General features: G+C 48.5%; 3 protein-coding genes across 9 annotated transcripts; 2 read left to right on the forward strand and 1 right to left on the reverse strand.

Moving 5' to 3' along the window:
- The first annotated feature begins 12,203 nt into the window (after positions 1-12,203).
- On the forward strand, positions 12,204-18,742 carry RFX5 (regulatory factor X5). Of its 3 annotated transcripts, none has more exons than XM_054563061.1 (10): positions 12,204-12,375; positions 13,229-13,357; positions 13,606-13,639; positions 14,063-14,145; positions 14,474-14,593; positions 14,790-14,909; positions 15,051-15,132; positions 15,443-15,644; positions 15,872-15,972; positions 16,125-18,742. In XM_054563061.1, the coding sequence occupies exons 2-10, from the start codon at positions 13,242-13,244 to the stop codon at positions 17,103-17,105; spliced, it is 1,839 nt and encodes a 612-aa protein (XP_054419036.1). In that variant the 5' UTR covers positions 12,204-12,375; positions 13,229-13,241; the 3' UTR covers positions 17,106-18,742. The 3 variants fall into 3 exon arrangements, with proteins under 3 accessions (XP_054419036.1, XP_054419037.1, XP_054419038.1); XM_054563062.1 differs by lacking the exon at positions 12,204-12,375 and adding an exon at positions 12,981-12,993; XM_054563063.1 differs by lacking the exon at positions 12,204-12,375 and having other exon boundaries at positions 13,204-13,357; positions 13,542-13,639.
- A 6,932-nt stretch (positions 18,743-25,674) lies between these two features.
- PI4KB (phosphatidylinositol 4-kinase beta) lies at positions 25,675-51,836 on the forward strand. Of its 3 annotated transcripts, none has more exons than XM_054563215.1 (12): positions 25,675-26,087; positions 33,305-34,241; positions 38,684-38,728; positions 41,092-41,319; positions 42,158-42,385; positions 44,175-44,284; positions 44,868-44,972; positions 45,225-45,348; positions 46,448-46,713; positions 49,424-49,556; positions 49,814-49,934; positions 50,961-51,836. In XM_054563215.1, exons 2-12 carry the CDS (start codon positions 33,333-33,335, stop codon positions 51,140-51,142), a joined length of 2,451 nt encoding a protein of 816 aa, XP_054419190.1. In that variant the 5' UTR covers positions 25,675-26,087; positions 33,305-33,332; the 3' UTR covers positions 51,143-51,836. The 3 variants fall into 3 exon arrangements, with proteins under 3 accessions (XP_054419190.1, XP_054419193.1, XP_054419192.1); XM_054563217.1 differs by lacking the exon at positions 25,675-26,087 and adding an exon at positions 29,730-29,864; XM_054563218.1 differs by lacking the exon at positions 38,684-38,728.
- ZNF687 (zinc finger protein 687) lies at positions 46,026-60,605 on the reverse strand. 3 transcript variants are annotated; one of them, XM_054563214.1, is made up of 9 exons: positions 60,535-60,605; positions 55,442-57,570; positions 55,126-55,304; positions 54,627-54,803; positions 54,369-54,531; positions 53,891-54,223; positions 53,674-53,786; positions 53,319-53,460; positions 46,026-46,084 (listed from the first exon to the last, which is right to left on the reverse strand). In XM_054563214.1, the coding sequence occupies exons 2-9, from the start codon at positions 57,551-57,553 to the stop codon at positions 46,040-46,042; spliced, it is 3,264 nt and encodes a 1,087-aa protein (XP_054419189.1). In that variant the 5' UTR covers positions 57,554-57,570; positions 60,535-60,605; the 3' UTR covers positions 46,026-46,039. The 3 variants fall into 3 exon arrangements, with proteins under 3 accessions (XP_054419189.1, XP_054419187.1, XP_054419188.1); XM_054563212.1 differs by lacking the exon at positions 46,026-46,084 and adding an exon at positions 51,780-53,178; XM_054563213.1 differs by lacking the exons at positions 46,026-46,084; positions 60,535-60,605 and adding exons at positions 51,780-53,178; positions 60,330-60,424.
- Between the last annotated feature and the right edge of the window lie 622 nt (positions 60,606-61,227).

The following is a 61,227-nucleotide window of genomic DNA, read 5'->3' on the forward strand; positions in this document are numbered from 1 at the left end:
CGAAATAATCAGGTATTGCATGTTTTAAAAATTCCTGCGACACACTGGTTGAAAATCACAGCCCTAGGGCCTCAATCTTAGAAAAGCATGGAGGCTGCTTCCCTCGCCGCGGTTTTCCTTTTATGAGGTTGTACTTAGACTCTCTTGCTGTACACCTGAAACTAAAATAAAATAATATTGAATGTAAACTGTAATTTCAAAATAAAATTTAATAAGTAAATAAAATTTTAAAATAATAACAAGGAAAACAAAATTAAAAATGACAAGTTTGCCTTCGTCAGAACTTGTTTGATAACTTTGGAAAAATTTTTAAGTAATATTTATTTGATTTTCTTTCTAAGTTTCACTTGGAAGCTAATGAAAATCCCTGCCAAGTAACAAACATAAGATGACCCACTGACAGGAAGATGTCACTTGTCACACACACACACGCGCGCACACACACACACACACACACACACACACATTATTATGTAAATTATGAGTTCAACCTTCTGTGTCTATCTTTGTAAAATAACTGTTGACCTTAGATGTGATATTTGTCAATCACATTGCCCCTTCTTGGTGATACGAATCTTTGGGTAGCAAGTGGTTTGCTAATCAGACCTTGGAAATGTCTGAAACCAGGGAGACCTGATAACGGTGACCAGCAGGAAATCTCAGCAGAATCCATCTTGCTGTCTTTGTACACCTCTAGTTAGAAGTGTGTGACTGTTGGAAATGTGTATACCCCCTCCTGCGTGTCTCCTGAGGTAGGAAGCCTGCACATCTATTTTGTTCACCATTGCACCCTTGGGTACCATAGGGCACACAGGGCATCTTACTATTTGTTGAAAGAAAATACTGTTATCTGAAGAAATTCACCTCCAGCCTCATCAACTGTCCCGTAGCCTCAAGTCTGTGAAAGTAAGAAAGTAAGAATGGGGGCCCCACTCCCCATTCTGCTTATACCTACTCTGTCAACCAGAGGAAATGAGAGGGCTGTTCTGACTTTTCCCCTCTTGCTTCCTTATCGAAACTTGAAATTCTGGTCATTTGCATCTTCTCTATTTGCCCCCTTTCATGACCCCAGGAGAACTTGGCCCCTTTACCCTGTTACCTTAGTTTCAGGTTTGGGGCTGTTGCGTGCATTATTAGGTTTACCTTTTAGCAAACCCCCTGAGGATGGCTCCCATCACCAGTGTTAACCAGAGAGCAGGAACACTTTCATCAGTTGGGCTCAAGTCCTGTCCAGCTGTGCCTTGTTCTCCTGTTAGACTTTGGACAACCCATTTCTGCACCACTGCCCTCATCTGTAAAATAGGAATACTGCTTCAACAGAGGGCCGAAATCACGAGACACAGAGATTCCTATGTGCATGCCTGTAAATCGAAGGGTCATCAGTTCGATTCCTGGGCAGGGTACACGCCTGGGCTGCAGGCCATGTCCCCGGTTGGAGGCATGCAAGAGGCAACCAATCGATGTTTCTCCCAGTCATCAATGTTTCTCTCCCTCCACTCCCCTCTCTCTAGAAATGAATAAATAAAATCTTAAAGAGAGAGAGAAAACAGCTCAGCCCTAGGCCCCAGTGGAAGGATGAGGCAGGAATTTCGTCATGAGGAAGAGAAAATGACCAATTAGCGCAACCACAGCCTCTCTCGCAGACCTCTCCGATGGCCAGGCACCCTGAGAGCACTTCACGGGGAGGACCCTGCAATAATCCTATGAGGTTGTGCTGGGTTCACCTGCTGCTCAGAGGAGCACACAAGCTCAGAGGGAGGCAGTGACCTGAAGACCCACCGCTAGCGGGTGGCCGAGTGACCGCGGGGCTGTGGAGGGGCGGGGCGCTCGCCCTCTCAATAGTTGGTCCAGCTGCTGTTGGGTGATGGCAAAACTTCTGGATGTCCAGACAGAGGTGGGGACAAAGGCGGGGTCCCTGCCCAGGGAGATGGGCACCAGGTGCACACCCCGCTTGTCCAGCCGGTTGCCTGGGCGGTCTGCACCACACAGATCTTACATGTAGCCACGGTTGATGCTTTCCGCCCTGGGGCGGGACAGAGAGGGACATGCAGTGAAAAGCCGCATCGTGGACCACGAGGTGGGATGGCAGCTCAGACCCAACCCCCGGCCCTCAGTGACTGATGGCAAGAGGCGGGACACAAATGCTCGCAGGCCGAAGAGGTTCTTGGCAGGAAAACCAGAACTGGAGGAGGGGAATGACAAAACCGATAGCATCTTAGGTCACATTTTGTTGGTTGAGGACAGACAGCGCCTCCCTGTATCAACAGCGTCATCCTGTGATTTCTGACAAAACACCCCATTCTAACATGGGAACAGAGACCTCTCCTGGGGTGGGAGGGGCCAGCAATTCAGGACGTGTGGGATGTTCAGGGCAGCACCATTGAAATGGCAACAGAAGGGGATCACATCCACGTCCCACAGCAGTGAAGGGCTGGGTCGCTGTGGTAACCGGTCCCCCTCAGCGTAGGTTGTAGAGTCCACAGAGACCCCAGCGCCTGACCCGGAGGGGCCACAGGGATGTATTCCTCCAGGGCAGAAAATGGCAGAGCAACAGACATGGTAGCATGAGCCCCATGTCCTGGTGGGGAAAAGCACCCTTACCAACCATAACAATGTGTAAGACTGAGAGAAAGTGTGAGGATTGTCAGACCAACATGGACACTTGGGCATGGGCATTAAAACAGGAAAATCTGCAGAAAAATGCAAAAATAGCCCTGGCTGGTGTGGCTCAGTGGATTGAGCACCAGACTGCAAAACAAAGGGTCGCCAGTTCAATTCCCAATCAGGGCACATGCCTAGGTTGCGGGCCAGGTCCCCTGTAAGGGGCGTGCAAGAGGCAACCACACATTGATGTTTCTCTCCTTCTCTTTCTCCCTTTCTTCCCCTCTCTTTAAAAATAAATAAAATCTTTTTTAAAAAATGCAAAAATACCCTTGACTGAATGTGAGGTGAGATGGTACAAGAGCCTCCTTTCTGATATTCCTACCAATATGCAGACAGGGACTTAGCATCCGGCCGGGAAGGGGCTGGGCAGAGAGGGCGGGTTGGGGTATGAGATGGGGACTCAGGTGTCGTTGGAGCAGGACTCCAGGAAGGAGCTCGGGGAGCAGCAGGGTGACTTCTGGAACTCGGGGCCCCTTTGACCTCATGGGGCCCTGGGGATTGGGTCACCGGGGCACCTGCACTCACCTTGAGTGCCCCCCTACTCTTTCGGCAGCGTGGGGCAGAGGGTGGTGTAGAGGGTGCCATGGGTCAGCTCCTGCCCGGCCCCCTGGGTGGACCTCTGTAAAGACGGTGCCAGCTGCCGGGCGGAAAGCCTCAGAGCCCTGTCTTCGCTGGTTCACAGGCCTTTGTGACGCTCCCGACTCAAAACACACATACCACGTTTTGTTCAGACCTCCACCAAGGGCAGAAAAGACATGAGAGCCTGAGGACCTAGGGGTCTCATTGGCACAGATAAGAAGCCCCTCAGAAAGCCCTACTCTGCCAGCCCCGTCCTGGGGGGCGATCAGGACCGGATCACTAGGTTATGCCCCGCCCACCCGCCCGTTCCTGCCCGGGGCTGGGGGGAGCGTCCTCCCTTCACATCCCTCTTCTCCCACATGAAGAGGAGGAGGCTGCCCACGGACGGTACACGGAGGTGGCCTGTCCTGAACTGGCCTGACTGAGGCTCCCCTTGTAGAGGATCTCCTGGAAAATGGCCCCCGATGTCAGGGATGACGGTTGAACCAATGTCTGCAGAGTTTGGAAAAGCTCTCACTGCAGGTTTCCAGAAGCAAGAACGCCAATAAGTGGGGACACAGCAAGAGAACATCTGAAACTGTCAAGTGTCTCTTGCCAAGTGAGCTGGCTATGGCAATGTCACTAGAATGGGGGTTGCCTTGTTACAGGGATTCCAAGTTCTTTTAGGAAGGGACTTCACTTCCTGAGGTCCCTTTCCATGAGTCCCCTCTTCAAAAAGCAAATGTCCAAAGAGTCCTCGGGGACTTCCAGTAAGATGGCAGTGTAGGCAGACATGACTCACCCCTTTGCACAGCCACTGTCAGAAATCAAGTTGAACAGAAGTCTGACAACTATGGAATTAAAGAAACCATGTCCATCCAGACATGGAACAGACTGGTTCCATATCACGTGTAGTGGATAAAAATTCAGGAGGGATGTCTCAGTAGCAAGGAGTCCCAGCCCCACACCAGGTCTGCCAGCCCAGCGTTCCAGTGCCAAGATGATAAGTTCCCACAACTTCTGGCTGCAAAAACCAGCAGGGATTGAGTCAGTGGAAGACACTAGTGAAGCCTCAAGCAGTTCATCTTAAAAAACCCACACCCAGACTCACCTACTCAAACTCACTCCCCCTGAGCTCCAAACCAGGGTAGCAGCTTGAAAGGCACCAGTGGCACACAGGGAGAAACAAGCATCTGGCATAAAGTTGAGCAGAGGCCATTATCCATTTTCTAAACCCTCCCCCACTCCCCACATCCACAGAGCCAGCAAGCTGGTACCATATTTGAGACCCCATCAATCTGGCTAACACTGTTTGACCGGATTGGAGATCTCCAGAGACTCTGCTCCACCCAACCTCCAGGCCCACCCAAGCTGTTTTTCCACATGACTAGCTGGTCTTGGCTCACACTGCGCAACTTCCTACATTCTCTGAAACAAGCAACAGCTGACCCCAGTGAGCCCCAGGCCAGACACTAGCACAGCCAGCCTAGATTCATAGCTTGTTCGCCTGGGAATCTCCAAGCCCAGCACAAGTAGCAGCCATCTCAGATTGTTTTATAGCTCAGGCAGGGTGGCCATGGGCAAAACACAAGTTAAGGCCGACCTTGTCCTGCAGCACCTGGGAAACTCCAGGGCCAGAACACCCAGTGGACAGCTACAGACCACGTCAGAACACCACCACCCTGACCCTGAACAGCTGATCCTCCACGGCGGGTGGAGATTGGTAGTAAATGGTCACAATCCTTGTAGCTGACTAACCTGGGCATCCCTCCCATTGATCTGCTAACAGAAACCAAAGCTCATCTAAGAGCAGGGTCTACTCAGCCCACACGAAGGGCACACATTAAGTACCCAGCTTGGGTGATAGGGGAGCCGTGCACCTGGGCCCTACAGGACACCTACTATATTAGGCTACACTACCAAGATATGGCTCAAAACAGCTCTACCTAATACATAGAAACAAACACAGGGAGCTAGAGAAACATGACCCAAACAAAAGAACGGGTCAGAATTTCAGAATTTTGAAATTCTGAAATAGAAATAAGCAATCTATCAGATGCAGAGTTCAAAACACTAATTATAAGGATGCTCAAGGAAACTAATGAGGACCTCAGCAGCAAAAAAAAAGATCCAGTCAAAAACAAAGAATACACCAACTGAAATAAAGAACAATTTACAGGGAAACAACAGTAGAGTGGATGAAGCCAAGAATCAAGTCAATGATTTGGAACATAAGGAAACAAAAAACAACCAATCAGAACCATAAGAAGAAAAAAGAATAAAAAAAAATGAGGATAGCATAAGCAGCCTCTGGTTGGACAATTTCAAAAGGTCCAACTTTCACACAGAGATGCCAGAAAGAGAAAAGGAAGAGCAAGAAATTGGAAATCTATTTGAAAAAATAATGAAAGAAAACTTCCCACCCTGGCTAGTGTGGCTCAATGGATTGAGTGTCAGTCTGCAAACCAAAGTGTCACCGGTTCAGTTCCTAGTCTGGGCACATGCTTGGGCTGTGGGCCAGGTCTCTGGTTGGGGGCAGGTGAGAGGCAACCACACATTGATGTTTCTTTCCCTCTCTTTCTCCCTCCCTTCCCCTCCCTCTAAAAAATAAATAAATAGAATCTTTAAAAAAGAAAAAAGAAAAAGAAAACTTCCTTAATTTGGTGAAGGAAATAGACATACAAGTCCAGGAAGCACAGAAAGTCCCAAACAAGATGGATGCAAAGAGGCCCACTCTTTAAAATGGACTTGAACACATCATATTAAAATGCCAAAGGTCAAAAATAAAGAGAAGATCTTAAAAGCAGCAAGAAAAAAAAGCAGTTAGTTACCTACAGGGGAGTTCCCATAAGACTGTCAGCTAATTTCTCAAAAGAAACTGTAGGTTGGAAGGAATTGGCAAGAAATGCTCAAAGCCATGAAAAGTAGCCAAGACCTACAGCCAAGATTGCTCTACCCAGCAAAGCTATCATTTAGAATCAAAGAGCAGATAAAGAGCTTCCCAAACAAGAAAAAATTAAAGGAGTTCATTATCACCAAACCAGTATTATATGAAATGTTAAAGGGACTTATTTAAGAAAAAGAAGATCAAAACAATTAATGCTAAATAAAATTGCAAAAATACATATCTACCATCAATTGAATCTAAAAAATAAACTAAGCAGACAAGAAGAACAGAGACAGAATCATGGATACAGAGAGCATTTTTGACAATTGTCAGATGGGGAGAGGGGTAGAGGGGAATGGATGAAGAGGTGAAGGGATTACGAAGTACAAATAGGTAATTACAGAATAGCCACGGGGATGTAAAGTACAGCATAGGAAATGGAGTAGCCAAAGAATTTATACACATGACCCATGGACCTGAACAAGGTATGTGGATTGCCTGAGGGAGTGGGGTGATGCTGGGTGGAGGAGGGCAAAGAGGGGAAAATCAGGACAACTGTAATAGCATAATCAATAAAATGTAATTTTAAAAAAATAGTCCTCGGGGTTGCTGATTGCTCACGCCTCTTCTCCATGGAATATCATATCTGTATTCAGCGAAACCAACACACCCCACTCCACAGTCCTCTAGAAAGTCTAAGGGCAGCCAGGGTCCCAGGTCTTAGGAAACAGACCTGAGTTCAGACTCACTCCTCACTCTTTCCTCTTCTGGATCCTGGATAAGCCACCGCGCGTGTTAGGGCCTGTGTCTCTCCTGCCTGCACAGGGGGGGTCATTCTAGCATATACATCTTAGGGATGTCCGAGCATGTGTGGGACAATAGCTATAAGGTTGGAGGAGTGCTGTCACATGTAGGTAGTGCCCCCAACCTCTTGTCACCTCTTCTGTGTCTGCTCCTCTTAGTGTCCCTCCCATAGTCATTACATCTTGAGAGTGCATGTGTGTGCGTGCCAGTGCTCACATATCAGGCCCAGAAGAAAATGGCCTCCACAAAGGCAGAAATAGACAAGAGCTTCCCAATATGTTAGGATCTCTAATTTCCAAACCAGCTAACTCTATGAGAGAAGTTGGAGACTTGGCCTGGAAGGTCAGAACACTCTAGAACTTTGGCCAGTACCCTAGACAATCTCTGCCTCCCTATGGCCCTTGACTTCCCACTTACCCAGTGAATGTGAGATTCAGAACTGCCTAAGTGTGAGCTCAGCATAAAGGGGGCCAGGGCTCCCCCCACCTTAGGTGGGCTGCGGACAGAGTGGCTGTTTGGTGGTCCCCAACCTGGCCTCTCCTCAGACAAGGGCTGGTCAAGTGCCCGTCTAGACTACCAAATGTCCTTCCTCTCCCACATGCCATCTCCACATCCGTACACGGTCACACCAGCACAGCCTTTTCCCGAGCCCCTGAGAGAGCCTGGGTGCAGCCAGGACCTCAACTTTGAGGACTCAGAGCCGGGTTCATCCCTGGCCCTGTGTTCTGACCAGTCTTTGATTCTGGGCAAAGCATGGACCTCTGAGAACCCTCCACCTCTCCACTCAGGGGCTCCCCACGATCCCCACCTCCTGGTGGGCACATCTGTGTGTAGTATGGATGTGTGCCCTTCTTTTAAGTGCGGACAGCATTGATGAATCCATAGAAAATGGCAAAGGTCCTAAGGAAATGACCTAAGGTCACTTCCAAGATTTGATTATAAAAAGTCAGTGCCTATAACCACTTGTTCACTCTGATCTGTGTTCTCTCTGTCTCTCTGCCTCTGTCTCTCTCTGAGGTCCCTCACTCTGGGGACTCAGACTCTGTTGTGAGTTTCTATCTGGAGAGACCCACGTGGCCTAGCAACGAGGGGAGGAAACAGACAGAGAGGAAGCCAGGCCTTCCATCCAAACTGCATCCCACCAACGCCCCAGAGGAGGCCCAGGTCCTAAGCGCAGCAGGTCCTGCCTCAGCTGAGACTGCAGCCCCCGCCTCCTGAGAGCCACTGGCGGAAGTACTCAGCTGAGCCACGCTGGGTTCCTCGTCCAGGAAACTGTGACATAGTGAGTGTCTGCTGGTTATGTCACGAAGTGTGGGGTAATGTTGTCACACAGCAATAGAGCGCTAGTACAGTTGTCTTCGCACCAGGCCTTGGACCTGTCCTCCTTCCTCCCTCCCCCATCTCCTCCCAGGCTCCCCCCAGCCACACCGACCTCCTCTCTAACCTCCTCTCTGTCCAGAGTCCTTCTGCCTCCAAGTGTCTGCACAGCTGTGCTTTCTGCCAGGCTACATACCCCTGAGTTTGCGCAGGCTGGCTCCTCCCAGTCATGCTGCTGGACAGAGAAATGCCACCTCAGTGCAGCCATTCAGGCCCTCACTCAGTGGCTTCCAGCCTCCCTTGTAGCACCTGCTCTGTTTTCACATGGAAGTTGTTCTTTCTTTTTATGTGTTTGTGTTTTCATGGTTGTACCCACCTTCCCCTCCAGACTGTGAACTCCTACAGGGCAGAGAACTTGGTGTTTTTTAGTACAATTTGAGTGCACAGAGCACAGTGGCTGAGTGAGCAGATAAGAGGATCCATCCACCAGTGACCGGCTCAGTTGTACAGTTAAATCGAGTTGGTCATTTATATGGACTAGATTGATAACTACTTAAGTTAACCTTATGGTTTAAATATTTTGTGGTTATTAAATTATGCTAAATTACCAAGTAATCCCCCAAAATTCCATAGCATGTCACTATATATTTTCGCAGATAGCAGATTGGAGAGATGCACTCCTTCACATGGTTACTTGGGAACCCAGAGGTCTTCCATCATGTGTCTTCTCCATCCCCAAGACATCATCCCCATCTGCTTCCATCAGCCCGAGGGCACAAAACTTTGGAAAATGCACGATGGGGGGTTGTATGAGCGGGGTCTGCAATGGCACACATCGGTTCCTGTTCTCTTCCACTGGCAATGACAGGGTCATAGTGCCTCAAGGGTGGCTGAAAAATACCGTTCAGCTGTATGCCCAAAAACAGGACAATGGATTCTGATGGACAATTACAGTTCTCCGACATAAGGAGGAACTCATTTATAATTATTGGGTTTTTCAAGTCTTTACTGAGTTTTTAATCATATGCCAAGCACTGTGCTAAAGAGATAAGATGGAGCTCTGATTGGGCAGCAGGTTGGCCTGGGGAAAGCTCCCACTCTAAAGAAGGAACTAACACATGACATGAAGTGCCCAGCATCCTAAGGAAAAAAGAAATGGAAGTTCCATGAATAATTCTGGATTTGGAGCTTATAGTAAATGAACTTCACTTTCAGAGATAAACAAGATAATGGTGCACAGAGGAAGAGAGTAGCAGGAACTGTAGGGGCAGGTCAGTTATGTACAACATAAAATAAGAAATACTGTGCGGCCATGAATATCATAGATTCAAACATATTAAAGGGAAAGGATAATTATTCATGTTAAATTAAAAGTGACTGGGAATATAAGGTTGTCCCATTTTTGGAATAACTCTACATCTAGATGAAAGCATGAAAATAGTTGAGGGGTAGTTTTCTGATTTTCTAAAATGATTTTTGTTTAATCAGAAGGTTTCCATCAATATGCTTTGGTTTCATGTACTTTTATCTTCAACCTGACATAAGGCACTGAAATGTAAACCAGTTATCACCACGCTTCTCCATCCCACCCCTGCAGGTCCATGGGCTTCAACCTGGTCTGTACTTTCTATTCTAGAAACCAAGGCCTGATTCAGGAGCTCAACACACACTCTCTGAAATACACAAGTTAGGATGAGGACTGTATTGTCCTTTAATGAAAAGACAGTAACTCCTATTAGAAGGAACCCCAAAACACTGACTCTCATAGAATTTATTCTGATCTAATGGGAAAATGTCTCAGTTCGCTGTGTGGTCTTTTATTGCTGACAGAATGGTGAGCTCCATAACATGAATGCCATGTTTCACCTGGCCACCAGAGGGCAGTGCATGGCTGCTCATGCCTATGACATTGACCCTTTTAAATTTTGCCAAGTTCATCTTCTTTAAAGCAAGACCACTAGAAATGTCAGGGTCATATTGCCTCAAGCGTGGCTGGGAAATATATGTGGCCTACAAAAGACCCACTTCAGGTTAAAAGACACACACAGACTGAAGGTTAAGAAATAGAAAAAGATATTTAATGCAAATGGAAACCAAAAAAAAAGTTGAAATTTCAATACTTACTATCATACAAGATAGCCTTTAAAACAAAGACTATAATAAGGGACAAAGAAGGATGTTACATAATGACAAAGAGATCAATCCAACAAGAAGATAAAACTCCTTTAAACCTTCATGCACCCACCCCAGAAGCACCTAAATATATAAAGCAAATATTGATGGGCATAAAGGGAAAGATCAACAGTAATACCATTATAGCAGGGGACTTTAACACTCCATTGACATCAATGGATAGATCTTCCAGACAGAAAATCAAAAGGGAAACAGCAGCCTTAAATGACACATTAGACCAGATGGATTTCATTGATATTTTCAGTGCATTTCACTACAAAGCAGAATAATATATATTATTTTCAAGTGCACATGAAACATCTTCCAGGATAGACCACATGTTAGACCACAAAACAAGTCTCAATAAATTTAAGAAGATCAAAAGCATATCAAGCATCTTCTCTGACCACAATACTATTAAACTAGAAATCAATTACAAGAAAAAAATTGAAAAACACACAACTACATGGAGGCTAAATAATTGAAAAAAAATTTTAATCAAAGTCTTATAGAAATGAGGCGGGTCAAGGATGTCATTAGAAAAGAAAAATGGAAGTTCATTGGAGGGTGACAATGGCTTCTCATTGGCTGAGCTGCATTTTTTCCATTGGCCGGGCTTGTTGCTGGGTTAGAAGAAAACCATCCTTACCCCTTCAGCATAGTAGAGTAAAACACCTCTCATTTGTAGATGCAAGGTCATCTATTCCTATTTGGAGTAATTGACAATGAGTGGTAGGGTAAGACAGCTCCCTCCAGCAACAGTCCAGTCTCCAATTATATATGAAATTTCCTTTATTAGCTTTCACAGTTCATTGCTTTCATCTGATTCATGACCTAAAAAGCCTTAACTAAGAGGGTTAAGAACCCATGACCTATTCAGGACAAAGTTCTGTGAGAGTAAAGGGCTCACGTGAGCCCTGGCCAGACATTTCAGTTGGTTAAAGCTTTGTTTCTATATGCCAGGGTTGCCAGTCAGGGAATATACAAAAAGCAACCAATAAATGCATAAATAAGTGGAACAACAAATCAATGTTTCTCTCTCTAATAATTTTTTTTTTTAAAAATCAACCAGTGAATGCATCAGTAAGTGGAACGACAAATCATTTCTCTCTCTCCCATTCAGCAAGGGGGTGGGGGAGGAAGGTTGGTATGGGCAGGGACAGCCAAAATTCTAGTGCTCATTAGTGCAGCATTATGGGGCTGCAAATACATTAGCAACTCTTTGTAAGGAAATGAAGTACAGACGGGAAACCAAGAAACAGTAAGAGCATTTTAGCATACAATTCAGCTTTTGTAGTACAGCTGCTGAGGTTTTCAGCCCTCCCCCTCATCACCATCATGAGGACAGTGAGCCTGTTGGTAGGTTTGTTGTGAGTGCTTGTATATATATGGTGGTTGGGGTGAGGGAGAGAAATGGTTCAACATGTTTTTCATGAAAGGAGGGTTACGTGAGCTTACAGCGAACTTCCATCACTACTACCTATAATTTTCCAGTTATTTTTATTATCCATTGGTTCTTTTCTTCCAGTAGCTCTGACGACCGAAGGCAAAACTGAAACACGGAAGGAGAGACAAAAAGAAAAGGAAGTTCGAAAGGCATCCAGACTCCTGGTCTTTCCTCCTGCGGTCCCTTTAAGAAAAGAAGCTCTTGGGACCGGCAGTCCCAACCGACCCCAGTTTTAACCGAAACCTAACCCGGACTTCCCCCTCTTGACTCAAATAAGACCAATTTTGGATTTTCCCTCCCCTGTTGACCAATCAGATCCTGTTACCAGGCAGACTTTTTCTGCCGCCTGTGAGAGCTCGGCGCCTTCTCTCTCCCGGTGGCAGCAATGACCACTGAGAGAGCAGGCCGTCGGAGTATCTAGGCAGATCGGGGCTATTCCAGCCATTCAGAAAAAAGAAAATAAAGCAACGCGCAAACCCGCCGGGCCAGGACCGTGGGGCTGGGCTGGAGCGAAGGTGGCTACGAGGTAGTTTCTCTTTCTCCCTTACCTTTATTTTTGCTTGTGTGGGAAGGTGACTGTTCAAAGGTGGGAGGGGGCAATAGGAGTTGGGAGGAGAGCCGAAAAAGATTTTAGCTGTATTTTCAACAGCTTCTTCACCTATGTGCACGTGCCCCGAATCTGGGACCTCATTTCCCCAACCGGGTTTCCTACGTCCAGCCCAGGAGTTCCGCTCCCCTGAACCCTCTACTTCTCAGCAACCGGGATTGAATGGAGGGGGAAGGGCGGGAGGTAGGGGCGCGCATCCGGATGGGATGTTGAGGGAGATGACGTAGGGACCGGCGACATGGGGAGGGGGAGCGGCGGGTGAAGCAGTGGCAAGATTAAGTAATGAGAACTTGGGCCCAGTTTTTTTCCCCAACCTAGAAGGGCAGAACATGCTCTTATCCTTTCTGACCTCCCAGGCAAATTTCAACGGTGAGCGTATATTAAGAGAATTAGATAACTTTGTTTTGTGGTGGTTGTTTTTGAGGGAGGAGAGGGCAGTGTGAGAACAGGATCAGAAATGAAAATTTCTTACGTGGATTCCTAATTCCCCTATCTCTTCCTTTACAGTTTTCCACATATAGGAGAGACTGCAGGAAGGTGGGGCAGATAGAATGGAGATGGCAAAGATCTTTGGGGGTATATATGGGCCTGGAGAAGTAATGGAATAATTTTTAATTTTTGGAGAAGGCACGTGGTGAGGAAAAGACCACTGAAGAAATTCGGAGGCTGTCTTTCTGTTTCTGTTTCTTCTTCTGAGTAGAGAGATGAGTGCCCTGGGGTCTCTGGGGGAAGGGAAGTTAAATCTTCATGTCCTGTCCCCCGTCAACTCTAGCCCTCATGCCAGGATGGCAGAAGATGAACCTGATGCTAAGAGCCCAAAGACAGCGGGAAGGGCCCCCTCCAGTAGTGCTGAGGCAGGGGAACCCACCACCCTTCTTCAGAGGCTCCGAGGTACCATTTCGTAAGTACTCATCACCACCTCCAAATATTGTTCCACACCTGGGTAAAGATCCCTCTACTACCGCGCTTCCTCTGTAGATGAACTGCCTCTCCCTGAGCAAGTGCATCTGACCAGGGAGAGATTCTTCCCATGGTAGCAGTTCTTGAGCACCTGCCAGGCATTTGAGTCCTCTTCCTCTCCCTAGAAATCAGACACAGAATGGGGAAAAATCTTGTGTCTGACCTCTGGCTTTCTCCTCTTTTCCACAGTAAGGCCGTGCAGAACAAAGTAGAGGGAATTTTGGTACGTATTTTGGGGAAGAGGACAATAGAGAGATTGAATTAGTGGGGGATGAGGATGGTGAGGACATGAGTAAATGAAGGGTTTCGTGGAAGAGAAGGTATTGTCTACCCTGTCAGAAGATAATTGGCTTTGCAACATACTAACAGTTTGACCTTGAGCACCTCACTTCATCTCTCTGTGACCTGTCCTGTGGAAGCCCAGAGAAATAAATTCAGAGCCAATCCCCTGTGTTCCCCCGTCAACCACGTAGCCTACAAGGTCTCCTCAGAGCACAGTGAGCACCCAGCCTCAAATCATTTTAAGGTCTTTTTTCAGTCTTGACAGTCTCTAAGTCAGCTAGACTTTTTGGTAAGGATCAGAGGGTCGTACCTTGGGTCCTTCTTGGCCTTACATTTCTCCTGCCTCTGTTCTTCCCTACCTCAGCAAGATGTACAGAAATTCTCAGACAATGACAAGCTGTATCTCTACCTTCAGCTCCCCTCAGGGCCCAGTACTGGAGACAAAAGGTATGTTTGGTGCTGGACTTTTAGATGTCAGAGATTCTGAATTTTTTTTTTTTTTAATAAACTGATCGTTTTATTTGGCACCTTGGTTCTTGATGCAGTTTGAGAGGCTCTGATTCTTAAAGGTTCACTGGGAAAGGGCGGGTGAATAGGAATACTCATAACGGCTGTACTTGATCAAGAAGAAAAGTCCCTGGCCTACACTGATTTACCAGAGAGAGGTAGATTCTGAGTGGAGTGATTTGGTCCAGCATTACTGAAGTGGTCGCCTGGATAGAACCAGGACAACTATGGGTATTTAGTAATGGTTTTCTCTTTTACTCTCTTGCAGCTCAGAGCCAAGTACACTCAGCAATGAGGAGTACATGTATGCCTACAGGTGGATCCGCAACCACCTAGAAGAGCATACTGACACCTGTCTGCCAAAGCAAAGTGTTTATGATGCCTATCGGTGGGTGGATGCGGGGAGTGGAAGGGTAGGTTGGTGGGCATAGGACTACCCCTTACCCCTGGAGAGCTCCCTGCCTTGATAGAGCCTAACTTCTTAAAAAGGCTTTCCCAAATTTGATCCCCAGGGACCCTCTGAACCCACCCATGATCTCCTTCTCTGAGTATCTTCTCATTCTGCGCCCCCCCCCCCCAACCAGGAAATATTGTGAGAGCCTTGCTTGTTGCCGCCCACTCAGCACAGCCAACTTTGGCAAAATCATCAGAGAGATCTTCCCTGACATCAAGGCCCGAAGGCTTGGTGGCCGGGGGCAGTCCAAGTATCCTTGACTGGAGAGGTTGGGGCTGGAGGACCTGGGGAGGAAAACTTACGGATGTGGAGAGCCAGGAGTGGAAAGAGCCCAGCCTTCCTAAGGGGCTTGGAGAGCCCCATATGTTGGTTTCTCCTTAAATCACATCAGATACTGCTACAGTGGCATACGAAGAAAGACCTTGGTGTCTATGCCACCCTTGCCTGGCCTTGACTTAAAGGGCTCTGAGAGTGTAAGTAACAAACAACCCTGTGATTGCACTCTTTTCTCCAAGGTAGAAGTCAGAGGTCTTTGGGACATGTTTTGAGGACTGACGCAGCCTAGGTGATTCTGCACATAGCTTCTGGGTATATAGGATATGCCCTTCTGCCCACCCTGTGGCTGAGGCAGAGGATGAAGAGAACATGTGAGTTTCTGGGACAGGATGGTACAGGCCACTCCCATCTCCAGTCTGGTATTACTGCAGTCAACATTGGATGTTAAAGAGGGGCCAAAGTTCCTTTAGTTTGGAGGATTATGAGGCCTTTCCCTCCCCGCTGCAGCCAGAAATGGGCCCAGAAGTAACCCCAGCACCTCGGGATGAACTGGTTGAGGCAGCCTGTGCCCTGACCTGTGACTGGGCTGAGCGAATTCTGAAACGGTCCTTCAGTTCCATCGTTGAGGTCGCCCGCTTCCTGCTACAGCATCATCTCATCTCTGCCCGATCTCCACATGCCCATGTGCTCAAAGCCATGGGGCTTGCTGGTGGGTGGACCCTGTCCTATGTCCCGAGAAACCCTCTGCCACTTTCAACTTTAAAAGTCCTCCCACATACTAGGATAGAGACACCTTGGATTTGCCTTTTAATCCTAGAGACCCTTCTAGAACATGCCTTAAGCCACCTTCTTTCCCTTACCCTCTACCAGTCAGAATTGCCACACTTCCCATTCCATTCCCTCTTCACCTTACTACCTTTTCTGGCGCTTCCACAGAAGAGGACGAACATGCCCCTCGGGAACGGTCATCTAAATCTAAGAATGGTGCAGAGAACCTAGAGGGTGGAGCCCATAAGAAACCAGAGAGGTCGACCCAGGTAAGAAAGTTGATGCCCCTGACCTTGCTGCCCTAGCCTCGGGGCTTAATATACCCTTCCCCCATGGGTCTCATTCTTTTTCACCTCCTGTGCTTATGTTTCCTCCAGTGTGCAGTCTTCCCATTTATTGTGTTCCTCTCTTTACTTCTTAGCCTCCACAGGAGCTGGATCCCCGAGCTGGGGCTGGTCCTCCAGCACGCAGCGAGCGGAAGAAGAACATAGTAGAGAGTCCAGCCCCAGCAGCCAATAACCCTCAGGTTAATGCCCTGGTGGCCCGGCTGCCTCTGCTCCTCCCCCGGGCCCCTCGCTCACTTATTCCGCAAATCTCCGTCTCTCCAACCATCGTGGCCCCCAAGCTTCCTTCAGGCACCCTGAAATTGACTGCGCTGCCTGTGTCCAGTAGGATTAGGGGATCCCAGGCAGCTGTGCCCATCATTAATATGATCTTACCAACTGTCCCGGCTTTGCCTGGACCTGGACCTGGGCAGGCTCCCCCTGGGGGGCTCACTCAGCCACAGGGCACAGAAAGCAGGGAGGTAGGCATAGGTGGTGACCCAGGACCTCATGACAAGGGTGTCAAGAGGACAGCCGAAGTACCTATGAGTGAAGCCAGTGGGCAGGACCCACCAGCTAAAGCAGCAAAGCAGGATATAGAGGATACAGGAAGTGATGCCAAAAGGAAACGGGGGCGCCCTCGAAAAAAATCAGGTGGAAATAGGGAAAGGATTTCTCCCCCTGACAAGTCAGCAGCTGCCATGGACTCTGCCCAGTCCTCAAGGTTAGCCCGGGAGACATGGGCCTCTGGAGGGGAAGGCAACTCAGCTGGAGGGTCAGAGGGGCCAGGGCCAATGGGAAAGGCGGAGAAGGGGATGGTGCTTGCCCAAAGTCAGGAAGAGGGTGCTGCTTCCAAAGGAGGAAGGGGCCCCAGTTCCCGCCATGCCAAAGGAGAAAAATTTCCTCTTGTCACCCCAAAAGTGAGTGTCATCAGGGGCAGTAGAAGCCAAAAGGAGGCTCTTCATTTGGAAAAGGGAGAGGTAGACACTGCAGCACAGGGTAATAAAGATTTGAAGGGGCATACACTTCAAAGTTCTTCATCCCATGAGCAGAAAGAACCCAAAGCAATACCCCAATGATAGGTATGTGGAGAAGAGTGCTTATATCCAGATGTATATTCACCTCCAACTAACTCTTGCCTGCCTGCCTCATAGAAGCCCCTCACCTCACTCGCTTTTCCTCTGGCTCTTGTTTTCCAAAGGGAATTCATGCTCTTTTGTATAGACAGCCATAGACAGCCGAGGCATCCTGTCTTAGACAGTACCTGCTTCCTACCTGTGACCTTTTCAGCTCAATACCCTTGGCTTCAGAGACACTAATCTGTAGTGACCTTACCTGGATCCCTGTGCTATCCTGTGGGAAGACAGGAATGTAATGGTATGATAAAGTTACAGGTTAGGAATCTCTTGGTCTTAAGTCATAGTAAATCTAACTCTTAACTGACTTAAAAATAAAAATTTACTGGCCCGTGTCCTTGTAAAGTCCAGAGGTAGTGCTGGCTCCAGGTAAAGCTGATCCGGTGGCTCTGTATGCCTCCATATACCCGACTGACTTCCCCTATGCCTTCCCTCCTCTGCTGTTCTACCTTCTGTAAGATCTTCGGAACCCTGGGCTGCCTTGACTCCGCCAGCACTCCTAGAATTACAATGTTTCCTCATTTAAGTCCAACCAGAAACAGAGGGCATCTTTGTCGCCAGGACTCCTAGCAAAAACCCTGTGATTCACTCTGATTAAGACAGCTTGTGTCACATGTCCACCCCTAACCAATCCTTGTGGCCAGCAGGGATGGTGTATGCTAATTTGCTTATTCTACATCAGGGAATACACCTGTGGAATAAAGGGTGGGAGTATCCTTACAGACTGGGAGTTCTGGGGAGGCAGCTGGCACCTGGCCACTACTATGAAGTACATGTGGTTTTTGGTTGAGATCAGCCGTACCTGTCTTTTTCCTCATAGTCTTGCATTTTTCTTAGTGCAGCTGTAACTCTTGTTACTCTGGTCTCAGAAGGAATGAGAGGGAAGTCACTATCTTTTATGGACTATCTCCTTAGTCTCGTTTAGATGACAATCCCACCCCACCCCCTTTTTTCCACCTATGGCTCAGAGATGGAGGTCCTTCCTTTTCCTATTTCTGAACTTGACTTTCTCCTCATTTCTGCTTCCCTGTCTCCCACCTTACTGCCACTTTTACTAAACAGTTAAGATTTACTCCTAGTCATTTTATTAAATTCTTTCTGTATCCACCAGGTGTCAGTCTCTTACACATCAGGACAAGCCAGGATTGTGGGGTTTAGGGTAGCTGTATGGAACGAGGTGGCGCTGCATAGCAGAGAGTACCAATAGGAAGGGAATCCAGACCCTCCAGGTGGATCTTTGGGAAAAGAAGTAAACCAACCAATATTTATCGAGGACCTACTTTGTCTTCTATGTAGGGTAGTTTTCTGTCAGGGAATCTTGGTTCTTCCCAAGAAATACAGATTTTCTTTCAGGGAGACATTTATTTCCACCATGGCAGATTTTTAAAAATTATAATGTGTAATATTTGATATCTATAAAGAATATATTTAACATGAATAAATTATGAAGCATAATAATTAAATGACTACCTATGACCCATCGCCCAACTTATACATTAAAACATTAGAAATATCATTGACTTTCTTGTGTTCCTCCCATACCCTACATCCTACCTCTCCCTAGATGCAACTACTGTCCTTAATTGTCTGTTACCTAATATATATATGTATATCCTTTAAAAATGTTGTTTTGCCTTTAGCTTTATGAAAATTTTATACTCTAATAGTACCCTATAGGTTGCTTTTTTCCACTTCATATTATTTCCAAGATTTATCCATATTGTAGGTAGCTATGATCATTCATTTTCTTCAAGCACATAAACCACATGTTACTCATCCATTCACCTATCAATGGACTTTGGATTATTTCCAATTTTTTGCTGTTACAAACAATGCTGCTATGAATATTCTTATATATGTTAGTGCCTTTGTTTTTCTGCAAGATTTCTAAAAAATTTTCTAAGATGCTTCTTTAGTCTGTATACCATGTGCATTGGGGACTATTTTCTCCTGTCTTATTCTTTGGAAGAGTTTACATCAGATTGAAATGAACTGTCCCTTGAAGATTTGGTAAAACTCACCTATTAAGCCATCTGAGCCTGACTTACATTTGTAGGAAAAAGTTTATTGATTCAATCTCTTTAATAATTATAGGTTATTTGGACTTCGTATTTCTTTAAATCCTTTTTTTAATTTACTGTATTTTGCCATGTAAAATGCGCACCCACATTTTTGTTGTGTATTATACGTGGGATCATTCCCATGGCATTTAATCATTATGCCCATGTATAATGCACATCCTTATGTTTCCCTCAAAAATTTGGGCAAAAAGATGCGCATTATACACAGCAAAATACGGTATTTTTTAGAGAGGGAAAGAAACATCGATTTGGGGGAGATACATCAATCAGTTTCCTCTAGCACGCCCCCTACTGGGGACCTGGCCTGCAACCCAAGTATGTGCTCTGAACAGGAATCCAACAGGTGACTTTGGTTCACAGGCCAGTGCTGAATCCACTGAGCCACACCAGCCAGGGCTCCGTATCTTCTCGCATCAATTTAGGAAAAGTGTATTTCTAGAATTTTGTGCATTTTATGTCTTTTTTTTAATGAAATTTCTTGTATTTTGTTTTTGCCTCTGCTCCATGTAGTCTTGTCCTTCTTTTCATTTCTACTAGTGCTTTTTCTTTCCTTTGATCAGTTGCACCAGAAATTTGTTATTTTACTTGTCTACCATTAGTTACTACTTTGGGCTTTGTTGATCCTCTTCCTTCTGTATTTGTTTACCATTTTATTAATTATGGATTCTTTTATAGTATTTTTCAGATTTCTTTAGATTTTAATCTTAAAACATCTTAATTTTGACACCTAATTATTTGTCAAGCTTTTTTTTCTAGTGTATGTTTTTAAGCACCTGCTTCTCTACATTCCCCAAGTTTTCCTGTTGTAAACTAATTTAATTATTATTTAATTCTAAGAGCATTGAACTTACCCTTATGACTGTTTTGATTCATGAATTATTTCAAAAAGTTTTTTCATTTCCAAGTGTCTGGGTATTTAAGAATTTATCTTTTTGATATTTTCAGCTTTATCATTTGTGCTCAGAGAATGTGGTCTTTGGGATACCGGTTCTTTGAAATTTGTTGGGATTGTTAATTGTTATTTTTATATTCTGTAACTTACCTTGGGTGTCTAAAATCTGTTTTGTTTTGCCTGTGGTAGCTTGTTTCCTCATATATTTTATGTTCTTGGGTTTCAAGCTTATATTTTGTTAAGCTTAATATATAGGAATTCAGAGGGCCTAAATGGTGGGTACCTTCCTCCAGAGAGGAATTTGCATTTGCTTCTGCCAGGAGCCAAAGGGTGCTCCTGCTCAGGGACTGTGTTAGCCCCTTCAAGAGTCCCAGTTTAATTCAGGAATGCCAGGTTTTCTCCCCTTCCTTGGCTCAGCCCAAGGGTTAGCGTCTGTTCGCAATACTGGTATTGGTGTTTGTCCTACTGCAAACCTGCTTTTCCTACTGCATGTTGGTTGGCTATCCTTCATACAGGTTTCAATTTAATTTTTTCCTTTTTCTGATTTCCCCTTCTAGCAGGCTCAGCAGTGTGCTAAATATCATGCTTGCTGTAATTTATCCAGGATCTAGTTGTATTTTACTGGGAAAGCCCTTTCTCATCCATGCTGTCAGAAGTAGGAGCCAATTACTGTGATATTTACATTTCCTTTTTTTTTTTTTTAAGTTCTACGCGTTTGCACTTGCTAGAAGCTAGTTGATTTAGGCTCTGTTTTCAAGTCAGTAATGATCACAGCACAGTGTGAGTTACTTAACAGTAAGCAGAGAGCTGTGAAAGCCCAGAAGAATAGCACACAGCTCAGACAGGGATCAGGGATGACTTCCCAGGAGAGGTGGGTAGGAAGTTAGCTGGACAAGTCTAACTGATAAAGCAAGAACAGCAAGACACAAGACATGGTTTAAAAAAAAAAAAGGTCAAATCAAGTTACTTAACCCTACTGCATAAGAGCTGAATGTAAATTCAGAGATCATTTTGGGCTGAGTAATTTGTGAAGGCTTCATGGAAAAGGTAGGCTTGAGTTAAGCCTTTAAGGTAAGTAGACTTTAGATAGGTGAAAAACAGAAGACCATTCCGGGAAAAGCAGTAGGTTGGGGGGTGCGGGGGTGGACATGGGAGTACGACCCAGCAAAGAGACCTGTTAGGCAGAGGGATGTGTATAAGCAACAGTGAGACATAAACTAGAAGAACACACAACTATCACAGTTACCTGTTGATTGAATGACAGTATAAAAGGTATAAAGCTTGCATGCAAGGATGGGAGAACTGGAGTCAAAAGAAACCAGCAAGGCATCTGTTGCCATTATCCGTGTGGGAGGGGATGAGGGACTGGGCAAGGATGCTGACACATTAGAGATGATAGACATATGGAAAAATAAACCACTGGTAATAGGATTGACATAAGCATCCAAGGAAATACTCTCCTTATCATGATTGGGTTTGAGATGTATCCATTTACTTTGGGAGACGAGGCCAGTGGATGATTTTGAGATTTACATGAATATTACAGAGTTTTTTAAGTACTCTTTTAAAATTTTATTTTAAAATCTAACATGAAACAAGTTATTCTGTAGCTAAGGCAATCTTCAGTTCATTAGATGAAGGGCTAAAATAAGATTTGGGGGACTGTCTACTGCTTTCTCTGTACCTACCATTCCTTATTTTCTCCCCAAAACCCTGTTCCCCACTCCCATTACTTTTCTCCCCAGGTGTCGTCATCTTTCATTTTAGCCCTATCATAAGTGAAGTTAAAAATAACTTAAAATTTACTAAAATTTGAAGATTTTGCTATTAAGCTAAGACAAACTCTGTGAGTCTAGTCTATAGCCCCAGATAAATTTAATGTATTGCCCATTTTTGTGGATAGCAAGTTGCATTAGAAATCAAAGCAAATGCTACATTCACTCACATACCAAACAGGAGAATTAATGTCATTATATAGTTGTGTAACTGTTTTGTCTCATGTTATAGTACTGGGTGGGTCTACTTCTTTGTCTAGGATCATCATGCTGGCTCCATCCTATGAGAAGAAACTAAGCATAACATAACTAATAAAGCATTATTAAATGTTGATGAGGAATTTTTTTTTTTGCTGGAAAAAGCATGAATTTAGTTGAAATCTTAGCTTTACCACTTTCCATGATTTTGAAAATTCAGACCAGTTTTTTTTCAACCTATTGATTGTATCCTATTAGTAGTTTGTGAAACTGATTTAACAAGATGCAAAACTTTTTAAATGAAATAGCCCTGGCCGGGTGGCTAAGTTGGCTGGAGTGTCCTGTGCACCAAAAGGTTGTGGGGTTGATCCTGTCAGAGTACATACCTAGGCTATACATTTTGTGTGATGTTTCTGTCTCACATCGGTGGGGCGGGGGGGGGGGGGGGGGGGGGCGGTGTGCGTGTGTGTGTGTGTGTGTGTGTGTGTGTGTGTGTCCCTTTCTAAAATCAAATCCTTCGGTGAGGATTTTTTTTTTAAATAAGTGAAATAAAATAGAAAATATTAGCCCTGGCTAGTGTGGCTCAGTAGATTGAGTGCTGACCTGTGAACCAAAAGGTCACTGGTTCAATTCTGTCAGAGCGCATGCCTGGGTTGCGGGCCAGGTCCCCAGTTGGGAGCATGCAAGAGGCAACTGATCAGTATATCTTTTGCACATTGATGTTTCTTTCCCTCTTCTCTCTCCCTTACCCTCTCTCTAAAAATAAATAAAATATTTTTTAAAAATAGTATCAATGCATTGCATATAGTAAGGGTGAATCATGAAACTTAGCTCAGTGAAGACATGATTATGTGTTCTTCAGCGGTCATGATATAAAATGCATTTCTTACTGTGAGTTGAAGTAAAATAATTTTGAAAGACAATTACAACCATCTGAAACTTAGTTTCCATAAAATGGGATAAAATCTTTTTCATTGGGTTTTAATGAGGAATAAATAAGGTAATGTTTGTATTATTACACAGTAGGGGCTTGAGTAATAACTCCTAGCTTCTTTTCTCTAAAAATAAAAAGCCCAAAATACAATGGTTTGGGGGGAAAATCAGACTTTATAATTTCTTTAACTACAGAGGTGTTTAAAGTATAACTAGAGCTGTGTTATGCCTGAGTCCTTTAGTATTACCAACTTTTGATGAGTAAGCCAGCTTCTTTCTCCAGTTTGATAAAATTTAAATAAGTGACATTACCTGACCCTGTTGGTACTTTCCCAGTGCTATGTCAACAAAACTTTTTTTCCTGTGGCAGACACTAAGGATACAGCTATAATACAAAAATGAGTCCTTTCCTGCCTTGAGCTCAGACCAGAGAGGTTTGGAGACTCAGAACCAGAGGGTAAACTAAACAAATGGACAAACAAAAAAAACCCCAGAAGAAATCAGAAAGAAGAAGTCATTAAAAACACAAAGAAATGTACACATATGAACCCTCAGAACTATAAACACAGAAAACTTGAAACAAACTCTTCTATTTTGTTGGGGGGGGCGGGGCAGGAGGGAGGTCTCCCTTAATGAAAGTCAACTGCTTATAGCTATAAAAAGTTCCTACTTAAAAGTTTCAACAGAGATGTTCCTGAAATGTGTTTTTGTCATTAGAAAATTAAAAACTTCTCACTATAAAAAGCAGAGCTGTCATAGCCTTTCTTACAGTATTTCAAAGGGGTGTTCTTAACGGCCCTTTGGAATCCTACCCCTGAAGGAGATGAATGTATGACACTTTAAACTCTAGGCATGCCCTGGCCCGGAAGCTCAGCTGGTTAAAGTCTGATACTCAAGATTGTGGGTTCAATCCTGGGTAAGACCTCAGGGCACATACCAATGAATTAATGTATAAGTAAGTGGAACAACAAAATCAGTATTTCCCTTTCTCCCTCTTTCTCTCTCTCCCTCTTCCTCTTTCTAAAAGTCAAATTAAAAAAGAATTCTAGGCAAAAGTAGGGCCGCCACATCTTGATACCTGTCCGACAGCTAACTGGGAGCTAGCCAAGAGCTGCTAGGCCTGACAGATGACTAATGATTCCCCACTCCAGACCAGTGGTGACAAATTTAAACTATCTTTGGCACTCTCAGCCTCATCTTTCATTGCTTCTGTACTTTTGCTTTAACATAGCTATCATTTTGCCTTCTCATAATTTGAGCAAATTCCCATTTCTGTTCTTCAGCATACAATTTTTTTTTTAGCCTCTCTTTTTTCTGCTGGATTGTATCCAATAAATATTCTAAGACCAGGCTCACAATATTTTTAAGCCATTCATTCATTCACTCACCACATATGTAAACCATACTCCTCTATGTTCCTTTGGCAATTAGGTATCCTATTTGCTCTACTTTTGCACATATTGCATGTTTTACATAGGTATTTTCAAGTTACTACCTTTATTCTGCCTTCCAATTAAACACTGAAGCAGTGACCTTTTATTTCATCATCTATTCTATATTATTCCAATAATAGTAACAGTACTATATATAGTAGTAATCTGTACTCTTTTTTAATACAAAACCCTGGAAAGTGTTAATATTCCTGGATTCCCTTTGCAGACATAGAAATCTCGATTAAAGGAGGTTAAGGCAGTAATCCCAAATCAAACAGTATAAGTGGCAGGGAAAGGGGCACTCAAGACCTGGGCTCAAATAACTTGCCTTGCTGTAAAATAAGTAAGGCCCTAGGAAGGTTAGGACAGAGGTTACTTTGGAACAGAGGTTCTGATGGAGAGGGCTCCCAATCAATAAAAATGCTGGCAAATGAACAAAACCAACAACAGAGGTCCTGCAGGGCGTGTTTTTGTTTATTCGTTTAGTTTTACATGGTTTTGCTTGGAAGGAAGGGTTGTTCCCCGCCCCCCGCCCGCCCCAAGCCTTTGTCATTTCACTCACCTCTCCCAAACTGGCCCTGTCCATACCCTCTCTAGATGGATCGACGTCCGGAGGCTGGAGGCCGAAGGCTGCCCAGTCAAGTGGCTACTTCCGAGGTAGAACTGCGGCCTCGAGCCGCGACACTAACGGTGAAAGACCTACGCTGTGGGACCGCACGATTCCCAAAGCGAATAGGGGCGTAATCTGGACCTCATCCTTTAATATGAATAGGAAAAGGGTACTGAGGGTGACTATGTTCCCCGCCCACCGTCTCTCTTTCTCCTCTCCCCACAGGGCCCCAGCGTCCATTCCACAGCCTGATTTACTAAGGGAGTTATGTTGAAAAGGCGAGGGGTTATTGCAATTATGGTAACTTGCTAACTCAAAAGGGCATATTTACATATAATTTGCATGTACTATGGAAGTACGCAATAAGTGTGCTCCCCCTGTAACAGGGCACCCAATGCCTGCCTGCCGCTCTCTGCTCTAGGCCGGGAGCCCCTGCCACCTTATCCAGGAAAATTTACTTCCCTTCCGGCTTCCATAGCCTCGCAAACTCGACCTCTTAGGTCCGCCTCCCAAGGATTAGCCCCTCCTCCCACCAGTAGGCTCCTCCCCTCGTCCTCTCCTCCCTCTCCAGCTTCCCAACATCTGCTCCCCGCCCCCTTTTCTATTTCTAAACAGGCATGTTCCAGGCAGCTCACTGGACTCATTAAATTACTATGGGATCCGTAGGGTTCTGAGCGTCGGAGAAGCAGGAAAGCATATCCCAAGAAAAAGGTCTTGGACTTAGAAGAGTCGAACCCTGCTGGGGATATTTTCGGAGGGGATCTTGGTTGTGCGGAGAGAGGAAGAGGAGGTTGTGTGGCCCGGTCGAACTTGAAGCAGCGCGAAGGCCCCTTCAGGCGGCGCCGAGGGCAGCCCGGCAGCCGGGGCCTGGTGCAGCCGCCGCGGCCGCTGTCAGGGAAGCGCAGGCGGCCAATGGAACCCAGGAGCGGCCGCTGCTGCTGAGGCGGCGGTGTCGGCATCCCGACCCCGACCGCCCGCACCCCTCCGCAGGGGTCCCCCGAAGGTAAGCGACTCCTACCCCATGAGCCCCCCTTGCCCTCTGTTGTGGTGGCCCTTCACCCTGTCCCGTACAGCCTCCCCCCGCCCCCACACCTGGGTTCGACTACAAAACTGCCCTCCCGGTGGCAGCTGCACCCCGGGTTCCTTCTCCGCCCTTTCCAACCAAGCCTGGGGTACTTCTCTGCTTTTTGGCTTCCTCTTCTGTTTAGCTCCTCCCTCTGCCTCGGGGATTCCCCCCTCCCTCACTCTTATCCCTGCTGCCTCCGTCCCGAATTATTTTGTCTCTAAGTCATGAACTCTTTCCACATCAGGATGCCTCTTATAATGTCCATCCTTGTTTGTCTTTTCTCCCTGCCTGTGCCCCTGCCCCAAACCTTTCCCTTGGCCTCCGCCTTTATCTCTTTTCGTATTTTTCCCCTTTCCTCCGATGTCTGTCCAACCCCAGCACTGGCTCACCATTTCCCTGCGCGAAAGATTGTGGCCCCCTCTTCCTCTGCTTCTTCTGATTCCATTACCTCACCGCCCCCCACCCAGCTCCTGGCTTCCAAGAATTGCCTATTCCCCTGTCCTTAAGGGATCTCATCGTCATTCCCAAAATATCATTTGTGTTCTTTAACCTTAATCCTTACCTTTCTCTGTAGTGTTTTTTGATCCCTGTAACTTTCTTTCGCTTCCCTTGCCCGTCTTTGATCCTCCAGCCTTTGGAGGTTTGTTCCTGTGGAAGAGGGAAGGTCTGACAGTGCCCCTTCCCATTCACGATTTCTAACTTTGACACCTTCTCCCTTGAGTTTCAAGGATTTTGCTGATCCTTTGATACTTGGTTGTTTTCCCTGTGTTCTTTGTGTGTTCTCTGTCATACTGCTTATCTCCACATACTACTTATTTTAGGATCAGCTAAACCTTGAACTAAGAAGAAAATGTGTTGGGAGGACAGGGAGCCTCAGCTGTCTCACTCAGGCTTTTCTGGACATAAGGGTGTTTCTAAACGATGGAGCAAGTTTTGAAGAAGCCCCTATCAGATTACACTTTGTTGACTACTCAGGATCAGCCACTAGGAGGGATGAACAGTCCTGCATGGAAACTGATTGAGGTTGTGACAAATTTTGCTTTGGGTTATATAATTTTAGGCTTGTCTTAATGGGATCGCAGAGTAGAATGTCCTCCCACCCCTGCCCAGATCCAGGAGGAATCAGTTTGCTGCCTGTGACTTACTGGAATAGTTTTGGTTAATTCCATAAGGGCTTAGGACAGTGATGGGGTTGGAGAGTAACTGGGAAAAGGAGCACAGGACAATGGGAAGAACTTGTACATTCACAATTTGGACTTCTGAGTTCAACATGCAACTTCTTCCCTTGACCTCTAGAGTGGACCTTTTTGAGAAAACAGCCCACTCTATAGGCATCAGTACAGTAATAGGCTAATAGCAGGATGTGGAATGGGAGAAAAATTAGACTCGGTTTATTTGTTTATGAAACATTCTGGGTTTCTCAGACAAAAGGTATTTATTAGTACTGGTTTAGTTCTCCAGAGAATTTCTCCTTAATCTAGTCAACAACCATAGGACTAACCTATGGGAGTACGTCAGTTTGAAAGACAAGCTTCTGCTTTCATCTGCCTTGCTTTTTTCCCCCACTGTGTTAAGTTGCTGTGCTGTTCTTCTTGTACTTGATCCATAACTCCAGATCTCATAGGCGGAAAGCATGTATGTGGGCAAAACCTTTGAGGAAGCTACGTGGAAAAGAGAATTGGAGTGATTTGGGACTTTGGAAACTAGTTGCCCCCTTGTATGACATGTCTCCCTCTTGGCCTGCGATAGCAAAGAGGACACATGAAGTTCCATTCATTTTCCAACACTAGCACCGTTTGAAAGTAATCATGCTACTTCCTCCCACTTCTCCCTTGACTTTCCTCGTTAGCCAGAGTGCAGTCTACTCATAATCCCCCTTTTTAGGAGCAGCTTTACTCTTTGGAAGTACTCCCAAAGAGAAATAATATTTCCCTAGTTTCCCTGCTTACTTCTCAGAGCTGAGTCCACAGTGCATGAGGACCTGTTTGCTGAACATCATACAAAGCAGCAAACTGAGATTCTTGATTTGGGGGAGAACTTTGGGAGGAAACTTCAAGTAATTGGCATGAGATAAGACAGGACCTAGTACAAGTGCATTTGGGGCTTGCGACAGGAAGGATCAGTTCAAAGAGAGGTGGGATGTACAGGTTGCTTTTTTCATCCTCTGTCTTTTTCAGTGGAGGCTCCCAGAGCTGGCTTGGGCTGTCTGGCTGGAATCTGCTTATACTAGCTCCATGGCATTGCACAGAGAGTTCTCAGCCTGATTCAGTATTGACTTAACTATCCTAAGACCACTGCCCTCCCTACCCTCCTGCTGCTAGCTTGAGAATGCCCTCTCTCCTGATGCCAACTCCCCTTAGGGCTTTGGGTAACCGTTTACCTGGTTCCTAGTAGGGCGTGAGCCTGCTTGACTGCTCAGTCCTGTGTTTCTATTGTACAAGGAAAAAGTAGTACTCAATTTCCATCTCTACCATTGAGGTCAAGGGGGAAAGATGAGCTGAGACCTTCTTGAAGCAAGGTTTGAGTTAGACCTTAAAACATGAAAAGGAACTTCTCAACAGCAGAACAGGTAGCCTAGGGTGATAATGGAGTCTCTTTTGAAGAGCAGCTTTTAAAAAATCATTATTAAAGGTATATGCGTAGTTGGTAATAATCCAGTGGTACAAAAGAGTTTCTGATGAAAATCAACAGTCCCTTTTCATTCACGCCTACTTCGACTTCTTTAGATTTAACCTCTTAATTAGCTCAATGTTTACTTCTGAAGGTTATCACCGTAACTCTAGATAAAATGCTTTGTGTTTCTGATTTCTTGATTTATTAATTGTTACAAAGAGGATTTAGCTTCAGAGGATTTATACAGCTTATTTATATGATTATGTCATTTTCATTTCTACTGTAAACCTTAAATAACATATTTGAATCTCCCTTTTCTTTAATTTTTAACAGTGTCTCTTAACTACTCACCTTGTAGGATGATGAAGATACTGGCTCAGCTTCCCTTTTTCCAACTCATATGATCCATCTCAAAGGGATCTTTTAAAAGGAGAAGGAAAATTGAGCTCACCTGTCTACTTGGAGGCAGAGCACTAAATCAGACAATGTCTTAAAGGCCATTCTGTGAAAATACAGGAGCATATAAAAACATGCGGATTGGTCTAAACCAGTCCACATTTATCTAGTCCATGGAAAAAGATTTGAAGAAGGGAATGGTGATGAACTGGGTAAGGGGATTGATTCAGGGCTCTTTACCATCCTGTCGTAGCAGAGTCCAGTTCAGTAAGTCCTTTAATGGAGGCCAGTGGAGCATTGTTTGCCTAGACTCTTGAAGTGAAGAGAAGCGGAAAGCCAGGTTAAGTAATAACACCCCCTCCCCTCAGAGTCCTCTGGAGACATTTACTCAAATGTGCAATCACACAGAACACATGCCTGTAAACCCCTCTGTCCTCTACAGCTGCTGCGCTGCTCTGCTCTGAACAACCCCCTTGTGCTCAGATGAGGATTCCCAACATTGCCCAGACATAGCTGTGGAACCCAGTCAGTTGTCAACATTTTCACCCCTCTTTCCTAGAAGCCAGCTGCTATGCTAGGACAGGGGAGACCTCTTCAATTTATCTTGCAGTCTCACTGGAAGGCCAATATTATGCTGCTAGTGAGATATGGAGCCTCAGTTGCCTGAACGTTATTGAGAGCCATAGGAGTCATTTGATACAAAAGGTTTGGATTTTCTTCTTTCACTTTTTAAAAAAGATTTTATTTATTTACTTTTTAGAAGGGAAGGGAAGGGGAGAGAGGGAGAGAAACATCAGTGTGTGGTTGCCTCTCATGCACTGCCCCACCAGCGACTTAGCCCACAACCCAGGCATGTGCTCTGACTGGGAATTGAACCAGAAACGCCTTGCTTCTCAGGCCAGCACTCCGTCCACTGAGCTAAGCCAGCCAGGGCTTTCACTTTTTTCTCATTCTTTGACTTACAAGAAGAGTACTGAATGCAGGATCAGTTTCTTCCGTTCTCCTTTCACTTTCTAGTCCTTTCATATCCTTGAGAATGATTACGTATCAGAGCTATATTTTCTTTGCATTTGAAAGTGAATGAATTGATATTGAGGACCATGTCTGGATTTAGGTTTTAGAGATTCTGTTTCCTATTTTTTATTGTTTAAATTGCCAAAACAACCTAAATTCCCTTCAATACCTCCTTCCCCCCATGTCTTATTTCAGATACAGGCAGTCCCTGAGGCTCAGAGAGGGTAGAAGGGAGCCCCAGCTCCAGTTTGGCAGTTTTTAGTGGCAGGGCTGCCTCTATAGGAAAGAACTCTGATTTTCCTGCACCTCTTGACATCATCTGGTTCCCTGGGTAATAAAGGCTGCCAAATGGAGTAGCTGTTCAGTGGGAAAGCCCCCAAAATACTGTGATGTGGGATTCCTAGCTGAGCCATAGGGAGAATAAAATGATGTTATTCTTACCCCCCTTCCTGATGCCAGTGATAATCCCCACTGTGATCAGTTGGGGCAGACAGCTGCTGCATTTCCTAGTGAGGTCTGAGACGCTCTGTGTGGGAGAATGTCTGAACTTCATTTTCCTTGGAAGTTTTAAAAAGTGGACTTTTTGAGCTTTTGGTGACTCTAAAGCCTCTGGAGTAGAGAAAAAGGGAAAGATGAGCCAAACATAGAGAAATTGAGAAGAAAAAAGTTGTTTGTATAAAACGATTGAGGCTATCGTGTGAGTTTTTAAGTAGACCTAAAAGGTAGTGGTCCCAGCTGAATTAGAATGACCTCTGTCTGGTGCCGAGTACACTGCAGAGGTGTGGCGGGGGATGATTAAAGCTTGCTTCTTATTATTCCTGTGCAACCCATAGTTGCGAGTAGAGACAGATCCACACAGGCAGCCATGCTGGTTCTACTGCTCAGAGGGCACTGCATAATTTGGGGAGAGAGTATAGTGAAAGAGTTGCCACATTTTTTTACTGACGCCAAACTCAAACTGCATCAGGGATATTAAATTCAGGGATGAACTTGCTTGACATAGTTGAGAGAAAGAGAAACTGAAGTGGCCTTTTTTGGTGATCTCTGAGAATAGAAGAGATCCCCCATCTGCCTTCCCGCAAGAGTTTAATGCTGAGAGCTGGGAGACAGGGAGTTAAACTACATAATATTGGGCAGATCAAAGTAACTGACTCTTAACATTTCAGAGGTGCAATAAGAGGCCCTGGAAAGGTGGCAGTGGAAAAGGGGGCTTTCCAAAGTGACTGGTGAATCTGTACCTGGGCCTCCTTCCACCTATCCAAAGTATATGCACCCAGGTGCACTCGGGTCCAAGGTGATGTCAATCTTAGTTGGAAATTACCTGCATTCCAGCTCTACAGTAGCCACTGCCTTCCTCTTGCCCGCACTCTTAAGCATGTCTTATATTCACTCTGTCTGCATTTTTGTGAGGAGGCCTCTGAGCCCATTGCTGACTACAGCCAGATTCTGGAGCTGGGTTGATCTGACATTAACAATGTGCCTTTCCCAGTTCTTACTTTGAAATTTCTTCCTGTTCAGCACTGATTCTCCTGATCTGGATTTGGCGAGGCTCTGGAGGATTGTTCTAGGAAGGCAGTGGCTTTTGTCAGCAGTGTTCTCTCACTGAATTTCCTTTTAAGAGTCCCTCCAGAGAGGGAGGCTTAGTTATGTGATTCCTATTGCCCCTGTTCTTTAGATGTTCTACACCTATGAGTTCCAGACTGCTTTCTTTTTACCTTCTCATAGCCCTTCCAGTTCTTGGAGTGTATGTATGATAATGGGTAAGGTAGTGTTTGGATAGCAGAGGGCCATCATAAATGTTTTGGAAGATTTTCAAACAACAAGGTAACTATAATTCATTTCCCTTATAATAAACAGTATATGTGTGTGTACACACTGTTTACTAACCTTTTCAGTAATTAGGATTCAAGTAACACTTATTAAGTACTATTGTGTGCCAGGGACTATGCTAGATTTTTTTTTTTTAAGATTTTATTTATTTATTTTTAGAGAGGGAAAGGGAGGGAGAAAGAAAGGGAAACATCAGTGTGTGGTTGCCTCTTGAGTGCCCCCAACTGGGGACCTAGCCCACAACCCAGGCATGTGCCCCAGCTGGGAATTGAACCGGCAGCCGTCTCTGATTTGCTGGCCAGCACTCAATCCACTGAGCCACACCAGCCAGGGCTATGCTGGATATTTTTACATGCATGAAATTATTTATTCTGTGTGGCAACAATGGGAAGTAGATATGTTTTTCCCATTTTTGCAGTCAAGGAAACTGAAATTCAAAACATACATGACTTGCATAAGTTTATACATCTCGGAATGGCAGTATTTTGAACCCCAGGCTATTTGACTCCAAGTTCAGGACTCTTTCCACTATATTGTAGCTGCCGCAGCACTGGAGAAAGAGGCAATGACATCATGAAGTCAGACAGATGGCACAGTTTCAGGGTTTATGATGGTTATTTTAGAGCTGTTCAATTCTAACTGAGGCCTGGCCTGGTATTTGCTCACCCTTATTTCTTGGGAACTTTGAGTCTAAAAGGGAAGGTTAAAATATATCTGTAACTAGAAAAATACATTAAGACTTTAATACTAAATAAAGGTGAGATGCTCAGGATGTGTGTATGGAGTATTATATGAGTACAGTTATATGAGTTTAAAGAAGAAAAGAAAAAAGGTTATTGGCAGGCATTTAAAGGGAGACGTGGAAAGAGCACAAAGATAGAAAAGGATTCGAAGAGTTAGGGACAAGGGATTAAGACCAGAATTGCTTGTCAGTAGAGGTGAAGAATTTGCAAACCTACATAAACATAGTACATGTCAAACAACATTTTGCAAATACATACATAAACATAGCACACATCAAACACCATTTTGCAAATACAAGTTAGGAACAGAGCCTAAGCTGAGTAACTAAATGGAGAAGGAATGAAGAGGAAAGCAGTGATCAGAAGTGGAGGTAGTCAGGGAAAGCTTCTTGGCGGGAGATGACTTTTCATCTGTTTTTGAAGGAGACCAGGAAGACAAAAAGAGAGGAGATGCCTGGGAACGTTTCATGGCACAGGGAGGACCTGAGGATGGCACCACTAACCTGTAATGTGTATGTGTCTCCTTTTCTCTTTTTCTCTCTCTCTTCTTTCCTATAGCTTGGAAGCTTGAAGTCTGGCTGTGGCCATGGGAGACACAGTAGTGGAGCCTTCCCCTCTGAAGCCAACTTCTGAGCCCACTCCTGGTCCACCAGGAAATAATGGGGGCTCCTTGCTAAGCGTCATCACAGAGGGGGTCGGGGAACTATCAGTGATTGACCCTGAGGTGGCCCAAAAGGCCTGCCAGGAGGTGCTGGAGAAGGTCAAGCTTTTGCACGGAGGCGTGACCATCTCTAGCAGAGGCACTCCGCTGGAGTTGGTCAATGGGGATGGTGTGGACAGTGAGATCCGCTGCCTGGATGATCCTCCTGCCCAGATAAGAGAGGAGGAAGATGAGATGGGAGCTGCTGTGGTCTCGGGCACAGCCAAGGGAGCAAGAAGGCGGCGGCAGAACAACTCAGCCAAACAGTCTTGGCTGCTGAGGCTGTTTGAGTCAAAACTGTTTGACATCTCCATGGCCATCTCATACCTGTATAACTCCAAGGAGCCTGGAGTGCAAGCCTACATTGGCAACCGGCTCTTCTGCTTTCGCAATGAGGATGTGGACTTCTATCTGCCTCAGTTGCTTAACATGTACATCCACATGGATGAGGACGTGGGTGATGCCATCAAGCCCTACATAGTCCACCGCTGCCGTCAGAGCATTAACTTTTCCCTCCAGTGTGCCCTGTTGCTCGGGGCCTACTCTTCAGACATGCACATTTCCACTCAACGACACTCCCGTGGGACCAAGCTACGGAAGCTGATCCTCTCAGATGAGCTGAAGCCAGCTCACCGAAAGAGGGAGCTGCCCTCCTTGAGCCCAGCCCCCGACACAGGGCTGTCTCCCTCTAAAAGGACTCACCAGCGCTCTAAGTCAGATGCCACTGCCAGTATAAGTCTTAGCAGCAACCTGAAACGAACAGCCAGCAACCCCAAAGTGGAGAATGAGGATGAGGTAAAATCCCTGGGAGGGACAGAGGGGCAAGGTGGCATGGAGACAGGATGTCTGACATAGGGTCACTCTGTCCTTTTCTCTTCTTCCCTCTGTTTCATTTCACTGATAAAAGCATGAAATGTAAGAATGGAAAAAAACCTTAGAATTCATATATTCCAGCTGCCTCATTTTACAAAGGAAGAACTCGGAGACCCAGAGAGATAAAGTGACTTGTCTCAGGTCAAATAGATAATAGCAAAGCTGATACACCTGACTCTGTCCAACGTTTTTACTAAACTGCACTGCCATTCCATTAACTCCTTACTGAGGACTGTGGCAGAGACCCTCCCTACCCTAACTTGAAACCTGGGATATCTACTGGAACCTCTGAGCAGCAACCATGGAGAGGAGAAGGAACTACATATGTGAATTTTGTGTGTGCTGGGTGAGGGGAGATGTTAAATAGGACCTCAGTTTCATTCTCCTGACCACTCCTTCTCATAATCCTTCCCCCTGCCCCACTCCCTGCAGATCCTGCTTTTCGTTTTCATAAGGGTAAGGTTCATTCCCTATCACCAAGGCATCTGCAGCATGCCTCCTACCTTCCTTTCTTCGGGGAAAGAGATGTCAGTCTTTCCCAGATCACTTAGGAGAAGCACAAAGGAAAGAAGGAAGCAATCTTGGTACAGAGTAAATCTTGGACATGCCCAGTGTCTAGAGTTCCCAGCAGCAGTTGGGAATATCCATTTAGAATACACAGCAGGGAGGGGATGAGCACATGAGTAGGTTATACTCACCTTCCATTCCGCATCTGGATAGATAGCAGAGGAATTTGCCCAGTGGACAACCAAGTGTCTGTGACCTGGTATCCCAGCCAGACAGTGCTGCCCCAGCCCCCTTGCCTCTGGCTCACCGCCAGCCTGGCTCCCATCCTGGCTGCCAGCCCAGCCTAGGAAAAAAGGGAGAAAAGAACAAGGAATTTGTGCTTGTTGGAAAATGCATATAGCCACGGTGCTGGCATCTGCCTTTGTGGGGCACATAACCCACCCACTTTTTTGATACAGTGGGACTTCTTTCAGCTAGAAGGAGGTCAGAGTGACTAGGGAAGGGAAAAGACAGGAGGGAAGGAAACTACAGAGGCTGCTTTCTCTGGAAATTCAGTATCATGATAATTTAATAATAGTGAAGCTAAAAGAGCTAACATTTATTGGGCCCTCTCTATGTGCACTGTGTCAAGTACTTTACATTTAATCCTCACAACCCTAACAGACAGGTTTATTTTACCATTGAGCAAACAGGCTTAGAGAAGTTGGTTTGTCCAACATCTCTCTACTAATGAATATCACACTAGGCCTCACCTCACAGCTGGTGCTCCTGATCATTCAGCTGATCTGTCTTGGTTATTTCTCAGCATCTACTTTCCCAGGTTCAGCTGCTAGAGTCCATCTGGGGAAGAACAGCCTAGGCCTTAGCCATCTAGGTTTCCATATCCATGCACAGGCAGGGCTCAGCTGTTCTCAGAACCAAAAAGGACCATTTTCATTTCTGTTTGTGGTTGTGCAAGGTTGTGAAGAGAGATTGTTGCAAAACAAAAAGAATCATCCAGATCCGGAGAGACTAAGGTCTTGAAAGGTTTGAGAGCCCTTCCTTTTGGGGTCCAGTCTGAAGCAGTGTGAGTGTGAGGCAGTTGCAAGTGAATCCCTGGTGCTGCTTGTCAGGCTTGCCTTTTCTCTGTATGTATTTTTGTGTCCTCATCTTAGCACCAGCAAGTGTGAAGCCTCAGGGTTTTTCTTACTCTGTGCTGATCCTTGGTCCCATCTAACTCCTGCCCAGGTGGGATTATGAGTAACACACTGAGATGCAGGTATTTTGTGAGTGCCTAAATCCTCCAGGGTGGCCTCTAGCTGCCGTTCTTCCCAACCTACCTTCTTTATTGTGGGACATTAGATCCAGGAAAGGAAAGAGATACCACATTGCCAGGCTCTTAGGTTATCTGATGCTGGCAGAATGAGACACCTGAATCCACTGTGGCTCCTCAGGAAATGTGAGAGCAAAAGAGAGAATCAACATGAACATCACTAGGAGTCTAAGCATTGTAATCTTCCACACAGAGGTCTCTCCACACCCCTTTGTCATTTTGAAGATACATCTATCTAGGCTTTTGTCCCCCCAATACCAGTACTACTTCTGCTTCTCCTCCCCTATCATGCAACATGTATTCACTCAATAAGTCATATTGAGCTTATACAATGTGCAAAACCCTGTGCTAGAGGCAATGGAGGATGGAAGATAAAATGCTGTCCCTTCTCTCCAGGAACTTACAAGGTAATATGGAGGTCACTTATCTAGGGCACTCTTTAGTCTGGGAGTTGATTCTGTACCCTGAAACTTTACTGAATTTATTAGTTGTAACAGTTTTTTTCATGGAGTTTGTGACCCTTGAAAAGTTTCCTGCATATGAGGAAGATGTATACAGTTTACTAACACCAAGCATATAATTACCTAAGGTCTGAACAGAGACTCTAGAAGGAGAGGGTAGAAGGACACCTGACTCTCTGCTCCACATTCCTTGCTCTCCCCATGGGTTCTGAGTTTAATCCTGCGCACTGGCCACCAGTGGAGGTGCTCTGGAGGGTGCGGCCCAGAGGAGATGCTGCCTGTACAGCTTTCTCCCTGCCTGCAGTCTCCCTGCAGAACTCTTTGCCCAGATCTCACAGAGGTGCCTATTTTCTTGTAATGAGGAATCCTTTACACTCTCCCCTACAGTCAGCCTAGTCAGGGGGCTCTGCTCAGGCAGTGTCCCTTCCCATTTGTAACTGAATGGTAAGTCGTTTGGCATAGGGTGAGGGCACAGTTAGGTCCCACCCCACATAATGACACTCTAGTGGATCAGCCTTGTCTTTTCAGGACTGCAACCTTTGTACACAGAAATCTGCTCATATCACTGGAAACCCCAGTGAGCCTTCCAGCCCGATATGGTGTGCTATCAGCTTCTTGGCCTCGGCTTTTCTCCTTGGAGCTGACTCAGTATGAGTGACTCAAGTCTACAGAGTAGAAGAGAGGAGCCGGTCATGACAGACCTCCCCTCCCCCAAGGCTCTTAGTCAGGCGGGAGGTGTCTGTGAGAGAACCAGCTGGAGCGTTGCTCAGGGAGCCAGTATCCTGCCTGCTATTCTTTCCCCCACCAACTCTTGGGTAGAAATCGAACCACTAAATCATAATAAATTCTGGTATCCTCACTGTCTTAGTTCTCCCTCCCACCTTCACCCAGAGCAGAAGAGTTGTTGCCTTGGGAGTGTTTGGCTTGGCTTCTCTGTCCGAGTGCCTCTCTCCCAAGATTCTTCAGGGAGGGGCCTGACTATAGGACCTCCAGCCAAAATAGAACTTATACTATGAAACTGAGTTAAGTAGATGCTTGAAATGGTAATCACAGAGTGGAAGCTCAGTGACCACTGCCCTCTTGCCCTGGGAGCTCCCAGGACTTTGTCTCTTTAAGTCCAGGCCCCTCCCCTACTGCAGGTTCCTTCACAGATAATTACCCCTTCAGATGGGCCTGTGCGCAAGCTGCAGCAGAGCCACTTAATGAGAGTTTGACCACTGGCCCTTTCCCTCGTTTTCCTCACGGACCCCCCCAGTAAGACACAGGAACGGGTGAGGTTTAGATAACCCCCCTGGGCTGGAACTAGGACAGATGCTGCCCAGCTGCCCAGCTTTCTCAGTTGAAGTCAGCTAAGACCCAGCTACCAACTTAGGGCCAAAAACTGTAATTGTCATGTGAAATAGTATTGATAGGTAGCCTGGGGGTGGGGAGCGGGCAGGGCAGGGGGCACGGTTTGGTAGATAGAAGACGTATTCATCCTTCACTCCAACAGCATCTAGCCCAGAGGTTTCATGCTTAATGGGTCTTCGGTACCCCTTGCCACATGAGTCAAGGTTGGGATGAGATTTCTCAGAGTGATAATGAGGCTGATTAGTGTGGAGGTAATACCTGGCACTGAAAGCGTAGCTCTTCTACATCCTCCTTGACATTTCAAAAAAACTGGAGGAACAGTGTCCAATATGAGGTATGTGCAGCTTGTTAAATTCAGTCCCTCTCTTGTGGTCTCCACAGAGAAGGGTTTGGTTGAGACCAGAGTTACTACCTCCCTAAGGGCCCCATCTTTAGGATTTTGCCCAAGAAGCAAGGTTCTTGCAAGAATGAAGGGAAGAAAGTGAAAAACAGAGGCCACTGTCTCATCAACCCTTCTGACCTCAAGATCTGAGCCAGCCTTCCAGCACCTCCCACAGTGTCAAAAATCTGGGCGAGTGGCATTTCTGGGTTGACTTTCTTTCATTAAAGCAGAAAGGTAGAGCTACACAAGAGAAGCAGATATGATCCAAGTTGGACCTAAATTCTTTGCCTTTGTCTCTCTCCCCTCCCTCCCTGCCCCCTCCTTCTCCCTTTGCCCTGTGGCCCTTTCCCAGGAGCTCTCCTCCAGCAACGAGAGTATTGATAATTCATTCAGTTCCGTAAGTGGGGCCAGGCTGGGACTGGGTGGCAGGCTCCCCCCATGGCCGCATTTCCTCTCCGTCCCCAGGCCAAGGTTGGAGTTAAAAGGTGCCTTTTCTGCCTGGGAGATCAGCTCCTCCCTCCTAGGCCTCCCAGACCTGGAGGAGTCCCCTGCCTGCCCAGGCTCAGTGGGGCTCAGTTGATCTTTTTCCCAGGGACAGCTGGGATGTTTCAGCCCCCAGCCCCTGGGTCTCTAGAGCAGGCAGCTGGGAGAGGCAGAATTTACCCCTGGATTGATGCCAAGAACTGCCTGGCAGAAACCCCCCAAGATGCAGTTTCTCCTACCCAAGACCCTTTCCCCATGGCTTCTGCCATCAGACCATCAAATATTTATTCCATGTTTTCTAAATGCAAGGCCCTATACTGGGTGAGCTGATTTCAAAAGCAAACAGGATTTGGCCTGAAGGAAAGTTTTACCTCCCCGCAGCCCAAACTTCTTTTTAACGTCAACCACATTTCTTCCAGGTCTGAGCTCTTCCCTTTCCCAGCTCCCTGCCCAGGATCTTCCTTAATCATCATTGTCCTTTCTTGTTGCCTCTGAACTAACCCCAGACCTCCTGGTCCCACAGGGTCTCAGACCTTGTTGCTGGGCAGAGACGTGAGAGGAAATGCTGGACCCTCTGGGAGTTTGGATGATTTCTTTCTTTTTTTTTTTTTACATTTTATTTTTGATTTGTCTTCCCAATCCGTTTTCTCTGTTCTGTGCTGATCCCCTTTCAATCATGACTCCTACCTCCCCCCATGTGGCAGAGCCTGTCTCTGGAGGCCTGGGGTCACATTTCCAACATGCTCATGTAACTTAGGGACCCCCCCCCACCCAAATGCTGATTTGAAGATGGGAAGGAATGCTGCCTTTTCTAATCTGAGATGACTGTGAATTGGTTGGGGTGGAGGGTCCTTGGGACAGTGACCATTTGCCACCTGAGTGGATGGATTAGGGGATCAGGATGAATGAAGAAGTGAGTCCTCTTCCTTCCTTTCTCTTCCTCTGTTCGGCCCCTGGGATATTTCCAGGAGCCACAAAAGCCTAGTTCTATTGTCTTCCTGTATTTCTTTTCAACTCTGCCTCCCAAAGCGTTCGTGACTGGTTCAGACACCCTATTTCATTATTGTGTGGGGCCCTGAGCCAGCCCCCTGGGGGGTAGAGGCTGAGTGGTGAACATGGCTCAGCACACATGCACAGGTAGGCCTGGTATTGCCCAGCTTTCAAAAGAAGCTCTTTTTTGCAGTTTGAGGGAGTGAGGGTAGAAATTCTCAGTCAGGAAACTAAGCAAGACACACAGGGAGAGAAAGCCTGGTGAGTGAAATACTGTTTCTATGAACGGAGGAGATGCTGTTCTTATCTAGCTGAGGGGAGATGGGATGGGGAGCTGGGTGGCTATCTTGATAAAATGCTCCTTGTGGTAGAAGAACTTAGGGAATAGAGCGCTTCTTCCTGTCTAGCTGAATCCATCTTCTCCTTCACCCCCATTTCACACCCCAGATTGACTCTACCCTTTCTGGGAATGACTGAAGTGCCTAGCACAAGGAGCCCAGCTCACAACAGGGAGTAAATATGGGGACCCTAGTCCTGAGAGGACCCAAGGAGGAGTCACAGAGACCGGCCTTCAGGGCCATTGTCAAGTGAAAGGAGCTGTTACTTTCCCCACCCACCTGGCCACACCCGTCTTCCTCCATCTGCTTTTCCTTTCCCCATTGATCATTCCCTTAGTAATCCTAAATCTGCTCCTCCTCTTCTCATCCCCTGCATGTGCACTGACCTCTTCTCAGAGATCATGGGGTGGACAGGGGGGTGCCATGTAAAGCAACAAAAGTCACTGGAATGGAGTGAGTCCTCCTTTGAAAATGGAAATATTGGCTCAGAGCTCCCCTCCCTAGTCTCGGCCCCAGCGGAGCCCCAGTCCAAGGATCCAGGTGAGGAAAGGGACACCCCATTCTTAAGATGGGCAAAGCACTTTAGATGTAAGCAGCTCTTCTCTCCAAGGTCCTCTCTGGATATTGTCCCCCACCCATCTTGAAGCCTTGGGACATTTCCTGAGGAATTCAAGTCTAGGAGAAGAGGGGTGCATCCCAGTAACCTGGATTCACACACTCCTTTACCCTCAGTAAACAGCCTGTGGAGAAGGAATGTGCTGGCTCTTGTACCTGTTCCCAATTCAATTTGCCAGAGGTAGGGTAGGATCTCCTACTAAGGCTAAACGGTAGCTCTTTCCCTAGGGTTCAGATACTGGGATCCCTGGCCTGCATGGCCAGAAGTGACTGGGCGGGCCACTTTTTGCTATGGTTTCTTCATCACTTTTTACTTCACCCCAACTCCCTGTAGCCTATCAGACTGGCTCCTGAGCGAGAATTCATCAAGTCCCTGATGGCGATCGGCAAGCGGTTGGCCACACTCCCCACCAAGGAGCAGAAAACACAGCGGCTGATCTCAGAGCTCTCCCTGCTCAACCATAAGCTCCCTGCCCGAGTCTGGCTACCCACTGCTGGCTTTGACCACCACGTGGTTCGTGTGCCCCACACACAGGCTGTTGTCCTCAACTCCAAGGACAAGGTAGGTGCGCTCTACTCCATGGTGGTCCAGGTCTTGTGTCTATGCCCAGAGATGCTCCACCAGAATCCTAGATTCCTTCATGGTTCATGCGCACATGTCCATCTTGACTTTATCTCAGTGCTTTTGTGATTCTGAGGGCACTCTTATTCCCTGTCTTGGGCTTTGTTTTTCTGGATCAAAGAGGCCTCATCTTTCCAGCTCACTTCTTGTCATGTCTCAGGAGAGAGTCACTCCCCATCCCCCCTCACAATCCTTTGGTAGCTCTTCTGCAGCTCTCTGTAACTCAGGCTTTTCAGGTATAGCAGCATGAGAGTAAAGAAATCTTTTGTTTCTAATACTGTTTCTGAACAGAATGGGCAAGGAGAAGGAGAGAATTATGCCCAATTCTCATTGGAGAGAATTAGCTAAATTTGATGCTGGTTGGAATGAGTATTAATGGTTCATATTTTTCTTTAGAAGTCCTGAAGATCAGAGCCCTAGTTGGAACAGTGCCCAGCTTTTCCCCAGCCTTTTTGTCTTTAGGATAAGCCCCCAGAGGCTTCCACGCTTCTCTGATGGGTTAGTTTGGAGTGGTGTTGCCCAAATTGCACCATTTCTACATTTTGACGCTCAGCTGAACCATCTTGTTGAAGACTTGGGTGCATTCTTTCACCCGAATTCTTTATATAGGTATTCATAGGACAAGTTCCTGCCCTAAATGTGGTGTTCATAATGTCGGGACAGATGATCGAGGGTTTAAGCTAGGAGTGGGAAGCAAGAAAAAAATGCATTAACAGAGTGGAGATTTGGGAGACAGCAGTGCAGGTGAATTGCAAATACTGTTCTCACTTTCCCCCAGGCTCCCTACCTGATCTATGTGGAAGTCCTTGAATGTGAAAACTTTGACACCACCAATGTCCCTGCCCGGATCCCCGAGAACCGAATCCGAAGCACACGGTCCGTAGAGAATCTGCCTGAATGCGGTATCACCCATGAGCAGCGGGCAGGCAGCTTCAGCACTGTGCCCAACTATGACAACGATGATGAGGCCTGGTCAGTGGACGACATAGGTGAACTTCAGGTGGAGGTGAGGGAGCTCAAGGAGGTAATACCGGGCAGAACACCTGTTCTCCAGGAGCTTCCAGTATATTTGAGACAAGACAACACACCCTGAGGCAGGCTGAGGCAAGAGCCCAAATGAGAGGGGAAGGTAGTATTGGGTATGAAAGGGGAAAGCTCTGAACAGCTCTAGTCTGGAGGAGATTCAGATAGAGCTCATTTTCCTGCAGGAGAAATTTATATTAACTGTAAGGAGGAACTTCTTAGCTGAGGGGAATGAGAGAAATTTCATCAAGAAATGTATTGAACCCTGGTTGGTGTGGTTCAGTGGACTGAGCAACCAGCCTGCAGATCAAAAGGTTGCTGGTTCGATTCCCAGTCAGGGCACATGCCTATGTTGTAGGCCAGGTCCCCAGTAGGGGGTGTATAAGAGGCAACTGATTGATGTTTCTCTTGTATATCAATGTTTCTCTCCCTCTGTTTCTCCCTCCCTACCCAAAAATAAATAGATAGATAGAAAGAAATTTCTTGAATACCCGCTATATGAAGTTATCTTAGGAAAGCAGAGAATGGTAAGTTATATTCATTCACTGAAGAACTACTTATGGAGGGCCTTTTTTGTGCCAGCCCTGAGTGCTGTGTGCTGGTAAACAATACCAGGCCCCTGTCTGCAAGGAGTTTCTGATCTAATAAGAGAGAGTAGAAACCTAGTCTGCAGGTAGTTGTAGTGTGGTGTGATCCAGGTTATGTTCAGAGAATGGGGAGTTATGGGAGCACCAGATGATGGGGGGTAGCACTTATTCCAGACTTGGGGGTTGAACACACCCCAAAGGATTTCCTGGAGGAAGTAATATATCAGCTAAGACCTGAAGATGGGTATGAATTAGCCAGACAGATTATTCCAGGCAAAAGGGATAGCTTTTGCAAAGACTGGAAGATGAGAGACCTTGGCTTAGGAACTGAAATAAATTTTGTATGGTATTTGGGTGTGAAGTGGTGGCAGCGAGGCTAGAGAGACCAGCGTGGACCAGACTGGAGGCAGGATCCTGTAAACTATGGAAAGGAACTTGGACTTTATTCTGGAGCTGTAGGGGGCCCAAGGAGGATTTTATGTAGGGCTGTGACACAACCAGATCTCACTTTATGAAAAGAGAGACTTTGTCCTTGAGCTTGCACTCCACTTGGGGAGATTGGGCACAGACATTTAAGAAAAATAATGTATAAAATATACAAAAAGGCAGTGTGCAATAAATGATAAATGGAGTTGAAGAGAAGTGCTCTGGTACAAAGGAAGGAGAAAAAGGGAGACTTGATAGTTAGAGGGAGATGGGGAGATTAGATTGAAGAAATGGTCATAGAACCTAGTCTGGAGAGAGCCTCTTCTGGACTCTAAAAAAAGAGAGGATGCATCCCTAGCCTTGGGGAGCTCTCAGCAGAAGACTGAAAGTTCCACTTTCTGTGATGGTCGCAGCAGTGGTTTGCAAACTTAAGTACGCTGGGAGTCTTCTAGAGAACTTGTTAAAAATTCAGACTTGCAGATCCATTTCCAGTAATTCTATTCCAGATTCATGGTGCCATATGGGAATCTGGTTTTAGGAACATTCCAGGTATTTCTGATGTAGGTAGTTCACACTTTTAGAAACACCACTGTAGGGCCTATGTGAGTGCCTACGCAGTTTCAGGTCCAAGTGATCAGGATGGCGTATAACCAGGGGAGGCCTTTTGGAGCAGAAGCGAGGGAGGATCATGACACGCAGATGGCAAACACAGGGTGATCTGTGCCTAGCGCTTCTGACCTGCCATCCCCTGCTCTCCAGCTCCCTGAAGTGCACACCAACAGCTGTGACAACATCTCCCAGTTCTCCGTGGACAGCATCACCAGCCAGGAGAGCAAGGAGCCTGTGTTCATTGCAGCAGGGGACATCCGGTATGGCCAGATGACACTGCCCCTCGTTTTTCATCCCTCTTTAAGGCTCTGCCTTTCTCTTTGTCCTCTTTCTTTCTGTCAGCCTCTCTTTCCCTTTTCTTTCTCCTTATTCTTTTCTTGTTCTGAGGCCACCAAGCATGAGGCATTGAAGGTGCAGGTGGAGAAATTACTGGGCTGCCACAGGAAGAAACTGAGTGTTGAAAGGACTCCGAGGGGATGAAAGCATCAGAGGGAGGAATTAGAGCAGTGTTTCTCAGAGTCGGTCCGAGGACCACACATGTCAGAATCAGGGGAGAGAGAGGAAACCTTGGTGAAAATGCAGATGCTGGAGCCACAGAGGTTCTGAACCAGAGTCTTGGTAGAGGAATGGGGAGGGCCTGGTGATCTGCACTTTAACATTCCAAATCACCAGTTTAGCCAAAAGGTATCGGTGGCATGTTTCCTTCCATGAGTTCCTCAGCCCAGGTTTCTATCAGTGTGTGCCTAGAATCAAGGAAACAGTACAGGCAATGCTGCCATAGACAGGAAAATTAGACTTTGGGGTAACTCTTCCAAGCCAATGATAATAGTTTCTTCCTGCTAGACGACGCCTTTCAGAACAGCTGGCTCACACACCCACAGCCTTCAAACGAGACCCAGAAGACCCTTCTGCAGTTGCTCTCAAAGAGCCCTGGCAGGAGAAAGTGCGGTGAGTTGGGGGATGGTGGTGGGGGCAGGGGGCGGGGGGGGGGCGGAGGGGGGTGGTCTCTAACCCTCTCAAAGCTTGGAGGCAGCTGCAGGTACTCATAGCACCTTCCCATTGTCCACCAGGCTCCCTCCCAAATCCATCAGGCTCCCAGGCAGTCCAAGAGTCCTTGCCTTGTGGGGAGTTTGATTTGGATTTTTGGTAGACGCTGTCTCTGTCCTCACCTTGGCATCACTCTTTTGCCTCCGTACACAGGCGGATCAGAGAGGGCTCCCCCTATGGCCATCTCCCCAACTGGCGGCTTCTGTCAGTCATTGTCAAGTGTGGGGATGATCTTCGGCAAGAGCTGCTGGCGTTCCAGGTGTTGAAGCAACTACAGGTAGAAAAAGGGAAGGGGGTGGGGGGTGTGGTATAAAGAGACTAAATGGTAATGGGAAAAAGTACAATAAAAAAAATTTTTTTAACACATAAGTAAAATTTTAAGAAAATTTTTTAAAGTTTTTTAAAAATATTCTTTAAAGAAAAAGGAAAGGGAGTGAGAAAGAAGGGAACTCGGCCCAACTACAGCCCACCCGAGGTGATCACACAGGCTGCTCTGCAGAGAGCTCTACTGAGGACGAGCTTCCGGCCCAGGTCCAAACTGGATACAGATTAAACTAAAGGTCATGCTCCATGCCCAGAGGAGATCCCCAGAAATTACAGCCACAAAAGCAGTTCCACAGCGACCTCTTGTGGTCCTTTTGTGACTTGCAGCCTCTCTGATCACCAAACTTCAGGATGGTGGGTTTGTCCTTCAGTCAAAACTCAGACACAAATTAACAGGATGGTGATTACCAAAGAGAAAGGGGGGTGGAAGAAGGTAGGAGAGAGTAAAGGAGAGATAAATCATGACAGAAGAAGACATGACTTTGGGTAGTGAACACACAATACAATATACAGATGATGTATTTTATGCTAGAAACCTATAAATTGTATTAACCAATGTTACCTTAATAAATTCAATAACGTTTTAATTAATTAATTAAAACTCCCATCTGGTATCCGTAAGTGGGTTGCAATGTGCTGCGATGTCAATCCCCTGAGCCTCTTGGTTGGTCACCTGCCAGCAGCTTCACCTGTTATTTATATAAATATTTTCATTTTCTAAAGAAACTTAAATCCTTTTCTATCTTTTCCCTATTTTTTGAACTTGGGTTAATAACTCCCACTCTCGCTGCTTGTGTGGTTTCCTGTTCTCCCTGCCTCTGGGGGGCCTTCTATCTACAAGACGCCTTTTCCCACATACTTCCCTGAGTTTTGTCAGACCCTGGACTTCCTCTAAAAACTCCCTGGTCCTCAGTGGGTTTTACTCACTGGATGGCCTAGAATCCAAGGCCGCCAAAGCCTGGAAACTGTCCAGGGGAGAAGAGGGGATTTTAGCCTCTTCCCCCAATCTGAATGAAAGATAATGGTCCCAATGCTTCCCTGTCTCCTCACAGTCCATTTGGGAACAGGAACGAGTACCCCTGTGGATCAAGCCATACAAGATTCTTGTGATTTCGGCCGACAGTGGCATGATTGAACCAGTGGTCAATGCTGTGTCCATCCACCAGGTGAAGAAACAGTCACAGCTCTCCTTGCTTGATTACTTCCTGCAGGAGCATGGCAGTTACACCACTGAGGCATTCCTCAGTGCCCAGCGCAATTTCGTGCAGAGTTGCGCTGGCTACTGTTTGGTCTGCTACCTGCTACAAGTCAAGGACAGGTAGGTAAATTCCTGCCCCTCATCTTAACGTTTTTTCCAGGGTTCCCACTGTCCATGCGTAGTTTTCATATACTCGTCACCATCTTCCATTGCCAAGATGTAAAGATGAAAAAAACAAACATCATGTTTTAAGCAGTGACAGACATGTTAATGTACTCTTAGGCCAAGGAGACAGACTGACAAGTACTAGGGTAAAGGGGCGAAGACATGAAGGATTTATGGGAGAAGCAAGGGTTTGAGCAAGCAGGCTCTTGAAGGATGGAGAATGAGAGCAGAGAAAGCTGAGGGGAAGAACACACCAGGCAGACGAACAAGTCAATGTGATTAAAGCTTGGGCTCTGCTGCCTGGCAGGAGAATGGTATGCATTGATGTCAGGTAAGTAAAAGCCAGATTAGAAGGGCCTGCATGATGAGGCTGAGGAGTTTTATTTTACAGGTGGAGAAATGACGTGACCCAGTCTCTGTTTAGTGAGTTCACCCTGTGGCACTGGGGGTGAGGTTGAGTATAGTTAGGCCTTCAGCAACCAGGCAGGAGGTACTGAGCCCTGACCTAAGTGGGGCAGTAGTGTCTGAGAACAGAAAGGAGAAGGTGTATATGAAAGGTATGGAGGAGGTAAAGTTGAAACTCCCAGCCCTTAAATACCCTCCTATTCCAACATATAACTAAAAATCTTTCAGTATTTATTGCTTTGCCCAGAGCTGTCATTTCCAATATCACACAACCTTTATGAGGCCCAGCTTCACATATAGGTGAGCAACGTATCATACAAAGGTAATTTTACCCAAACAGTGGCTCAGGGTCAGTGTCCTGAATGCTCCTGTGAGTTACACCTCTCCCTGCGCATAGAGCAGCTGCCCTGGAGAGGCACAGATGCAGTGGTCTGAGCTTCCAGAGCTCCCAGTAATATGGTGGCGCTTTAAGAGCTAGCTAACAGAATAGCTTATCAGGAATCTAGTATCTATTAAGTGCCTGCCCATAGCCTGACATTCTTACATTGAAACCATTTGAAAACCCTGTCAGGTGTTTTATGAGGGTAGGGAGCTTTCAGAATCTGCACTCATTCCACCTGGTCAGCCCTACAAATGAACCCTGTGAGGCTGTGCATTTGAGGGCTGAAGGAGAATGTAATTATTTATAAGGAATTTGGCTACAAGCTTAATACTGTCCCTAAAGAAGAGTTGGGATTTTTTAATCCAGGGCCCAGAGAGCCTAGAGCTGAGCAACAGGATTGAGGAAATGGGTGGCAGTGAATGAAGCAGGCTCTAGTCAGGCCTCTGGGATTTCCTTATGAAAGGAAAATATTTGGATGAGAATCCATCCTTTAAAGGGGGAGGGCACGGGGATGAAATAGGGAGCAGAGAAACCTTCTATAATAACTCAAAAAACAACAGATGTAGTCAAGCTATGAATGGAATCAGCCAGTGGAAAAACTGGCAACAATGCACAGGGCTACAACTGGAAGCAGGTTTAAGATCTCTCTAACTGATTCAGCTGTGGCAGGTTGCTCAGTTGGTTGGAGCACCTTCCATAAACTGAAAGGTTGCGGTCCCATTCCTGGTCAGGGCACATACCTGAGGCTCAATTCCAGGCTGAGGTGCGTGCATGTGAGGAGGCAACTCATCGATGTATCTCACAACTCTCTCCCCCCCTCTCCCCGCTTCCCCTCTCTCTAAAAAGTGAAAACATGCCCTTAGGTGAGGATTTTAAAAAAGTCTCTAACTGCTTCAGAATGAGTCCCCAACTATCTCCTGCAGTTAAGAAATGAAACTGCCCTTACGGGCCTTGGGACATTGGCAACTAAGCACGTCTCTCAGGGCCTGTCCCCCCATCTATAAAACGAGAGCTGAACTAAGACATCTCCTAGAAACTTTCTGGCTCTCAGGATTGCGCCTTTGTGGCTAAATTTGTAGCACTTCCCCAGAGCAGAAAGGACTCAGGTAGGACTGGGTTCTCCTGTCCCCGTTTTTTTGGTCCAGTCAGACCAACCTCAGAGAAGGTAGCCCTCAGACCTTGAGCAGTGAGCCTAACAAAGCCTCTCTTGGCACCGGGGAGGTCAGTTATCCTGAATAGGCCAGGCCTCGCATGCTTAGCATGTTAATTGTTCCCCCTCCTACTGGCCATTCATGTGGGAATCACAAAGACCCCGGCTCATCTTCCTTTGACTCTCCTCCTCCTGCAGTTGGGCGGTGGTAACTGCAACCTCAGATTTCTTACTGTAGTGACTTTACCAGATAGTTACAAACTAACCCTTGAAGCCCCCACACTATTTTACGTTTAACTTCTTCCCTGCCTACCACTTCTTTCTAGTGGCGCTGTTACCTGCTTGGCCTGATAGCAGTCACACGTAAACTGCAGGTGACTAAGTTCTGACAGGGCTTGGCCTCTCTGACAGCTGGCTGGAGCCTCAGGGGCCTTATTCCCTTGCTTCTGGGTTTTGTGCTAGGTTGGGATCAGTTCGGATGCTAGAATTACAACTTTTGGAAATTTTGGATAATTAAACTATTCACTAAGTTGTCAGTAGTATTGATTTCAGACCCCACAGCCTGTGTTAGAAGTTTACTTTTCTGATTCCCTATTTCTGCCGCTAGCTTTAGGTCCTAGGAGGTTGGACCCAGAGTTATAGGCAGCAGGAAACACAGCAGGGGACGCCCCTGGCTGGTGTCATGTGGCCAGTGTGTTGCCTCTTCCTCTCCTCTGCCCCCTCCTCAGACACAATGGGAACATCCTTTTGGACGCAGAAGGCCACATCATCCACATCGACTTCGGCTTCATCCTGTCCAGCTCACCCCGAAACCTGGGCTTTGAGACGTCAGCCTTTAAGCTGACCACAGAGTTTGTGGACGTGAGTCAGGAAGGAGAGGTGCCTCACTGTGTTCTTTCTCTGTCATAGGAGAGGGAGTTTATGGGCTCCCCCCAAATTAGGGATGAACAGAAATGGCAGTAAGTCAGGGTGAGGCTGGGTGTCCTGGGAGGCTTCCTGCCTACTCAGAGTTGGGAAGTAATGGGTTCAGCGTGTGTGTCCCGATGGAGGAAGGAGTTCTGGCTGGCTGGTGGGACACTGAGCCCTGTCATACCCGCCACTCTATCCTCCCCTGCCAGGTCATGGGCGGCCTAGATGGTGACATGTTCAACTACTATAAGATGTTGATGCTGCAGGGACTCATTGCTGCTCGGAAGCACATGGACAAGGTCGTGCAGATCGTGGAGATCATGCAGCAAGGTGGGGCTGGGGAGAGGCTGGCTGTTTGGGGATAGGGTGGTACCCAACATGGAATTTCCAAGCAGTTCATTCCACCTCAAGACTTCGGGCGGGCAGAGGTTCCCAGAGGGTTTCCAGTGCTGATCCTGTGCTCTGTTTCTCCTTTGGGACATGCCTCCTGACAGAGCTAGGTCCTGGGGTTCGATGGGCAGAGGCCCCAGAAACCGTCTCCTAGGCAGACTCAGGGAGAGAACAGTCCCTCTCCAGCCTTTTGGTCCCTTCTCATCTCTCCACCCCTTGCCTGACTCCTAGGTTTCTTCTCTCCTCCCATCACTCAGCTCTTGACCAGCTCAGGTGTTTCCAGTCGCCACTTTCCTCCTTACTGGGCTCCAAGTCCCTTGTCCTCAGGCCTCTTCCCTCTCCACATACTCACCCCATCGTCTTTATTTACTCACTGTGCTATGTCCTCACTGTCTTGCCGTCTATAGTCTTTTGTCCAGGTCCCTCCTCTCCCAGCCCTCTGGGCCCTTGTCCCCACCCCCTTTCTTAAGACCATCGTGTATATACCCAGTCTAAGCTTCCAGTCTCCTCCTCCTCCCCATCCCTGCCCCCACCCCACAGGTTGTCGCCGTTTCTCAGGAGCATCCCCGTCTGGCCCCATGATGACAGTGGCCCAGGTCATCTGTGAGTGTCAGACGTAGCATAGGCAGAGCCCTGCAACCAGATAAGTGCCCAGCTCAGGGCCCATTCCCTAGAACCTTCTTCCAGCCTTCCCTCTGGGCCCTAGGACTGCTCCCTCAGCGGGTAACTGGGGAGATGTGGTGTTGGCCCTCTGCCCTCCTCTGCCCTCATGCCCTCACCTAGAGGGGTTTAGGAGTGTGGGATGAAGATGGGCCCAAGATAGGGCCTCCCATGAGTTCTCCCTTCTCTGCCCAAGCAGAATGGCATCCACACGCTCAGAGATCTCTCTAGGGTACTTGCTGTGGCTGTTACACTGCCCCTCCCTCCTTCCCACTCACGATCCTCTGCCCTCACTGCCTCCACCAGGTTCTCAGCTCCCTTGCTTCCATGGCTCCAGCACCATCCGCAACCTCAAGGAGAGGTTCCACATGAGCATGACTGAGGAGCAACTCCAGCTGCTGGTGGAGCAGATGGTGGATGGCAGCATGCGGTCTATCACCACCAAACTCTATGATGGCTTCCAGTACCTCACCAATGGCATCATGTGACACCCTCTTTCTCAGGCCCCAGAATGTCGGGGCATTCGGGGGACCTTCCCTGGGAGAAATTCCAAACCAGGAAACTCCACCCACCCATCCATTCCCTCAAGGGAAATGGAAGGCAAGAAATACAAAGGATCATGTGGTGACAGTAGAGCTTGCCAGGGGGTGGGAGAACCAGCTGTGGGGTCCAGACTTGCTGGGGCTTCTGCCTCCAGTGGTGTCAGTATTATCACCTGACAGACTCCAGGACTCACTGCCCTCCAGAGAACAGAGGTGATCAATCTGAGGACACTAGGCCTTTATTCTCCTCGCCAGGGTCCAAGGTTCTTTCTATAGGCCATCTTCTTAATCTCTTCCGGGTCCCAGGAAGAGGGAGGGTGGGGGAAGAGTGGGTTCTTGGTACTTAGGACTTGATCCTGTGGTTTGCCTTTGGCCATGCTGCTGCCTGACTGCTCCCTCCCAGGGACTGACTCCTACCCCAAGATCCCCTTGGTGGGTGGGCTCCGGCATAGGGTCCCACACAGGGTCGCGTACCCGCCGGGGTTCCCGTCACAGAGGCCAGGAAGGGTTATCACAGTCCCTCCAATACAAGGGTGTTGGCCTAGCAGCGGGGAATTCCTTGCCCTTATCCCTTCCCCACATCCAGGGAAATAGCTCTCAATTTTTTATTTTTAATTTTTGTTCGAAATAAAGTCCTTAGTTAGCCATCTGTATCATTTCTGAGTTGTACTTTCGCGGGGAGTGGGAGTGAGTGAACAGATGCCTCCGTGTCCAGCATACCAGTCACCCCACAGAACAAGGCGGAGGAAGACTGCCCTTTCCCTGCCAGTCTGGGTCAGTACCACCTTTCCAGAGAAAGGCCTCCCCACTTGTGACTCAGACCCTCCACCAAATCCACTATCCAAATCACATAAGAGAGCCTGAATGGGGATTAAACCACAAGCAGTTTTAATGGTCTGGTTTTCTCCCTCCCGTTGCCCCCACTGTTAGTATTACTACAAGAATAAAGGATTCCTGAGAACCTGTCCCCTCCTCTCCCTGGGTCCTCCTTGACAGGGCTCTTCCCTACCACCCCCCCTGGATTTCTGGGGTGGGGGAGACAAGTGAAAGGCACTGTAGGGGTGGGGGGCTTGAGTGCCAGGGAGTCTAAGGGGCGGTGCCAGAGCAGAGCCAGGCCTGAAGTCTGCCTGCACGGGGTTGTGGAGTGTGTCCTGACTGCCCCAGCACTGGTCCTTCCCTGGACGGTCTAGCAGGCCTAACAAAGTCCTGTCCTCCCACCCCCAGTCCCACACAGGGTCTGCAGCAGGAGCGTAATTAGTGTTGGGCTATGAAAGGAGGAATGGAGGGCCCGCTCTACTAGGACCCAAGGGCCAAACCCAAAGTGGGGACTGCAAGTAACTATAATGCTCAAGTTTGTTGTCTCTGGGGGTTAGAGGGAAGAGGAACTGAACAAATGTGAATTATAGCAAACTCCCCAGCCTGCAGACTAGGCAGCAGCAGTGACCCAGGCTCCCAGGGAAGAGGGATGGGGGCAGTCAGTCCAGGTCTGGGGCCTAGTTGTCCCCACTGCCCCCTTGCCGAGCCCTGATGAACGCCATGCCGTGTGTGCGGAAATGGGTCTTGAGGTTGAGAGGGCTGTCACAGCTCTTGCCACAGACCTTACAGGTCAGCGGGCCTCCAGAAGCAGGCAAGGGTGAATCTCCAACCTCTGCATCAGACCTCGATGGAGGGGCCTCTTCCTCCCCATCACCCAGGCCCAGGGCACTGGCACTACCCACACCCCGTTTCTTCTTGTGGCTGATGAAGCGATGCCGGCTCAGGGAGCCAGGGGAGGCAAAACATAAGCCACAGTCAAGGCACTGCTGGGTCCCGCCATCCACCCTCAACCCCACCATGAGGCTCTGCTCCACTGAGCCACCGCTCCGGTAGCGAAGGGGGCCTCCCGACCCAGGTCCACCCCTGGGGGATTTGGCTGGAGGCGTTGTGCTGTCGGGCTCCTCACTGCAAGAATCAGAGGACTGGCGACGTTTCCGTCCTGGCCCCTGGAGAAGATAGTGACGCAAGACTGGGCCTCCCCATCACCCTCGGCGACCCTGGCACCCCCAACCTGACTTCCAGAGCCCAGAGTCTGTAACTCTGCAAGTTCCCACTCTCACAGCCCTGACACAGGGTCTCTGCCTACCTGGGCTCTGGCACCAGGGCCCCGGACCACGATACTCCCCCGGCCAGGAGACTGGTCCCCGAGAGGCAAGCCATGCCGGACCTGGACGTGTTTCTCCAGGATCAGGCGGCTGCTGAAGGTGCGTTTTCCCTCTGTGCAATACCTGGAGGGGGAGAGGGGGCAGGGTAGGCACCAAGGCCAAAGACCAAGGCCAGTGGCTCAAGAGGAGGGGGACTACCAGAGCAGAGGGAGGCCTCCACCTTCAGCCCACTCAGACAAGAAACAGGTGGGAAAGTACTTTTGGGGGGCTGGGGGTAGGGAATGAGGAGGTCCCCTGCTAGACAGAAAGAGGAAGACATAAGAGGAAAAGGGTTACCTGCATGGGTAAACTCGCTTGATACCCTCATGATTGACTCTGACGTGGCGTCTCAGGCTGGGGGCGGAACAGAAGGATCGCTCACACAGGCGACAAGGGAACTTTTTCACTGACTAGGAGAACAGGGGGTGGGGAACCTCAGAGCCAGGCTCCAGGACCTAGCCCCACTGCCACACAGAACAATCCCTAGGCTGCCCCTCCAGCCCACCTGGCTCACCTTGCCATGCTCCTTCTTCATGTGAGCCACATACTCATCACGCTCCGGGAACCAGGAGTGACAAAGGCCACAGGTCCAGCCTCCAGGGCCCCCACCCCCACCCTTTGTGCCTTTGTTTCCTAAGTCCCTGCGAGGCCGTTTGGTTGGACGAGGGGGCTCTGGGGAGCTGGGTAGTTCCTCCTCTTCTGAGGTTGAAGACGATTCCTCCGTAGGGGGAGCTGCTCCTCCTCGAGACACAGCCAACTCCTCAGGCTCAGCCTTGGGGGTCGTAAGGGCATCCGCAGCCCCTTTCCCAGCAGCCTCCTCTCCCAAGCGACCAGACTGATGGGTGTTCTGTGAGAGACAGACAAGCGGGATGGCTGCTGTGGGGAAGGGCCTGGCTTTGCCAGAGTCCTCGTTCCTCCCGTCCCTAAAGGTTACATGGCACCTGCACCAGGTCAACACAGCTAAGCAACCCCCTCCAGCCCGATTCCTATACCTTGAGATGGTCCAGCATGGTCCTTTTTTGGGCAAAAAGCAGAGGACAAGACGGGCACTTGAAGACACTGACACGCTGGGGCAGCAAGTGCTGGTCGAAGTGTGAGGAGAGGAGGGGCTTGTGAGTGAAGACCGTGTCACACATGGCGCACTTGTAGATCATCCTGTGCAGGCGGAGAGGTCAGTGCAGACACCCTGCCCCATCAGGGCCCGACCCCCTCTGGCCCGCCCCCTTACCCATCCCCATCCCCGGTCTCACTTGGCCTGCTGCGTGAGGAAGCTGGGATGCTGGGTGTAGAGGTGAGCGTGGGCGCTGGGTGCAGACTTGAAGGCCATGGGGCAGATGGGGCACTTGTGGAAAACCTCGCAGTGCGACGTCTGGATGTGCGACTTGATGGAGTTCACACCCCCAAACACCACTGCACAGCTGGGGCATCTTTAGAGAGGACATGCCAGACACTGTGGTGAGGCGGACCATCTCCATTCCCTCCCCCACCCCACACTCCTCCGTGGACCTCAAGGAGTTAATTGGCGGTGGAGCCTGAGCAAGGCAGAGACCCAATCCCTTAGGGAGGTCTGTCAAGGCGGAGCTGGAGCTCTAGAGGGCCCTGCTCACTGTTTGTCAGCACACCAGGGCCACAGGACTGAGCAAGAAAGATGGGGCTCCTGAGAGGGCATCTAAAAGGTTACTGCTAGGAACCATGAAACCAGCAAAAGCATGGGCGACTGCGGAGGTACGATGGGGAGGTGTGAGGCACCTGTATCCTACACGGCGAGAAAAATGCAGGCAGGCCTCCCGGAGATGGGTCTGAAAATTGGCTTGCAGGAAGTTGCCCCCACACTCAGGGCAGACATGGGGAGGTCGATTCTTATGCATGCGCTGGTGGGCACTGAAGCTGCAGCGATTGGGGAGCATCATGGGACAGGTTGGGCACACCTGTCAAGGGGGTTCAAACAAAGTCAGTCAGAAGAGTGGCCTGTCCCCCATTACTTCTAACCAAGCCCCTCACACCTTCCAAGGTCCTCTCCCCTGGCTGTCCCCTTCCCAGGGAAGGAAGGTGAAAGGCAACTCACGTTGCTGGTGGCCCCAGGAGCGGGAGGCCCAAGCTGCTGGAAGTGGGCAGCCATGCCAGCCTTGTCCCGGCACTGTTCCTTGCACTCCAGGCAGCGAAAGCATGTGTAAGCAGAGGTGGCAGGGGCAGCAGGCGGCTCGGTTGAGAGCGGCAGCAAAGGGGCCTCAGCAGCAACTGTAGAAATGGCGGAGGTGGTGATGGCCCCGTCACCCTTGCCCAAGGCAGGCAAGGCTGGTGGTCCGAGGGCAGATGGGACAGCCAGCAGGGGCATGATGTCTGGCTGCCCCACCATCTGGTCAAGAGCTACAGGCCTCATGACCAGGTGCGAGCACTGCATGACAAGCCCCTTGTCCTTGTGCTCCCTGGCATGCAGTAGCAGGCTGCACTTGTTGAAGAAGACCAGGCGGCGGGCACAGTGGTTGCAGGTGACCTCAATGCGCATGCTCCGGCGGTCATAGTGCCTCGCCAGGCTCTTTTCCAATGAAAAGGCATCCCCACACTCGAGGCAGCGGTAGCCTGTTGGAGGTAGGGCCAGCCCGGCCTCAGCAGGTGGACTCAGGTTTGGCCGGTAGGCAGGCAGCAGGTTCTTGCTGTTGAGAATCTTGTTGAAGGCCTCCACCAGGCTGGACTGGGTCCGTGAGATCACTGTGCCGCCGCCTGCTCCTGGCACAGTGGCTGCCTTGGAAGGCTGCACCATCACCACCGAGGCACCGTTCACCTTCTGTCCTCCTGTTCCCAGCCCTGCCCGCCCCTCAGCCTTGGGCAGAGCTTGGGGCACCAGACCTAGCACATTCTTAGCCATCGTCTTAGGGCTGGTGGCAGTGCCCCCAGGTAGAACCACAGCTTTGCGGGCCACGCTGGCCGCCATCAGCATGGCAGTACTTGCATTCTGGATGGTGGCCACAGGCAGCACAGTACCCTTTAGCCTCGTGCCGTCACCCAATTGGACGCTCACCACCTTTGGACCCTCAGGAGTCGGAGCTGCAGGGGACAGCTTTAGGAAGTTGGCCTCAGCCAGGAAGGTCCCCTCGGCCAAGGGGGTAGGGGGATCAGGGTCTGAGGGGACCCGGGTTACAGTCCTTGTGATATTCCCACAGGATGTTTTAATGGTCTTGATCCGCACCTTGAGGGGCCTAGAAGAGCTGGAGGAGGCAGGGGAGTCATTGCTGTCCTCATCGGCAGCCTCGGCTCCACTAGAAGGACTCTGGGGACTTCCTGGAGAACACTTGTCCACTGGCCCCTGATCCTCCTCTTCTTCCTTTAGGGGCTGACAGCTGGGTACTTTTGGGGAGGTGAGAGGGCTCTGATGCCCTGGAGACTGTTTGAAGAAGGGCAACCCCACAACCTGGGGAGGCGAGGCGCTAGCAGGGATGCCCACAGCCTCAGGGCTGGAGCCTGAGCCGAGCTGGGCTATGCTCTGAGGATGAAGGGGGCTGCAGCCGCCCTGCTTCAAGGCGCCCAGAGGTGTGGGAGAAGCCGGCGGCAGCAGAGCTGGGCCATTCTCCCGGGCCAGCTCAAAGGGAGAAGGGAAAGGAGGTGGGGTCATGGCCCCTTCCCGAGGTGGGGAGGGTGCAGACGGAGGCAGGGGATCAGGGTGCTCCCCTGGCTCCGGCTCAAAATGAGCAAAGAGGTCCAAAGGAGCTTTGCCTTCCATGGATTTTTCTTTCCACGTACTCCCACTGGGAGGAGTTGGAGAGTGGGGGTTTCCTGGAAGGGATGGCTCAGGGCCCCCAAAACCATTCTGCATCAGACGTGGTCCCACAGGCCCTTCCTTAGTTGTACCCCCAGCCCGGACCCCTTCCCCTCCTGAACTTCCAACCAGGGACTCAGACTGCTCAGGACACACAGTGTTCTTGACAATGACACTGACTGCTGAGATGTCCGCTGATGGCAGGCCATGGTCAGAGGCCTGGGCTGAAACCCCAGGGCCATCCCTCACAGCTGCTGCTGTTGCTTCTCCAGATTCACCCCCTACACTGGGTTCTGGCCTCCCTGAGCCTCCTGGCCCCTCATTTTCTTCTGGCCCAGAGTGGATGGCTTCATTTGCATCAATGTCAGGGATGTCAAAGGCAGCAAGGAGGTCATCAAAATCAGGGGTCTTCATGTCTCCCATGGCGGCAGGTCCCAGACCTAACGAAAACAGGAAGAAGAGGGAAAAACTTAGCTCTCTAGAAGCAGAAACCCCGTACCTCCGCCCTCAGGGTCTCCGTATTTATCTCCCCTCAGAACCCACGCACATTCTCACTTGGGCACACCTTCATCACAGCGCAAATCCTAGAGTTGGTGGAGGCATTTGTCTGCCAAACCCTAAAACAGGAGTAAAGGTGGTGTGCACATTCAACAGAAGATAACAAGACACAAAGAAAGCAGAGGAAAAGAGACTTGTCAGAAATACGCATACAAGATAAGGGTACTAGAGACGGAGGGAGTTCAGTGTGTATCTGGTACCCTCCTATGTTCAGCCCAGAATCAATTAATCAATACTACCATTAAGGAGGAGGATGGACACGACGCTCTAGGTTTTAAAAGCTCATTCAAGGCAGCATGGAACCCATTCATATTCTTCATGGATCTTCTGAGTGTCCACACAGATCCGAAAAAACCATGTGTACAAAGGTTCCATGGCTTAAGCCAAGACACTAGGAATGATTCAAGGTCCAGTTTTATCAATGGCTTGCTGAATAAGCAAGTTACTCCATTCCCTTACTTCTGTCATTTGAACAAAAAAGGGGGCAATTAATCCATGTATCATAGGGTTATTCTGAGCACGATATGAAATTGTAAGCATGACAGAACCCAGACTACAATTAATTATTACAGCCAGACCAAACATGGCCATGTCAGGTCATGTAGGGACTGGGAAGGAGTAAGCACTGGAAATCTAGGGCTGTCAGGGGTCACTGTAAGGTCAAGTCTGGGACACTTGGGATCTTCACTGGCACCTGGAAATCCAGTTTGGTTAAGAGAGAGAAGTGGACTCAGGGAAAAGGACCAAGAAAGCAAGACAGAATAAGCCATACGAACAGAAAGAGACAAAGAAAAGACACAGGGAAAAACCCCAAGGAGCCTGGTCACAAGGGCCCCAGACTAGGCCTCTCCTGTCATAAACACCTGGTGCTCCCTCATCTACCCTCCCCAGAGTGCCTCCTGCTCTCCCCTGGCTTGCCCCTCCTACATCCCCATCTTGCTCTCTCAGGGCTAAAACTCCAGGGTGCAAGCTTATCCAGCACAGCTGCCACAATGGGGAAAAGCCAGGCCCCCCTCTCTCCTATCGTTTCTGCTCTGAGTTCCTCACCCCAGGTTGTCCCCTAACCCTACCTCACACTCCCCACCCTTTTAACTTTCCTTTGGCAAAAGTAGCCCAGGAAGTCTCGCCCAACCCCAACCCTGCCCAGTACAAAAAGAAAAAAATCCCACAAAACTTGTGTGTCATTAAAACAACAAGAAGGGCAGTCTAGAGCTTGTGGGGCACCAACATCTGTTCCCTTACCAGCTTTCCCCACGAGTGTATCTACAACTAGGAAGAAGCAACTGAGGAAGTCTCTGCCCATACACATTCCCTGCCCAGGTTGCAAGCCATTTCCCATGGCCAATTCTCTCACCCCTTTCCAGTCTTACACTGTAACTGGAGATAGTCCCAGCAGGTGGCAGCTGGCATGGCTGGGACCAAGGTGGGGGTAGGAGTACCAACTATACGAAGAAAGGGGAGTCCACTCCTCACCCACTCACCCCAATTCTGCAGGCTGTGGGTTTAAACAAAGCCCTTCTCCTCTTGCCTCTGCCCCTGATGGACTGCTAGGCCCTCCTCTGGCTCGCGCCTGACCTGGTGAGGCCTGAGCTGCATTTCACTCAGGGCTGGTGGAGCACAGATCAGTGGGAACTATGAGAAAACATCTGCAAACTCATCTCCCCCTCAGCAACTCTCCCTTGGGGTCCAAGTGACTTAGAGGTCATCCAATAGCCTGGAACACGCAGTAGAGCAAGCAGAGGAGCTCAAAGCCAAAGAGGCTTCCCCTACCTCCCTGCCCAGGCTTTTCTGCGGCTGCTGCGCCCTGTCTCTAGGGCTCCAGCTCCACCCCGCTCCCCCGTTCTTCCCCAAAAGCCAAAGGAAGGGGCTAAACAGGAAGAGGATGAACTGGCCCGGGGAGGGTGGGGGTTCCACTGCCCTTTCCCTGGCCCAGGGCCTGCTGCGCAGGAGGGCGAGGGGCTGGCGGCCGGGGGCGATTAGACTGCAGCCAAGCTGGGCAGCGGGCGGAATTAAGTCCCTGCCATCTGCCGAGGGCCGGCGGCGGGATCACGTCCGGGGTTGCGGGGAAGGGGCGGGGTGTACATAGGAGAAGCCAGAGGGGAAACTGAGGCTTGCGGCGCTTCTCTGGCTCACACCCGCGAGGGATAAGAAGGATGGGCCTCGGCCAGGCCAAGCTAAGCCCTCAGGGAGCTGCCGCGCAGCACCTCCGGGCCCAGGACCACTCGGGAGTGGGTTAGGCGTGTGGAAAGACAGCTTTGGGGACGGCACGGTATTTGCAAGACTCGCAGCTCTCCAGCCGGGGTCCGTCGCAACTACGACCTCCTCCCCTCGCCTCCCTGCGCGGCGCAGCCTCCTCCTCCCGCAGACTCCCGCGACTCCCTCGAGAGTGGGGAGTGAGCGGGAGGCGCGCGGCAGCCCGGGGCGCGAGCCTGAGTCCTGCCCGGGCCCGGACGCTCACCCGCGCCCAGTCGGGGTGCAGGCTCTGCTCCGGCCTGCCCAGGGCCCCCGCCCCCACCCTCGGACTCGGACACCATTTTAGGTCGCGACATCCCGCAGCCTCCAGCCCCTGGGCCGCGCTTCGGACGCCTTTTGGGCTGGGAGCGCCAGGACTTGGAGACCCCGACCCTCCTTCCACGTTTACCCGGCTAGGGGCTGTGCTTTCAACAGGCTGGGAGTTTCGCCCATCCGCCCCATGGAACGGTGGCGGTATCCGGGCCTTCCTAGAAGCCGCCCCAGGGGGGCGACGCGGAGAAGGGGATAGTTGACCAAGTGGGGGAGGGGCGGGGTATTTACCCGCCCCCCCGGGGGCGGGGCCAAGGGCGGGTATTTACCCCAGGCACGCTTACTTGTTTGGCTCCCAGTGCGGGCCGAGCCCCGGCGGTCTCGCCCCAGCTCCAGCCGCTGCCGACGCCGTCGCCGCCGCCGCCGCCACCGCCACCGCCGCCGCCCTCCCCGCCTCCGCCGCTACTTCCTGCTTCTCTCCCGTTCAGCCTCCCCCTTCCTCAGCTCCCTCCGCGTTCCCGGTCTGGGCTGCCCGCTTTCGTACTCGCCATTGGTCAATCTCCTCGTCGTTCAGTACTGCGCCCCTCCCAGCCCCGCGCTGGGTTGGCCTTAAGTACTGCCGCTCGGAACAAGGCCCGCACAGTCTTCCCAGCTTCATTGGGCAAAGAGCCTAGTCCTTCTGAAGATGCTTCTCACGATTGGTTATGCCGGGGCCCACCTGCCCCCCATCTGTGCACCTCAAAAGCAATTGGCAGCGGGTACTGTCTTTTAGGAAGAAGCCGATCTGATTCCCTGCTTTCCTACTGAAGGCGGTGACTATCCCAGGTGCGTCTCCGCCCCCTAACTCCCTATTGGCCGCGATCCTTAAAGTCTGCAGTTCGCTTATACAAATTTAAGGAACTCTCAGCTTCTATTCGGTGAATACTTGAGAGGAACCTCTTCTACTCCAAATGGACCTCGGATGTGTAGATCCGTTTGCGCTTTCTCAAGCTAAATCCCAATGTCAGTTATGCCGTGCAAAAGTCACAGAATGGGAC

This window comes from Pteronotus mesoamericanus, unplaced genomic scaffold (genome assembly GCF_021234165.1).
Source record: "Pteronotus mesoamericanus isolate MK-2021 breed Mesoamerican mustached bat unplaced genomic scaffold, CSHL_Meso_final scaffold_705, whole genome shotgun sequence".
Taxonomy (NCBI): Eukaryota; Metazoa; Chordata; class Mammalia; order Chiroptera; family Mormoopidae; genus Pteronotus; species Pteronotus mesoamericanus.

What these genes read in the sequence shown, in the direction of transcription:
- PI4KB (XM_054563215.1), top strand. Translation starts at nt 33,333, where the DNA reads ATGGGAGACACAGTAGTGGAGCCTTCCCCTCTGAAGCCAACTTCTGAG. An exon ending in TCCTCAACTCCAAGGACAAG is followed by an intron (nt 41,320 to 42,157) that starts GTAGGTGCGCTC and finishes ACTTTCCCCCAG; the next exon opens with GCTCCCTACCTGATCTATGT. An exon ending in CCCTGGCAGGAGAAAGTGCG is followed by an intron (nt 44,973 to 45,224) that starts GTGAGTTGGGGG and finishes CTCCGTACACAG; the next exon opens with GCGGATCAGAGAGGGCTCCC.
- ZNF687 (XM_054563212.1), bottom strand. Translation starts at nt 57,553, where the DNA reads ATGGGAGACATGAAGACCCCTGATTTTGATGACCTCCTTGCTGCCTTT. An exon ending in CCATGCTGGACCATCTCAAG is followed by an intron (nt 54,224 to 54,368) that starts GTATAGGAATCG and finishes TGTCTCTCACAG; the next exon opens with AACACCCATCAGTCTGGTCG. An exon ending in TGAAGAAGGAGCATGGCAAG is followed by an intron (nt 53,787 to 53,890) that starts GTGAGCCAGGTG and finishes CTGTTCTCCTAG; the next exon opens with TCAGTGAAAAAGTTCCCTTG.
- RFX5 (XM_054563063.1), top strand. Translation starts at nt 13,204, where the DNA reads ATGTCCTGTCCCCCGTCAACTCTAGCCCTCATGCCAGGATGGCAGAAG. An exon ending in AGTGTTTATGATGCCTATCG is followed by an intron (nt 14,594 to 14,789) that starts GTGGGTGGATGC and finishes CCCCCCAACCAG; the next exon opens with GAAATATTGTGAGAGCCTTG. An exon ending in GGTGGCCGGGGGCAGTCCAA is followed by an intron (nt 14,910 to 15,050) that starts GTATCCTTGACT and finishes AAATCACATCAG; the next exon opens with ATACTGCTACAGTGGCATAC.